Source organism: Hemitrygon akajei, unplaced genomic scaffold, assembly GCF_048418815.1.
Source record: "Hemitrygon akajei unplaced genomic scaffold, sHemAka1.3 Scf000156, whole genome shotgun sequence".
NCBI classification, from domain to species: Eukaryota; Metazoa; Chordata; class Chondrichthyes; order Myliobatiformes; family Dasyatidae; genus Hemitrygon; species Hemitrygon akajei.
In genome coordinates, this window is record NW_027332042.1 from 73,269 (window position 1) to 144,549 (window position 71,281).

Below are 71,281 nucleotides of genomic sequence, written 5' to 3' on the forward strand. Positions count from 1 at the left end.
GATTCAGGAACAGCTTCTTCCCCTCTGCCATCAGGGAGGAGGTACAGGAGCCTGAAGACACACACTCAACGATTCAGGAACAGCTTCTTCCCCTCTGCCATCAGGGAGGAGGTACAGGAGCCTGAAGACACACACTCAACGATTCAGGAACAGCTTCTTCCCCTCTGCCATCAGGGAGGAGGTACAGGAGCCTGAAGACACACACTCAACGATTCAGGAACAGCTTCTTCCCCTCTGCCATCAGGGAGGAGGTACAGGAGCCTGAAGACACACACTCAACGATTCAGGAACAGCTTCTCCCCCTCTGCCATCGGATTTCCGAATGGACATTGAACCCTTGGACACTACCTCAATAGTTTTTTTTCTCTTTTTGCCTTATTTAATTATATTTACTGTAATTTAATCGGTGTATTGAAGTGCACTGCTGCCAGAAAAGAACAAATTTCACGACATATGCTGGTCGGTGAGGCCTTTCAGTGATTCTGTTAGGGACTTACTGAATGTGCCCGCGAGAAAATGAATCTCAGGTCTGATTCTGTTAGGGACTTACTGAGTGTGCCCGCGAGAAAATGAATCTCAGGGTTGTATATGGTGACATATATGTACTTTGACAATAAATTTACTTTGAACACAAGCTGCACTGTTAACATGACAGGGATAGGGGTCCCCACTACCAACATATTCCCCACGACTTTCACCACCTACAGCGTGCTGCCACCACCAGGCACCTCTTCCCCTCCACACACTTACCCCTGGGCCTGCCCGTCCACCTCCTCTCCCAGCCTCGCTCAGTCCTCCCAGCTCACACGGGTCAGGGTCACCGATCACATCCGGTGTGCAGAGACCCGACCGGGTTTGGAGGACTGCTTCGACAAGTACCTTCGCTCTGTCCCCCGCAACAGGCAAGATCTCCAGGTAGGCAGATACCTGAATTCCTCTTCCCATCGTCGCACTGACATGTCTGCCCATGTGCTGCCACGTTTAGCCTCATACTCTACCTGTCACCCCCACCCAACCTGATGGCACGAGCAGCAGCTGCTGGTATCCACCCTCTCCCCCTTATCCCCAGTGCCCCTAACCCTTCTCTGACCCTCCTGATCTGCCTACCACCCATACCTTCCTCCCTCCTCCTCTCTGACCAGATTCTATCATCTTCAGCCCTCCATCCTCACATCACTCATCCACCCTCCTACCTCCCCTCCCCCTCACCTCGATTCACTCACCGACCACGAGCCAGAGATTGCACCCTCCGTCCGACAGGACTGGGGAGAAGAGAGAATGACCAAGGACCACGATTTTGTTGTCCCTTTCCCGAGCCAGCCGCCAGAGTCAATGAAGACAGGTAACACACACAAAATGCTGGAGGAACTCAGCAGGTCAGACAGCGTCCATGGAGAGAGACAGACGAAGGGACTTGGCCCGAAATATTGGCTCTTTATTCCTCTCCTGCCAAATTCCTCCAGCATTTGTGTACGTTGCATGTGAAACTAATGGAGCCGGTGTGAGGAACAGCGGGCCAGAACTTTGCCGCACTGCAGACCGTTCGTCCTTGAGACCGGGCTTTCGGAGTTAAAGGGCCGAGCAGACAGCATTCCCCCATTTCCCTCTCTCTCTCGTTCTCCGTGGGCCTTCCCTCTCACTCTCTGTCCGTGCTACACAGACAGCAGGCAAACAGGCCCTCCCGTGGAAACACCTCGCCGTCCCGAGGCGAGTCAAGCCACTCGCTGCAGGATAGTCAACCTCTTGCCGGTCGGTGTGGGAGGTGAGTGTAAGCACGTGTGTCAGTGGGAACATATGAATGTGTAGTGCGTGTGTGTGTGCACACTTACACATGTGTGCGCGTGCGGCCTCCCTGGGTGCTCTCTGAATCACGCGAGTGTGTCTGTCGGTGATCCACAGCCCGAGGACTGAGGGTGTGGGGTGGGGTGTGAGGGACGAGAGGAACACAGCCCCTCATACACCCCGACAGTTGGAGGCCGATCCCAACCCAGCACGGTGCGTGGGGGTGGGGGTGAGAGACAAAGACGAAAGAACACGCAGTGAGATATCACACAAAACCCTTTTTACACAGCGTTCCCTGGGTTACACCTCAGGGCTCCCCTGGGCTGCCTTCTTCCGCCTCCCCACCCTCTGCGGCTGCTCCACCTTCCTCTTCGAACGGGCCCGGCCGCCCACGGTCACCATGGAGTCCCAGATCTCGTCAACTTCCTCCTCCTCTTTCTTCACGCTTGCATCCACGCCTGGCTCCATATCCTCCTGCTGAATGTAAACAATCGAGATGTAAACAAGGCTGAAAGGCTAACGTGACAAGATATTGCCAGGACTGGCAGATCTGAGTTCACAGGGAAAGGCTGAACGGGGTAGAACCGTACTCCTTGCTATGTAGAAGATTTTCCCACTGAGGTTGGGTGGGACCAGAGGTCATGGGGTAAGGGTGAAAGGTGAAATGCTCAAGGGGAACGTGAGGGGAAACCTCTTCGCTCAGAGGGTGCTGAGAGTGCCAGCGTTCGAGATCAATTCCAAAGCTGAAGGAAGGTTTGAATAGGTACACAGATGGTAGGGGTACAGAGGGCGGGTCAACAGGAGTAGGCACAGGCCAGATGGACCGAAAGGCCTGTTTCTGTGACTCTGTGAAGAGGGAGAAGAGTTTCACAATGAGCATTATGTTGCGTCTGCAGGCTCTCAAAAGCCCCAGAGATGAGGTGAGCCACCTGGAAAATGCTCCCCCCATCCGGTGGGTGCCAAGGGACGGATCGTCACAGCACGGAGTGCAGCAGGGTGAGGGGCGTCTGTGTCACCCGTGTCTAAGCTGGGCGCTGAATCACACACAGCACGGAGTGTGCTTTTCCACAGCAGGGTACGGGGCGTCTGTGTCACCCGTGGCTAAGCTGGGCGCTGAATCACACACAGCACGGAGTGTGCTTTTCCACAGCAGAGGGTGCGGGGCGTCTGTGTCACCCGTGGCTAAGCTGGGCGCTGAATCACACACAGAACGGAGTGTGCTTTTCCACAGCAGAGGGTGCGGGGCGTCTGTGTCACCCGTGGCTAAGCTGGGCGCTGAATCACACACAGAACGGAGTGTGCTTTTCCGTAGCAGGGTACGGGGCGTCTGTGTCACCCGTGGCTAAGCTGGGCGCTGAATCACACACAGAACGGAGTGTGCTTTTCCACAGCAGAGGGTACGGGGCGTCTGTATCACCCGTGGCTAAGCTGGGCGCTGAATCACACACAGCACGGAGTGCAGCAGGGTACGGGGCGTCTGTGTCACCCGTGGCTAAGCTCGGCGCTGAATCACACACAGCACGGAGTGCAGCAGGGTGAGGGGCGTCTGTATCACCCGTGGCTAAGCTGGGCGCTGAATCACACACAGCACGGAGTGCAGCAGGGCGCGGGGCGTCTGTGTCACCCGTGGCTAAGCTGGGCGCTGAATCACACACAGAACGGAGTACATTTTGGCTCACCAGACCCACGGCACAGGCAACCCGATCACTCCCCTCTCACTGCAGGTTAGCTGAGATTACCAGGCTGACAACACAGCCTTCCGGACACTTGATCTTTGCGACAGATAATTATGTCTATTCCCCTATCGTTTGTTATGTGCCGTGTCGTCATGACGTGGGTGCTCGTGGTCTTTCCATGACCATGACTGTTTTTGGCAAATCTCCCTACACAAGTGGTTTGCCATTGCCTTCTGGGCCGTGTCTTTACAAGACGGGTGACCCCAGCCGTTATCAATACTCGTCAGAGATTGTCTGCCTGGTGTCAGTGGTCACATAACCAGGACTTGCGATCTGCACCGGCTGCTCGTACGACCGTCCACCACCTGCTCCCACGGCTTCGCCTCACCCTGATCGGGGGCTAAGCAGGAGCTACACCTTGCCCGAGGGTAACCTGCGGGCCAGCGGAGGGAAGGAGCCCCTTACACCTCCTTTGGTAGAGACGTATCCCCACCCCACCCCCGGTACAGTACGCTGGAATTGGCCGTGTCAGAAATGTTGAGCCCTGGGTAGAAGCTGTTCCCCAGCCTGCCAGTCCTCTGAAAGAGGGTTACACTGTGGGAGGGGTGGTAGTGAGGGAGGGTCACACTGTGGGAGGGGCGGTACTGAGGGAGGGTCACACTGTGGGGGGGGGTGGTAGTGAGGGAGGGTCACACTGTGGGAGGGGTGGTACTGAGGGACGGTCACACTGTGGGAGGGGTAGTATTGAGGGAGGGTCACACTGTGGGAGGGGTGGTACTGAGGGAGGGGTGGTAGTGAGGGAGGGTCACTTTGTGGGAGGGGTGGTACTGAGGGAGGGTCACACTGTGGGAGGGGTGGTACCGAGGGAGGGTCACACTGTGGGAGGAGTGGTAGTGAGGGAGGGTCACACTGTGGGGGGTGGTACTGAGGGAGAGTCACACTGTGGGAGGGGTGGTACTGAGGGAGGGTCACGCTGTGGGAGGGGTGGTACTGAGGGAGGGTCACACTGTGGGAGGGGTGGTACTGAGGGACGGTCACACTGTGGGAGGGGTAGTATTGAGGGAGGGTCACACTGTGGGAGGGGTGGTACTGAGGGAGAGTCACACTGTGGGAGGGGTGGTACTGATGGAGGGTCACACTGTGGGAGGGGTGGTACTGAGGGAGGGTCACACTGTGGGAAGGGTGGTACCGAGGGAGAGTCACACTGTGGGAGGGGTGGTACCGAGGGAGGGTCACACTGTGGGAGGGGTGGTACCGAGGGAGAGTCACACTGTGGGAGGGGTGGTACTGAGGGAGGGTCACACTGTGGGAGGGGTGGTACTGAGGGAGAGTCACACTGTGGGGGGGTGGTACTGAGGGAGGGTCACACTGTGGGAAGGGTGGTACCGAGGGAGAGTCACACTGTGGGAGGGGTGGTACCGAGGGAGGGTCACGCTGTGGGAGGGGTGGTAGTGAGGGAGGGTCACACTGTGGGAGGGTCACACTGTGGGAGGGGTGGTACTGAGGGAGGGTCACACTGTGGGAGGGGTGGTACCGAGGGAGAGTCACACTGTGGGAGGGGTGGTACCGAGGGAGGGTCACGCTGTGGGAGGGGTGGTACCGAGGGAGAGTCACACTGTGGGAGGGGTGGTACCGAGGGAGGGTCACGCTGTGGGAGGGGTGGTACCGAGGGAGGGTCACACTGTGGGAGGGGTGGTACCGAGGGAGAGTCACACTGTGGGAGGGGTGGTACCGAGGGAGAGTCACACTGTGGGAGGGGTGGTACCGAGGGTGGGTCACGCTGTGGGAGGGGTGGTACCGAGTGAGGGTCACACTGAGGGAGGGGTGGTACCGAGTGAGGGTCACGCTGAGGGAGGGGTGGTACCGAGGGAGGGTCACGCTGTGGGAGGGGTGGTACCGAGTGAGGGTCACGCTGAGGGAGGGGTGGTACCGAGGGAGGGTCACGCTGTGGGAGGGGTGGTACCGAGGGAGGGTCACGCTGTGGGAGGGGTGGTACCGAGGGAGGGTCACACTGTGGGAGGGGTGGTACCGAGGGAGGGTCACGCTGTGGGAGGGGTGGTACCGAGGGAGGGTCACACTGTGGGAGGGGTGGTACCGAGGGAGGGTCACACTGTGGGAGGGGTGGTACCGAGGGAGGGTCACACTGTGGGAGGGGTGGTACTGAGGGAGGGTCACACTGTGGGAGGAGTGGTACTGAGGGAGAGTCACACTGTGGGAGGGGTGGTACTGAGGGACGGTCACACTGTGGGAGGGGTAGTACTGAGGGAGGGTCACACTGTGGGAGGGGTGGTAGTGAGGGAGGGTCACACTGTGGGAGGGGTGGTACTGAGGGAGGGTCACACTGTGGGAGGAGTGGTAGTGAGGGAGGGTCACACTGTGGGAGGGGTGGTACAGGGAGGGTCACACTGTGGGAGGGGTGGTACTGAGGAAGGGTCACACTGTGGGAGAGGTGGTACTGAGGGAGAGTCACACTGTGGGAGGGGTGGTACTGAGTGAGTGTCACACTGTGGGAGGGGTGGTAGTGAGGGAGGGTCACACTGTGGGAGGGGTGGTACTGAGGGAGGGTCACACTGTGGGAGGGGTGGTACTGAGGGAGAGTCACACTGTGGGAGGGGTGGTACTGAGGGAGAGTCACACTGTGGGAGGGGTGGTACTGAGGGAGGGTCACACTGTGGGGGGGGTGGTACGGAGGGAGGGTCACACTGTGGGGGGGGTGGTACTGTGGGAGGGTCACACTGTGGGAGGGGTGGTACTGAGTGAGGGTCACACTGTGGGAGGGGTGGTACTGTGGGAGGGTCACACTGTGGGAGGGGTGGTACTGAGGGAGGGTCACACTGTGGGAGGGGGTGGTACTGAGGGAGGGTCAGACTGGGAGGGGTGGTACTGAGGGAGGGTCAGACTGTGGGAGGGGTGGTACTGAGGGAGGGTCACACTGTGGGAGGGGTGGTACTGAGGGAGGGTCACACTGTGGGAGGGGTGGTACCGAGGGAGGGTCACACTGTGGGAGAGGTGGTACTGAGGGAGGGTCACACTGTGGGAGAGGTGGTACCGAGGGAGGGGTGGTACTGTGGGAGGGTCACACTGGGGGAGGGGTGGTATTGAGGGAGGGTCACACTGTGTGGGGGGGTGGTACCGAGGGAGGGGTGGTACTGTGGGAGGGGTGGTACTGAGGGAGGGTCACACTGTGGGAGGGGTGGTACGGAGGGAGGGTCACACTGTGGGAGGGGTGGTACTGAGGGAGGGTCACACTGTGGGAGGGGTGGTACTGAGGGAGGGTCACACTGTGGGAGGGGTGGTACTGAGGGAGAGTCACACTGTGGGAGGGGTGGTACTGAGGGAGGGTCACACTGTGGGGGGGGGGTGGTACTGAGGGAGGGTCACACTGTGAGAGGGTCACACTGAGGGAGGGGTGGTAGTGAGGGAGAGTCACACTGTGGGAGGGGTGGTACTGAGGGAGGGTCACACTGTGAGAGGGTCACACTGAGGGAGGGGTGGTAGTGAGGGAGAGTCACACTGTGGGAGGGGTGGTACTGAGGGAGGGTCACACTGAGGGAGGGTCACACTGAGGGAGGGTCACACTGAGGGAGGGTCACACTGAGGGAGGGGTGGTAGTGAGGGAGAGTCACACTGTGGGAGGGGTGGTACTGAGGGAGGGTCACACTGTGAGAGGGTCACACTGAGGGAGGGGTGGTAGTGAGGGAGAGTCACACTGGGGGGGGGTGGTACTGAGGGAGGGTCACACTGTGAGAGGGTCACACTGTGGGAGGGGTGGTACTGAGGGAGGGTCACACTGTGGGAGGGGTGGTACTGAGTGAGGGTCACACTGTGGGAGGGTCACACTGAGGGAGGTTCACACTGTGGGGGGGGGGGGTGGTACGGAGGTAGGGTACCCAGGGCGTCTGGGCGAAGCGGAGTTTGGAGCTGCGTCCAGCCGGGAAGAAGTTCCCCCTCCTCGTCAGTACTGCACAGACGGTGCTGAGGAGCAGAGCGGAGACCTCGCTGCCGATCCACTCCTTCTCCCCTCCCGTCCCGTCTCGGATCTGTATTTCTCACCGCTTCCTGGTGCTCTGCTGGGGGTAGATTCTGTCCCCCCGCCCCCCGTGGTACTGGTTGAACCGTCTGAATTCGAACTGTCCATGGCCGGGTGGGGCTCCGCGATGGCACGTCTCAAGTTGCTGGCTCAGGGACGACAGCTGACACGGGGGCCGCGTACTCCGCCTCCCTCAGTCGGTCGGAAAGGCCGCGACAGAGACTGTCGGAGCCCGTCAGGGCATCGTTGCAGTGACACGGGGGCCGCGTACTCCGCCTCCCTCAGTCGGTCGGAAAGGCCGCGGCAGAGACTGTCGGGGGCCGTCAGGGCATCGTTGCAGTGACACGGGGGCCATTAAAGATCGCGGTGCCGCGTACTCCGCCTCCCTCAGTCGGTCGGAAAGGCCGCGGCAGAGACTGTCGGGGGCCGTCAGGGCATCGTTGCAGTGACACGGGGGCCGCGTACTCCGCCTCCCTCAGTCGGTCGGAAAGGCCGCGGCAGAGACTGTCGGGGGCCGTCAGGGCATCGTTGCAGTGACACGGGGGCCATTAAAGATCGCGGTGCCGCGTACTCCGCCTCCCTCAGTCGGTCGGAAAGGCCGCGGCAGAGATTGTCGGAGCCCGTCAGTAGCGGCTTTCATCACGGAGTCACCGAGGGGCATGTTTCTGGCCCCGAGTCGGGGGTTGAGGGTGGGGAGGGTTTTTATGCAGGGAGAGCGGGAGCCGGGCCCTGTGCAGTCGGTAACCCTCTCTGACGTCCACCCCCATCTCCCTGACGAGGCCCTATTCCCCTACCTGCCCTCCGGCGAGGTGCGTATGAAAGTAACCCCGATGCAGCACAGGGCATCTCCCCGGGGCTGTGAGCACCCCCAGCACCGTCTACGTATGCAGCTGGAGCAGAGTGGGGGCGCCGAGGGGCAAAACTATACCACCCCCCTGGTCTAGGGGTCTCCCGCGGTGCCGTGCCTGTATGGAGTTTGGGCACGTTTGGACAGGCTGCCAACTCTGCCTTCGAGGTACGGGGGTTGGGGGTACCTCCGCTGAAACCCCCTCCCTCCTGCTACCGGCTGCAGAGGTTGTGGTTGTGACAGGGAGGGGTGCGTTCAGGTGACGGGCCGGAACGTGCAGAAAATAACAAGCATCTGAAGGTGTCTCCCCAAAGGAGGAGAAGGCTGCTGCTGTTGAACCGAGCCCGGAGGGTCCCGTGGCTCCCGGCATCCAGCAAGAGCCCCGGGAGGTGGTCAATGTGTGGCCTGAAATGACGGGGGACTCAGGAGCAGGAGGAGGATTTGCCCTCGGAAACGCCTCCGGGCCGGTAAGCGGTGTCGCTGCTGGGAGGTGGATGTGACTGCGAACGAGACGGTGCACTTGGAGAGCGTATTCCCCGGGAAGGGGCAAAGCCTCGCAGAACAGGGGTTGCTTGTGAGTACCAGGTCACCTGTGCGATCGGTCTCCCTGATCGCTGCCCCAGCCGAGGAGCCAGTAGTCCCCATCCCAGACGGAGGGAGCGTATCCCAAGCGGTCAGCAGGGAGAGGACTCACCAGGGAAACAGGGCGAGGATGCCACCGGTCACTAAATCCCAGTTACCCCGGACTGGTCACTAAATCCCAGTTACCCTGGACCGGTCACTAAATCCCAGTTACCCCGGACTGGTCACTAAATCCCAGTTACCCCGGACCGGTCACTAAATCCCAGTTACCCCGGACCGGTCACTAAATCCCAGTTACCCCGGACCGGTCACTAAATCCCAGTTACCCTGGACCGGTCACTAAATCCCAGTTACCCCGGACCGGTCACTAAATCCCAGTTACCCTGGACCGGTCACTAAATCCCAGTTACCCCGGACCGGTCACTAAATCCCAGTTACCCCGGACTGGTCACTAAATCCCAGTTACCCCGGACTGGTCACTAAATCCCAGTTACCGTGGACTGGTCACTAAATCCCATTTACCCCGGACTGGTCACTAAATCCCAGTTACCCCGGACTAGTCACTAAATCCCAGTTACACCAGACCGGTCACTAAATCCCAGTTACCGTGGACTGGTCACGAAATCCCAGTTACCCCGGACTGATCACTAAATCCTAGGTACCCCGGATGGCTCACGAAATCCCAGTTACACCAGACTGGTCACTAAATCCCAGTTACCGTGGACTGGTCACTAAATCCCAGTTACCCCGGACTGGTGACTAAATCCCAGTTACCCCAGACTGGTGACTGACCTCCCAGTTACCCCAGACTGGTCACTAAATCCCAGTTACCCCAGACTGGTGACTCACCTCTCAGTTACCCCGGACCGATCACTAAATCCCAGTTACCCCGGACTGGTGACTCACCTCCCAGTTACCCCGGACCAATCATTAAATCCCAGTTACTCTGGACTGGTGACTCACCTCCCAGTTACCCCGGACCACTCACTAAATCCCAGTTACACCAGACCGATCACTAAGTCCCAGTTACCCCGGACGTCACTAAATCCCACTTACACCAGACCGATCACTAAATCCCAGTTACCACGGACTGGTCACTAAATCCCAGTTACCACGGACTGATCACTAAATCCCAGTTACCCCAGACCGATCACTAAACCCCAGTTACCCCGGACTGGTCACTAAATCCCAGTTACCCCGGACCGATCACTAAACCCCAGTTACCCCGGACTGGTCACTAAATCCCAGTTACCCCGGACCGATCACTAAATCTCAGTTAACCCGGACTGGTGACTCACCTCCCAGTTACCCCCACCCGGTCACTAAATCCCAGTTACCCCGGACCTGTCACTAAAACCCAGTTACCCGAGGCTGGTGACTCACCTCCCAGTCACCCTGGACTGGTCACTAAATCCCAGTTATCACGGACTGGTCACTAAATCCCAGTTAACCTGGACTGGTCACTAAATCCCAGTTACCCCGGACTGATCACTAAATCCTAGGTATCCCGGACTAGTCACTAAATCCCAGTTACCCCGGACCGGTCACTAAATCCCAGTTACCCCGGACCTGTCACTAAATCCTAGTTATCCCGGACTAGTCACTAAACCCCAGTTACCCCGGACTGATCACTAAATCCTAGTTATCCCGGACTAGTCACTAAATCCCAGTTACCCTGGACTGGTCACTAAATCCCAGTTACCCCGGACTGATCACTAAATACTAGTTACCCCGGACTAGTCACTAAACCCCAGTTACCCCGGACTAGTCACTAAATCCCAGTTACACCAGACCGGTCACTAAATCCCAGTTACCGTGGACTGGTCACGAAATCCCAGTTACACCAGACTGGTCACTAAATCCCAGTTACCGTGGACTAGTCACTAAATCCCAGTTACCGTGGACTGGTCACTAAATCCCAGTTACCCCGGACTGGTGACTAAATCCCAGTTACCCCAGACTGGTGACTGACCTCCCAGTTACCCCGGACTGGTCACTAAAACCCAGTTACCCCGGACTGGTCACTAAATCCCAGTTACCCCAGACTGGTGACTCACCTCTCAGTTACCCCGGACCGATCACTAAATCCCAGTTACCCCGGACTGGTGACTCACCTCCCAGTTACCCCGGACCAATCATTAAATCCCAGTTACACCAGACCGATCACTAAGTCCCAGTTACCCCGGACGTCACTAAATCCCACTTACACCAGACCGATCACTAAATCCCAGTTACCACGGACTGATCACTAAATCCCAGTTACCCCAGACCGATCACTAAACCCCAGTTACCCCGGACTGGTGACTCACCTCCCAGTTACCCCGGACCAATTATTAAATCCCAGTTACACCAGACCGATCACTAAGTCCCAGTTACCCCGGACGTCACTAAATCCCACTTACACCAGACCGATCACTAAATCCCAGTTACCACGGACTGGTCACTAAATCACAGTTACCCCGGACTGATCACTAAATCCCAGTTACCCCAGACCGATCACTAAACCCCAGTTACCCCGGACTGGTCACTAAATCCCAGTTACCCCGGACCGATCACTAAACCCCAGTTACCCCGGACTGGTCACTAAATCCCAGTTACCCCGGACCGATCACTAAATCCCAGTTACCCCGGACCGATCACTAAACCCCAGTTACCCCGGACTGGTCACTAAATCCCAGTTACCCCGGACCGATCACTAAATCCCAGTTACCCGAGGCTGGTGACTCACCTCCCAGTCACCCCCACCCGGTCACTAAATCCCAGTTACCCCGGACCTGTCACTAAAACCCAGTTACCCGAGGCTGGTGACTCACCTCCCAGTCACCCTGGACTGGTCACTAAATCCCAGTTATCACGGACTGGTCACTAAATCCCAGTTAACCTGGACTGGTCACTAAATCCCAGTTACCCCGGACTGATCACTAAATCCTAGGTATCCCGGACTAGTCACTAAACCCCAGTTACCCCGGACTGATCACTAAATCCTAGTTATCCCGGACTAGTCACTAAATCCCAGTTACCCTGGACTGGTCACTAAATCCCAGTTACCCCGGACTGATCACTAAATACTAGTTACCCCGGACTAGTCACTAAACCCCAGTTACCCCGGACTGATCACTAAATCCTAGTTATCCCGGACTAGTCACTAAATCCCAGTTACCCTGGACTGGTCACTAAATCCCAGTTACCCCGGACAGATCACTAAATACTAGTTACCCCGGACTAGTCACTAAACCCCAGTTACCCCGGACTGGTAACTCACCTCCCAGTTGTCCCGACTTGTGAAGAGAAGGCAATTGAGCCGAGATTTCAAATAGACCTACAAAAGGGAACAGAGATGTGCTGAGTGGTGACGGTTATCTGGGGAGGTGGGGGGGCCGGTAAAGGGATTCAGGAGGTGGGCAGAGTTTTGATGAACAGATCTCACAGCATGGCAATGGGGAATAGAGCTCCTCTAGCCCGGGGTCGCTAGAGACATTGAGTGGGGCAGAGTCTCTGAAGGGGCGCAGATACCCTGAAAAATTTCTGTTTCAGGGGCACACAGAAGGGGTTAGACTCCAGCAGCGGACAATTACAACAATGGGGCTGATCGCCCACAGGGTACATTTAGGACAGTGAGGGTATCCGATCGGACCGGTCTCCACGGTGTACGTTTATGACGGTGAGGAGGGGTCTCCGATCGGACCGGTCCCCACGGTGTACGTTTATGACGGTGAGGAGGGGTCTCCGATCGGACCGGTCCCCACGGTGTACGTTTATGACGGTGGGGAGGGGTCTCCGATCGGACCGGTCCCCACGGTGTACGTTTGTGACGGTGGGGAGGGGTCTCCGATCGGACCGGTCCTCACGGTGTACGTTTGTGACGTTGAGGAGGGGTCTCCGATCGGACCGGTCCCCACGGTGTACGTTTATGACGGTGAGGAGGGGTCTCCGATCGGACCGGTCCCCACGGTGTACGTTTATGACGGTGAGGAGGGGTCTCCGATCGGACCGGTCCCCACGGTGTACGTTTGTGACGGTGAGGAGGGGTCTCCGATCGGACCGGTCCCCACGGTGTACGTTTGTGACGGTGAGGAGGGGTCTCCGATCGGACCGGTCCCCACGGTGTACGTTTGTGACGGTGAGGAGGGGTCTCCGATCGGACCGGTCCCCACGGTGTACGTTTGTGACGGTGAGGAGGGGTCTCCGATCGGACCGGTCCCCACGGTGTACGTTTGTGACGGTGAGGAGGGGTCTCCGATCGGACCGGTCCCCACGGTGTACGTTTGTGACGGTGAGGAGGGGTCTCCGATCGGACCGGTCCCCACGGTGTACGTTTATGACGGTGAGGAGGGGTCTCCAATCGGACCGGTCCCCACGGTGTACGTTTGTGACGGTGAGGAGGGGTCTCCGATCGGACCGGTCCCCACGGTGTACGTTTGTGACGGTGAGGAGGGGTCTCCGATCGGACCGGTCCCCACGGTGTACGTTTCTGACGGTGGGGAGGTCTCCGATCGGACCGGTCCCCACTGTGTACGTTTATGACGGTGAGGAGGGGTCTCCGATCGGACCGGTCCCCACTGTGTACGTTCGTGACGGTGAGGAGGGGTCTCCGATCGGACCGGTCCCCACGGTGTACGTTCGTGACGGTGAGGAGGGGTCTCCGATCGGACCGGTCCCCACGGTGTACGTTCGTGACGGTGAGGAGGGGTCTCCGATCGGACCGGTCCCCACGGTGTTCGTTTATGACGGTGAGGAGGGGTCTCCGATCGGACCGGTCCCCACGGTGTACGTTTGTGACGGTGAGGAGGGGTCTCCGATCGGACCGGTCCCCACGGTGTACGTTTATGACGGTGAGGAGGGGTCTCCGATCGGACCGGTCCCCACGGTGTACGTTTATGACGGTGAGGAGGGGTCTCCGATCGGACCGGTCCCCACGGTGTACGTTTGTGACGGTGAGGAGGGGGTCTCCGATCGGACCGGTCCCCACAGGGTACGTTTATGACGGTGAGGAGGGGTCTCCGATCGGACCGGTCCCCACGGTGTACGTTTGTGACGGTGAGGAGGGGTCTCCGATCGGACCGGTCCCCACAGGGTACGTTTATGACGGTGAGGAGGGGTCTCCGATCAGACCGGTCCCCACAGGGTACGTTTATGACGGTGAAGAGGGGTCTCCGATCGGACCGGTCCCCACAGGGTACGTTTATGACGGTGAGGAGGGGTGTCCGATCGGACCGGTCCCCACGGTGTACGTTTATGAAGGTGAGGAGGGGTCTCCGATCGGACCGGTCCCCACGGTGTACGTTTATGATGGTGAGGAGGGGTCTCCGATCGGACCGGTCCCCACAGGGTACGTTTATGAAGGTGAGGAGGGGTCTCCGATCGGACCGGTCCCCACGGTGTACGTTTGTGACGGTGGGGAGGGGTCTCCGATCGGACCGGTCCCCACGGTGTACGTTTATGACGGTGAGGAGGGGTCTCCGATCGGACCGGTCCCCACGGTGTACGTTTATGACGGTGAGGAGGGGTCTCCGATCGGACCGGTCCCCACGGTGTACGTTTATGACGGTGAGGAGGGGTCTCCGATCGGACCGGTCCCCACGGTGTACGTTTATGACGGTGAGGAGGGGTCTCCGATCGGACCGGTCCCCACGGTGTACGTTTATGACGGTGAGGAGGGGTCTCCGATCGGACCGGTCCCCACGGTGTACGTTTATGACGGTGAGGAGGGGTCTCCGATCGGACCGGTCCCCACGGTGTACGTTTATGACGGTGAGGAGGGGTCTCCGATCGGACCGGTTCCCACGGTGTACGTTTATGACGGTGAGGAGGGGTTTCAGATCGGACCGGTCCCCACGGTGTACGTTTATGACGGTGAGGAGGGGTCTCAGATCGGACCGGTCCCCACGGTGTACGTTTGTGACGGTGAGGAGGGGTCTCCGATCGGACCGGTCCCCACGGTGTACGTTTGTGACGGTGAGGAGGGGTCTCCGATCGGACCGGTCCCCACGGTGTACGTTTATGACGGTGAGGAGGGGTCTCCGATCGGACCGGTCCCCACGGTGTACGTTTATGACGGTGAGGAGGGGTCTCCGATCGGACCGGTCCCCACAGGGTACGTTTATGACGGGGCTGGGTCTCTCTGGGGGAGAGTGTGGGTTCTCACCTTGTGCTGCAGTTTACTGTCGACCATGTTGTGCACGCGGAGGAAGCGATCCAGCCCGCAGGAGGCCACGAGCGGCAAGGAAGAGTGACACTGGACACCGCGGACGCTGCCCGCCTGCCCTTTCAGGCACCGCAGTAGTCGCCCTGAGGAGACAGAGAGAGAGGGTAACTGCAGCAGCACCGAGACCAGCCTTACGCACGTGGCAGACTCAGCCCTCCTCCTGAACGATCGACGGGCCCCTCACTCCCAGCTCCGGTTCCCCTGGCAACGTCAGCCACCCCTCTCCACGTCCTGGGCGCCTGCATGCAGGCAGGCCCGGCTCTGCGGGTGGCAACAGGCACAATGGGCCACAGGATCCTTTGGTGGGAAACACAGAACATACCAGGGACGAGTCAGATGCCACAGTGTGCTCCTCCGTCTGGTGACAGTTAACACCACAGAGGCACGATCCGACTGGCAGAATTGTGGACAGTTCTCGTGTCTGTACAAGTGAGGTATTGTGGACAGTTCTAGTGTCTACACCTGGGAAATTGTGGATAGTTCTGGTGTCTCTACACCTGGGATATTGTGGACAGTTCTGGTCTCTCTACAGCTGGGATATTGTGGACAGTTCTGGTGTCTACACCTGGGAAATTGTGGACAGTTCTGGTGTCTCTACACCTGGGATACTGTGGACAGTTCTGGTGTCTCTACAGCTGGGATATTGTGGACAGTTCTGGTCCCTATACCTGGGAAATTGTGGACAGTTCTGGTGTCTGTACACCTGGGATACTGTGGACAGTTCTGGTGTCTCTACAGCTGGGATATTGTGGACAGTTCTGGTCCCTATACCTGGGAAATTGTGGACAGTTCTGGTGTCTCTACATCTGGGGTATGGTGGACAGTTCTGGCGTCTCTACACCTGGGATATTGTGGACAGTTCTGGTCTCTCTACACCTGGGATACTGTGGACAGTTCTGGTCTCTCTACACCTGCGATATTGTGGACAGTTCTGGTGTCTCTACATCTGGGATATTGTGGACAGTTCTGCTGTCTCTATACCAGGGATATTGTGGACAGTTCTGGTCTCTCTACACCTGGGATATTGTGGACAGTTCTGGTCTCTCTACACCTGGGATATTGTGGACAGTTCTGGTGTCTCTACACCTGGGATACTGTGGACAGTTCTGGTCTCTCTACACCTGGGATATTGTGAACAGTTCTGCTGTCTCTATACCAGGGATATCGTGGATAGTTCTGGTCTGTACACCTGGGATATTGTGGACAGTTCTGGTCTCTCTACACCTGGGATATTGTGGACAGTTCTGGTCTCTCTACACCTGGGATATTGTGGACAGTTCTGGTCTCTCTACACCTGGGATATTGTGGACAGTTCTGCTGTCTCTACACCTGGGATATTGTGGACAGTTCTGCTGTCTCTACAGCTGGGATATTGTGGACAGTTCTGGTGTCTCTACACCTGGGATACTGTGGACAGTTCTGGTCTCTCTACACCTGGGGTATGGTGGACAGTTCTGGTGTCTCTATACCTGGGATATTGTGGACAGTTCTGGTCTCTCTACACCTGGGATACTGTGGACAGTTCTGGTCTCTCTACACCTGCGATATTGTGGACAGTTCTGGTGTCTCTACATCTGGGATATTGTGGACAGTTCTGCTGTCTCTATACCAGGGATATTGTGGACAGTTCTGGTCTCTCTACACCTGGGATATTGTGGACAGTTCTGGTCTCTCTACACCTGGGATATTGTGGACAGTTCTGGTGTCTCTACACCTGGGATACTGTGGACAGTTCTGGTCTCTCTACACCTGGGATATTGTGAACAGTTCTGCTGTCTCTATACCAGGGATATCGTGGATAGTTCTGGTCTGTACACCTGGGATATTGTGGACAGTTCTGGTCTCTCTACACCTGGGATATTGTGGACAGTTCTGGTCTCTCTACACCTGGGATATTGTGGACAGTTCTGGTCTCTCTACACCTGGGATATTGTGGACAGTTCTGCTGTCTCTACACCTGGGATATTGTGGACAGTTCTGCTGTCTCTACACCTGGGATATTGTGGACAGTTCTGGTGTCTCTACACCTGGGATACTGTGGACAGTTCTGGTCTCTCTACACCTGGGGTATGGTGGACAGTTCTGGTGTCTCTATACCTGGGATATTGTGGACAGTTAGCAAAAGAAGGATAGGTCAGGCATTGAGAAGATTCACCAGTGGAAAAAGCCGGCTTGCATTACCCTCTCTCTACCCTCATCATTTTCTATATTACCATCAAATCTCTTTGTTCTGCAATCCAAGAAGTAAAGTTCTAGTCTCCCCCATCTTCCCCAATACCCGAAGTTATTAAGACCCAGCACCACCTTTGTAAACTTTGTCTGCACTCATTCAACCTTATTTACATCTTTCCTGTGGGTCGGTGACCAAAACTGAGCTCAACCCTCCACGTTTGGCCTCACCAACATCTTATACATCCTGAACATAACATCGCACCTCCTGTAATCAATACTGAAATTTATGGAGGCCCATATGCCAAAAGCTTTTGTCAGGACCCTATCTACGTGTGACATCACTTTCGAGCAACTCCACTCCTGTGTTCTCTACAGCTACAAATCTCTACAACTCCAACTCTCTACAACTCCAACTCTCTACAACTCCAACTCTCTACAACTCCAACTCTCTACAACTCCAAATCTCTACAACTCCAACTCTCTACAACTCCAACTCTCTACAACTCCAACTCTCTACAACTCCAACTCTCTACAACTCCAACTCTCTACAACTCCAAATCTCTACAACTCCAAATCTCTACAACTCCAAATCTCTACAACTCCAACTCTCTACAACTCCAACTCTCTACAACTCCAACTCTCTACAACTCCAACTCTCTACAACTACAACTCTCTACAACTCCAACTCTCTACAACTCCAACTCTCTACAACTACAAATCTCTACAACTACAAATCTCTACAACTACAAATCTCTACAACTACAAATCTCTACAACTACAAATCTCTACAACTACAAATCTCTACAACTCCATATCTCTACAACTCCATATCTCTACACCTCCAAATCTCTACACCTCCAAATCTCTACAACTCCAAATCTCTACAACTCCAAATCTCTACAACTCCAAATCTCTACAACTCCAAATCTCTACAACTCCAACTCTCTACAACTACAAATTTCTACACCTCCAAATCTCTACACCTCCAACTCTCTACAACTCCAACTCTCTACAACTCCAACTCTCTACAACTCCAACTCTCTACAACTACAAATCTCTACAACTCCAGTTTGAGCAACTCCAATCCTGTGTTCCGGGATCTCTCTGTTCTACTGCTCTCCTCCCAAAGAGCTTCAGCTCCCACTCGCCTGCCCCTCCGGAATCTTGGGACGGAAGGTCACTGATTTCCAGTGATGTTCTTCCCGAGACACGAAGGACGGCGGAGCAGGAAGTAGTCTGCTGCAGGAACTCGGTGGGTCGAGCAGCATCTCTGAGGGGCAGGAACTGTCGACATCTTGGCAACAGACCCTGTTGGGAGAACACTTCTGTTGTGGGAAAATGTGGGGCGGGCTGGCTATTCCCTGCTTTTTACACCCACGGGAGCTGGCCGTTCAGGCTGCAGGAAATCTGAACGCTCCCCTGTGACGACTGCAGACCCACCGATAGCCCAGGGTGAACAGCTGAATCCAGGAAAGAGAGTCAGGCTCCGATCACCACGGGAACCTGCGGGACAGGGACTCACACAGCACCACAACAACGGCCAAAGAGTCCGAACCCAGGTGGCAGGGGTACGAGGGGCAGGAGGGGAAGTTCAGGGGTACGGGAACCTGATGGACAGGGAATCACACAGCACCACAAAGAGTCCGAACCCAGGTGGGCGGGAGGGGCAGGAGGGGAAGTTCAGGGGTACGGGAACCTGCGGGACAGGGAATCACACAGCACCACAACAACGGCCAAAGAGTCCGAACCCAGGTGGCAGGGGTACGAGGGGCAGGAGGGGCAGTTCAGGGGTACGGGAACCTGCGGGACAGGGACTCACACAGCACCACAAACAACGGCCAAAGAGTCCGAACCCAGGTGGCAGGGGTACGAGGGGCAGGAGGGGCAGTTCAGAGGTACGGGAACCTGCGGGACAGGGACTCACACAGCACCACAACAACGGCCAAAGAGCCCGAACCCAGGTGGGCGGGAGGGGCAGGAGGGGAAGTTCAGGGGTACGGGAACCTGCGGGACAGGGAATCACACAGCACCACAACAACGGCCAAAGAAGCCCGAACCCAGGTGGCAGGGGGTACGAGGGGCAGGAGGGGAAGTTCAGGGGTACGGGAACCTGCTGGACAGGGAATCACACAGCACCACAACAACGGCCAAAGAGCCCGAACCCAGGTGGGCGGGAGGGGCAGGAGGGGAAGTTCAGGGGTACGGGAACCTGCGGACAGGGAATCACACAGCACCACAACAACGGCCAAAGAGTCCGAACCCAGGTGGGCGGGAGGGGCAGGAGGGGCAGTTCAGGGGTACGGGAACCTGCGGGACAGGGAATCACACAGCACCACAACAACGGCCAAAGAGTCCGCAGCCAGGTGGCAGGGGTACGAGGGGCAGGAGGGGGAAGTTCAGGGGTACAGGAACCTGCTGGACAGGGAATCACACAGCACCACAACAACGGCCAAAGAGTCCGAACCCAGGTGGCAGGGGTACGAGGGGCAGGAGGGGCAGTTCAGGGGTACGGGAACCTGCGGGACAGGGAATCACACAGCACCACAACAACGGCCAAAGAGTCCGAACCCAGGTGGCAGGGGTACGAGGGGCAGGAGGGGAAGTTAAGGCAGGAAATGGCACCTACCTTTCCTGAGGTCCAGGATAGCCAGGTGCCCGTGGGTGTTGCCCACAACGACCGAGCTGGAGGGGCAAGAGAGACAACAGTGTCTGCATCACAGGTGTCTGATTGAGGCAGAGAGAGCAATAGAGGGCGTGGGAGGGCTAAAAGAACGTGGGTGTGGGAAGGTTGGTGGGCAAAGAGACATTGAGTGGCCGGGGGGGGCGTGGGGTCCGAGGGTGAGAGGCGGGGCAGGGGCCCAGAGGGTGATAAAGGCAGCGCGGGAGGGGGGAGAGGGGTGAGAGGGAGTCAGTGTTAAATAACCAACCGAGACCAATGTCATTGGGATGTGAAGAGAAACCCAACGGTCCACAGGGAAAGAGAGAAAGGAGAGAGAGAGAGGAGAGGGAGAGAGGGAGGGAGGGAGGGAGAGGAGAGAGGAGAGAGAGAGAGAGAGAGAGAGAGAGAGAGAGAGAGAGAGAGAGAGAGAGAGAGAGAGAAGAGAGGATGAGAGAGAGCGAGGAGAGAGAGAGAGAGAGAGAGCGAGGAGGGAGGGAGAGAGAGAGAGAGGGAGGGAGAGAGAGAGAGAGAGAGAGAGAGGAGAGCGAGAGAGAGAGGGGAGAGAGAGAGGGAGAGAGAGGGAGAGAGAGAGAGAGAGGGGGGGGAGAGAGAGAGAGAGAGAGAGAGAGAGAGAGAGAGAGAGAGAGAGAGAGAGCGAGAGGAGAGAGAGAGAGCGAGAGAGAGGGAGAGAGAGGGAGAGAGGGAGAGGGGGGAGAGAGAGAGAGAGACAGGGGGAGAGGGGGGGAGAGAGAGAGAGTGGGAGAGGGGGAGGGACACAGTGTTAAATAACCCAGTGAGACCACGTGCCATTGGGACATAAAGGAAACCTAGCAGTCACAGGGAGAGAGAGGATAGAGAGAAAAACAATAGGAGAGAGGAAGAGGGAGAGAGGGAGAGGGGTAGGGTAGGGGGTGGGGAGGGAGGGGGGAAGGAGAGGAAGGGGGAGAGAGTGAGAGGGAGAGGGGGAGGGGGAGGGGCAGCGAGACACACATGCACACAATGCGATTGAACGTTGCACGTTATCTCATCAAAGCTTCCCGGAGGAAGCAGGGATGCAAAGAACACGACATCGACTCACTTGGCGTCAGACGTCAGTGAGAGAGCGGTTAATGGAACCTCTCCATACGTCATCTCCAGAACCGGTCGGCGCTGAGCACTGGGGTCATAAACACGGACCTGTGGGCAGAGGAAGTCATTGCTGATGGAGCAGAAATTCACTCCAAACAGGATGTGGTACGGGTGGGGACGGGTCCGTCACTGTGTAACACCGGGGTACGGTACCGGTGGGGACGGGTCCGTCACTGTGTGACACCGGGGTACGGTACCGGTGGGGACGGGTCCGTCACTGTGTGACACCGGGGTACGGTACCGGTGGGGACGGGTCCGTCACTGTGTGACACCGGGGTACGGTACCGGTGGGTACGGGTCCGTCACTGTGTGACACCGGGGTAAGGTACCGGTGGGGACGGGTCCGTCACTGTGTGACACCGGGGTACGGTACCGGTGGGGACGGGTCCGTCACTGTGTGACACCGGGGTACGGTACCGGTGGGTACGGGTCCGTCACTGTGTGACACCGGGGTACGGTACCGGTGGGGACGGGTCCGTCACTGTATAACACCGGGGTAAGGTACCGGTGGGGACGGGTCCGTCACTGTGTACACCGGGGTACGGTACCGGTGTGGACGGGTCCGTCACTGTGTCACACCGGGGTACGGTACCGGTATGGACGGGTCGGTCGCTGTGTGACACCGGGGGTACGGTACCGGTGGGGACGGGTCTGTCACTGTATGACACCGGGGTACGGTACCGGTGGGGACGAATCTGTCACTGTGTAACACCGGGGTACGGTACCGGTGGGGACGGGTCTGTCACTGTATAACATCGGGGTACGGTACCGGTGGGGACGGGTCGGTCACTGTGTAACACCGGGGTACGGTACCGGTGGGGACGGGTCCGTCGCTGTGTGACACCGGGGGTACGGAACCGATGGGGACGGGTCCGTCGCTGTGTGACACCGGGGTACGGTACCGGTGGGGACGGGTCCGTCGCTGTGTGACACCGGGGTACGGTACCGGTGGGGACGGGTCCGTCGCTGTGTGACACCGGGGTACGGTACCGGTGGGGACGGGTCCGTCGCTGTGTGACACCGGGGTACGGAACCGATGGGGACGGGTCCGTCGCTGTGTGACACCGGGGTACGGAACCGATGGGGACGGGTCCGTCGCTGTGTGACACCGGGGTACGGTACCGGTGGGGACGGGTCCGTCACTGCGTCACACCGGGGTACGGTACTGGTGGGGACGGGTCGGGCGCTGTGTAACACCGGGGTACGGTACCGGTGGGGACGGGTTGGGCGCTGTGTGACACCAGGGTACAGTACCGGCGGGGACGGGTCCGTCACTGTGTGACACCAGGGGACGGTACCGGTGGGGACGGGTCTGTCACTGTGTGACACCGGGGTACGGTACCGGTGGGGATGGGTCTGTCGCTGTGTGACACCGGGGTACGGTACCGGTGGGGACGGGTCTGTCAATCACCGAGTTCAGGGCTGAGCACTTCCAGGAGGGAATGTCGTTTGCACACGCAGTCTGGTCAGTCAGGTTTGATTTGAGTCTGTGAGGTGAACGATGAGGCCGTTTGAGAACACTCTCTGCAGGTCAGGGGCAGGACTTACCTGGCTGTGGCCTGTACAGGTGACGAGCTTGTCGGAAGCCGGGATGAAGTGTACGTCCCTCACCCAAACCGGAACACGGAGATCCAACCAGTCGTTACGTACCTTCAATAGAGCAGGAGACTGCGTCAAACAGACCGACCTGGGGGAAGGGGACGAGAGGATTGGAGAGGGGTGGGCGGACTGAACATATATGAAAGGGATGGGTGGGCAGACAGTAGAGGGGACAGGGGGCAGACGGGAGAGGGGACAGGGGCAGACAGGAGAGGGGACGGGGGTCAGGTGGGCAGACGGGAGAGGGGATGGGGGTCAGGTGGGCAGACGGGAGAGGGGACGGTGGGGTCAGGTGGGCAGACAGAAGAGGGGACAGGGGACAGGGGACGAGGGCAGATGGGAGAGAGGACGGGGGGGGTCAGTTGGGCAGATGGGAGAGGGGACGGGGGTCAGGTGGGCAGATGTGAGAGGGGACGGTGGGCAGATGACAGAGGGGACGGGGGCAGACGGGAGAGGGGACGGGGGCAGACGGGAGAGGGGACGGGGGCAGACGGGAGAGGCGACAGGGGGCAGACGGGAGAGGGGACGGTGGGGTCAGGTGGGCAGACAGGAGAGGGGACAGGGGACGGGGCAGATGGGTGGTCAGGTGGGCAGACGGGAGAGGGGACGGGCAGATGGGAGAGGGGACGGGGGTCAGGTGGGCAGATGGGGGAGGGGTGAGGGGGGTCAGGTGGGCAGATGGGAGAGGGGTGAGGGGGGGGTCAGGTGGGCAGACGGGAGAGGGGTGAGGGGGGTCAGGTGGGCAGATGGGGGAGGGGACGGGGGGTCAGGTGGGCAGGGGAGAGGGGTGAGGGGGGGTCAGGTGGGCAGATGGGAGAGGGGACGGGGGGGTCAGTTGGGCAGACGGGAGAGGGGTGAGGGGGCGACCGGGGACAGGGTGTTACGATCCCGCGGGCTTACATTCTTTGCCGTGAACACAGTCTCCTGCGGCCTCTGCAGGTCCCAGACTCTCAGCTCGTTCTCCTTGCCTCCGGTGGCCACGCGCTCCCTCCTCTCCGGGTTCTGCCGCATCCGACAGACATCGGCACCCACCTGCAGCTCGGTCTGCAGCGTGAAAGCACCGCACGTGAGCTCCCCCGCTCCCGTCTGCCAACCTCCCCACCCCACCCAGTTCCCCGTCCTCGGCTCGCGGACCCCCTCCACAGACCGGCTCTGGATTCCTGAACGCCCCCGACTGACCCCTCCGGTCCCCAGTCTCCGGGAAACGGCCTTTCAAACACCTCTCTCGTCAGGACACCAGCAGACCTTGACCCCCACCTGAAATCTCCCGCTCCCAGGTTCCCGCAACAACAGGGAAGGCCATTCAGTCCTGTCGTCGCTGTTCTATCCTATCCCCCTCACCAATCGCCTCTGTAATCCACTCTCCCTCCCAGACTTTTTACCCTCCGTCATGCACTGAGGGCAATTAACCCACTGAACCCTGCACGTCGTTAGAGCGTGGTATGAACCCGAAGTGCCCGGGGGGGGGGGGGATCCATGTGGCCACTGGGGGAACGTGCCAACTCCACACAGACAGCGCCAGGGTCAGGATCGAAACTGGGGGTCCCTGGTGATGAGGGGCAGCAGCTCCCTTCAGTAACATCCCCCACCACCCCCAGGGCAGACAGAACCATCCTTACATGATCGGTCGACCCTTCTTGCCAAACTTTCAGGAGCCCCGACTCCACGCAGGTGATCAGGGAGCTGGAGAGAGGACAAAGGTGACTATTACAGACATGGCAGACGGTCACGTTGAGAAAGGCAGGCCCGGGGAGACGAGAGGCCACACTGGCCTCCTGTAACAGCCAACCCAGCGCAAAAGCACCCTCCCTCCCTCCCTCCCCTCGTACTCTGCCGCGATGGAATGGCGAAGCAGACTGGCCTCGGTGTGCTCCTCCCGCCGATCGTCTCAGACTTCACTTGTGACTACCCTGCCCTTCACCGACATCGTGACCTTCCCATCCTCCAGCATCCACAAACCCCCTCATCTCGGCCTTGAAGACACTCAGAGCTCAATCTCTGGGGTCAGGAACGCGGAAGATGCTGGGTGTGTCTACACCCGCCCGACGCTCCTACTCGGCCCCCTGTCCCGCGGCGCCCCACCCTCACCATCCCCGACACCCTTTGCTCCCGCCTGATTTACAAACTCGCTCTCCGCCCCACGTTGACAAACGTCTCGGACAGCCTGGCTGTGTAAACGTGCCTGAGACTTTCACAGCGCTGTATAAAAAACGGAATTCTTCCTCTTCTTCACATCGGATCGTGTCCGGTGCGATTACAGTGAGAGGGAGCAAGCTGCTTTGTTCTTTTTTACCAGAGTGGTAGGGCCTTGAACATGTTGCCGGGGTGGTAGTGGAGGCAGATACAACAGGGGTATTTAAGGGGTTCTTTGACAGACACATGGATAGGGACATTACGTACCTAGACATTAGGAAGATGGAATTAATGCAGTGGACCAGTTAATTACCTTTTCTGTTAGTTCAGCACAACATTGTAGGGCCTGTTCTTGTCTTTTACTGATCTATGCTCCAATGGGTGGCGGGGTTTGGACACGTCTCTACCAAAGGAGGTGTGAGGGGCTCCTTCCCTCCGCTGGCCTGCAGGTTACCCTTGGGCAAGGCGTGGCTCCTGCTTAGCCCCCGGTCAGGGTGAGGTGAACCCGTGGGAGCAGGTGGTGGACGGTCGTATGAGCAGCCGGTGCAGATCACAAATCCTGGTTATGTGACCATTGACACCAGGCAGACAATCTCTGACGAGTATTGATAATGACTGGGGTCACCCGTCTTGTAAAGACACGGCCCAGAAGAAGGCGATGGCAAAGCAATTCTATAGAAAAATCTGCTAAGAGCGATCAAGGCCGTGGAAAGCTCATGACTGCCTAAACTACCACTTTATCAGGTACATCTCTACACCCGCTCGATAATCCAAATATCTCATCAGCCAATCACGCGGCAGCAACTCAGAGCATGCAGACACGGTCAGGATGTTCAGCTGTTCAGACCGAACATCAGAACGTGATCTGAGTGACTTTGACCCTGGAATGATTGTTGGTGCCAGATGGGGTGGTTTGAGTATCTCAGAAACTGCTGATCTCCTGGGATTTTCACACACAACAGTCTCGAGTTTACAGAGAATGGTGTGAAAAACAAAAACCATCCAGTGAGGGGCAGTTCTGTGGGTGGAAACACCTCGTTAATGAGAGAGGTCAGAGGAGAATGGCCAGACTGGTTCACGCTGACAGTGACTCAGATACCCACACGTTACAACAGTGGTGTGCAGAGGAGCACGAACACACATCAGTGGACACTGAGGATATACTGTATCTGACGCGTGGACTGACGTGCCTGGATGGCATGGGGAAGCTTTTCTCTGTAACAGAACATGGAACAGTACAGGCTCTTCAGCCCACAACCTTTTAACCTTCTCTAAAATCAATATAACCTCTCCCTCTCACAAACCCTCCATTTTTCTATCACCCATGCACCCATCTCAGAGTCTCCTAAATGTCCCTAATGTATCTGTCTCTACACCACCCCTGGCAGGACGTTCCACACACCCACCACTTACCCCCGATCACCTTAAATGTCCCTAATGTATCTGTCTCTACACCACCCCTGGCAGGACGTTCCACACACCAACCACTTACCCCAATCACCTTCAATGTCCCTAATGTATCTGTCTCTACACCACCCCTGGCAGGACGTTCCAAACACCAACCACTTACCCCCGATCGTCTTAAATGTCCCTAATGTATCTGTCTCTACACCACCCCTGGCAGGACGTTCCAAACACCCACCACTTACCCCCCATCACCTTAAATGTCCCTAATGTATCTGTCTCTACACCACCCCTGGCAGGACGTTCCACACACCCACCACTTACCCCCGATCACCTTAAATGTCCCCAATGTATCTGTCTCCACACCACCCCTGGCAGGACGTTCCACACACCCACCACTTACCCCCGATCACCTTAAATGTCCCTAATGTATCTGTCTCTACACCACCCCTGGCAGGACGTTCCACACACCCACCACTTACCCCCGATCACCTTAAATGTCCCTAATGTATCTGTCTCTACACCACCCCTGGCAGGACGTTCCACACACCCACCACCTACCCCCGATCACCTTAAATGTCCCTAATGTATCTGTCTCTACACCACCCCTGGCAGGACGTTCCACACACCCACCACTTACCCCAGATCACCTTGAATGTCCCTAATGTATCTGTCTCTACACCACCTCCTGCAGGACGTTCCACACACCCACCACTCTTCATGTAACAAACTTATCTCTGACACCCCCCCTATACTTTCCTCTAATCCCCTTAAAATTATGGCCCCTTGTATTAGCCATTTCTGCCCAGGGGAAAGTCTCTGGCTGTCCACTCGATCTGTGCCTCATATCATCTTGTACGTTTCTGTCAATTCACCTCCCACCCTTTAAAGAGAGAAGCTCCCCAGGCAGCGTCCTGGCAAATCTCCTCTGCACCCTCTCTAATCCAGGCAGCATCCTGGTGAATCTCCTCTGCACCCTCTCTAATCCAGGCAGCATCCTGGTGAATCTCCTCTGCACCCTCTCTAATCCAGACAGCGTCCTGGTGAATCTCCTCTGCACCCTCTCTAATCCAGGCAGCATCCAGGTGAATCTCCTCTGCACCCTCTCTAATCCAGGCAGCATCCTGGTGAATCTCCTCTGCACCCTCTCTAATCCAGGCAGCATCCTGGTGAATCTCCTCTGCACCCTCTCTAATCCAGGCAGCATCCTGGTGAATCACCTCTGCACCCTCTCCAATCCAGGCAGCATCCTGGTGAATCTCCTCTGCACCCTCTCTAATACAGGCAGCATCCTGGTGAATCTCCTCTGCACCCTCTCTAATACAGGCAGCATCCTGGTGAATCTCCTCTGCACCCGCTCTAATCCAGGCAGCGTCCTGGCAAATCTCCTCTGCACCCTCTCTAATCCAGGTAGCATCCTGCTGAATCTCCTCTGCACCCTCTCTAATCCAGGCAGCATCCTGGTGAATCTCCTCTGCACCCTCTCTAATCCAGGCAGCATCCTGGTGAATCTCCTCTGCACCCTCTCTAATCCAGGTAGCATCCTGGTGAATCTCCTCTGCACCCTCTCTAATCCAGGCAGCATCCTGGTGAATCTCCTCTGCACCCTCTCTAATCCAGGCAGCATCCTGGTGAATCTCCTCTGCACCCTCTCTAATCCAGGCAGCATCCTGGTGAATCTCCTCTGCACCCTCTCTAATCCAGGCAGCATCCTGGTGAATCTCCTCTGCACCCTCTCTAATCCAGGCAGCATCCTGGTGAATCTCCTCTGCACCCTCTCTAATCCAGGCAGCATCCTGGTGAATCTCCTCTGAACCCTCTCTAATCCAGGTAGCATCCTGGTGAATCTCCTCTGCACCCTCTCTAATCCAGGCAGCATCCTGGTGAATCTCCTCTGCACCCTCTCTAATCCAGGCAGCATCCTGGTGAATCTCCTCTGCACCCTCTCTAATCCAGGCAGCATCCTGGTGAATCTCCTCTGCACCCTCTCTAATCCAGGCAGCATCCTGGTGAATCTCCTCTGCACCCTCTCTAATCCAGGCAGCATCCTGGTGAATCTCCTCTGCACCCTCTCTAATCCAGGCAGCATCCTGGTGAATCTCCTCCGCACCCTCTCCAATCGAGACAGCATCCTGGTGAATCTCCTCTGCACCCTCTCAAATCCAGGCAGCATCCTGGTGAATCTCCTCCGCACCCTCTCCAAACAAGACAGCATCCCGGTGAATCTCCTCCGCACCCTGTCTAATCCAGGCAGCATCCTGGTGAATCTCCTCTGCACCCTCTCTAATCCAGCCAGCATCCTGGTGAATCTCCTCTGCACCCTCTCTAATCCAGGCAGCATCCTGGTAAATCTCCTCTGCACCCTCTCTAATCCAGGCAGCATTCTGGTGAATCTCCTCTGCACCCTCTCTAATCCAGGCAGCATCCTGGTAAATCTCCTCTGCACCCTCTCTAATCCAGGCAGCATCCCAGTGAATCTCCTCTGCACCCTCTCTAATCCAGACAGCATCCTGGTGAATCTCCTCTGCACCCTCTCTAATCCAGGCAGCATCCTGGTAAATCTCCTCTGCACCCTCTCTAATCCGTGCAGCATCCCAGTGAATCTCCTCTGCACCCTCTCTAATCCAGGCAGCATCCTGGTGAATCTCCTCCGCACCCTCTCTAATGCAGGCAGCATCCTGGTGAATCTCCTGTGCACCCTCTCTAATCCAGGCAGCATCCTGGTGAATCTCCTCTGCACCCTCTCTAATCCAGGCAGCATCCTGGTGAATCTCCTCTGCACCGTCTCTAGTCCAGGCAGCATCCTGGTAAATCTCCTCTGCACCCTCTCTAATCCAGGCAGCATCCTGGTAAATCTCCTCTGCACCCGCTCTAATCCAGCCAGCATCCTGGTAAATCTCCTCTGCACCCTCTCTAATCCAGGCAGCATCCTGGTAAATCTCCTCTGCACCCTCTCTAATCCAGGCAGCATCCTGGTGAATCTCCTCTGCACCCTCTCTAATCCACGCAGCTTCCTGGTGAATCTCCTCCGCACCCTCTCTAATCCAGGCAGCATCCCAGTGAATCTCCTCTGCACCCTCTCTAATCCAGGCAGCATCCCAGTGAATCTCCTCTGCACCCTCTCTAATCCAGGCAGCATCCTGGTGAATCTCCTCTGCACCCTCTCTAATCCAGGCAGCATCCTGGTGAATCTCCTCTGCACCCTCTCTAATCCAGGCAGCATCCTGGTGAATCTTCTCTGCACCCTCTCTAATCCACGCAGCTTCCTGGTGAATCTCCTCTGCACCCTCTCTAATCCAGGCAGCATCCTGGTGAATCTCCTCTGCACCCTCTCCGCGACCAGAACTGAGCTCAGTATTCCAAGTAGCCTCACTGTCTCACTATCATCTGTTGGTAATGAAGAGCCAGAGGCCAGACCATCAGGATGTCGGATTATCGGAGTGTCCTGTCACCGTATGTATACCTCTGCCAATCGCTGCTCCCACATTCACATCTCCTACCTCCCCCCCTCCCCCCCACCCCACCCCATTCCTCCAGCGTGCTCACTTGTCATACGTCGCCAGGCCTCGGAAAGGCCCTTCCCCTCCAGAGCAATCCCGGAATTCCGTGAACTTCTCCTTCTCCGTGCTGAAGACTTTCACCGTGCCGTTCAGACAGCCCAGCAGCACCTGTGGGACGGAGGGCAGGAGGAGGAGGAGTGAAAGGTGTCTGCTGGCACTGGCTAACACAGTCCGATTCGGTATGTCACAGGTGTGCGGTGGAGAATATTCTGACTGGGGCGGGGGCTCCACTGTGGGAAGTCAAGCTTCACTCAGTCAGATCCATCCCCACCGAGGACCGCGTCACCAGGCAGCGTTTCAGGATTTGAGAGCCCCCACCGTCATCTTCTCATTACTACCACCGGGGGTGAAACACACACATTCAACCTTTTAAGGATGGATTCCAGGCTGCCAAAGGCCAGAGCTTGTGGGGCAGGATTGTGGCAGAGGGGTGAAGGGGCGGGACGCAGCGGGGAGGGGGGCAACATTCAACAACAGCTTTGTTCTCAAAGTGATTTTGTAAAAACCGTGAATTTGTTTATGTTTTCTTGTGAACGCTGCTCATCTCCGAATAGGAAAGTTACAGGGAGAAGGCTGGAGAACGGGGTCGACAGGGACAATAAATCAGCCTCGATGGTGTGGTGGAACAGAGTCAATGCCCGAACTCTGCCCTCGGTCTAAAGGCCGAGATCTCTCGCTGTGAGCGAGTCACCGTCGGAGTCTCCCTGCCCTTGTGCAGGTGACAAACACCCGAGTGACCGTGGGGAGAATTAAACAGGCTGGCAGGGGCTCGATGGGCTGAAAGGCCCGTTTCCATGCCGACGATCACCGTGGTCACACGTAGAGAGCTCAGTCTGAAACGCCGATGCCTTGTTCCCCTCTGCAGACACTGACCGTCCAGTGAAAAGCTCCCCCTGCACACAGACCGCAGAACGGGGTAAAGCAACGACAGAATAAAGTGTCACAGAGAAGAAAGGGGAGATTGTGAAGCCAGGCATCCGACCTCGTACCGGGGAACCTTTCAAGAGTCTGATATCAGCGGGGTAGATGTTGTCTCCGATGAGCTCTCAGGCTTCTGTGTCTCCTGCCCGACGGGAGGGGGGAAAGAGGGAATGCCCCAGGTGAGGCAGCAGATGAGTGGGGCAGGTTTTCGTGACGTGCTGAGCCGTGTCTAAAACTCTCTGCGGTTACGGACACAGCGGTCGCCCCAGCACGGTGCCTGCCACCCTCCACCGACGTCAACCTACGGCCTGCCACGCTGCTGGGTGGCCACGGAGTCCTCCCCCTCCCCTCCCTCGGCTGAGCCCGAAACAGCGAATCCTTATTCTCCTCCGCAGATGCTGCCTGACCTGCTGATCTCTCCTGGCATTTTGTGCGCCTTGCTCTGGGTTGCCAGTGTCTACAGAGCCTCCTGTTCTCGGGACATGTCTGACGGGGGGGAGGGGGGAAGACTCGGTGCCTGTTTCGACCCCAGGGACAGCACGGCACAGCAGGGGTCAGTGGATCAGGCTCAATCCCTGCCCCTTTCCGGACGGAGCTCCGCGCGGCCCCTCCGCCATTCCAGAGTCCGACAGCCGCGAGCAGTGTGACTCCCCGACGCACACCTCACTGAACGTGCAGTGCGCGGGAGAGGGCAGAACTGACCTCAGGAAACCAGGCGGCCACGGCACCTGACAGGGGGATCTCGTGTAGAACGTGCTCGTCAGAGCATCAAATGAAGAAGTCGATCTGTTGCAGCTCGATAAAACCAATAGACAGACAGACACTTCACTGACGCCAAAGGAAATCGCAGTGTCACAGCTGATCACAGATACACAAATAGCACAAGAGGAGTAAGAAAGAACAAAATTTAAGTTCCCACAAACAGTCCGACAGGAGGCGGTCATCACGTCCCCGGCTGCAGGTAAACTCATTACAGAGCCTAATGGCCGAGGGAACTTCACTCTTCGGAGCATCGCAGTTGTCTCAGTCTGTTACTAAGAGTGTTCCTCTGTTCAGCCAAGGAGCCATGCAGAGGGTGAGAAACACTGTCCAGAATTATCAGGATTTTCTATCGCAGACGCCAGTGTGTCCAGTTTGACTGTGAAAACAGGGCCAGCCTTTCTAATCAGTTTATCCAGTTATTAATGGCATCACCCATATTGATGCAATTGCCCCAGCATTGTGTTCAGTTCTGATCACCTCATTACAGGGTGCAGAGGAGATTCACCAGGATGCTGTCTGGATTAGAGAGGTTGCAGAGGAGATTCACCAGGATGCTGCCTGGATTAGAGAGGGTACAGAGGAGATTCACCAGGATGCTGTCTGGATTAGAGAGGGTGCAGAGGAGATTCACCAGGATGCTGTCTGGATTAGAGAGGGTGCAGAGGAGATTCACCAGGATGCTGTCTGGATTAGAGAGGGTGCAGAGGAGATTCACGAGGATGCTGTCTGGATTAGAGAGGGTGCAAAGGAGATTCACCAGGATGCTGTCTGGATTAGAGAGGGTGCAGAGGAGATTCACCAGGATGCTGTCTGGATTAGAGAGGTTGCAGAGGAGATTCACCAGGGTGCTGTCTGGATTAGAGAGGGTGCAGAGGAGATTCACCAGGATGCAGCCTGGATTAGAGAGGGTGCAGAGGAGATTCACCAGGATGCTGTCTGGATTAGAGAGGGTGCAGAGGAGATTCACCAGGATGCTGTCTGGATTAGAGAGGGTGCAGAGGAGATTCACGAGGATGCTGTCTGGATTAGAGAGGGTGCAGAGGAGATTCACCAGGATGCTGTCTGGATTAGAGAGGGTGCAGAGGAGATTCACCAGGATGCTGTCTGGATTAGAGAGGTTGCAGAGGAGATTCACCAGGGTGCTGTCTGGATTAGAGAGGGTGCAGAGGAGATTCACCAGGATGCAGCCTGGATTAGAGAGGGTGCAGAGGAGATTCACCAGGATGCTGTCTGGATTAGAGAGGGTGCAGAGGAGATTCACCAGGATGCTGTCTGGATTAGAGAGGGTGCAGAGGAGATTCACCAGGATGCTGTCTGGATTAGAGAGGGTGCAGAGGAGATTCACCAGGATGCAGCCTGGATTAGAGAGGGTGCAGAGGAGATTTACCAGGATGTAGCCTGGATTAGAGAGGGTGCCAAGGAGATTTACCAGGATGCTGTCTGGAATAGAGAGGGTGCAGAGGAGATTCACCAGGATGCTGCCTGGATTAGAGAGGGTGCGGAGGAGATTCACCAGGATGCTGTCTGGATTATAGAGGGTGCAGAGGAGATTCACCAGGATGCTGCCTGGATTAGAGAGGGTGCAGAGGAGATTCACCAGGATGCTGTCTGGATTAGAGAGGGTGCAGAGGAGATTCACCAGAATGCTGTCTGGATTAGAGAGGGTGCAGAGGAGATTTACCAGGATGCTGTCTGGATTAGAGAGGATGCAGAGGAGATTCACCAGGATGCTGTCTGGATTAGAGAGGGTGCAGAGGAGATTCACCAGGATGCTGCCTGGATTAGAGAGGGTGCAGAGGAGATTCACCAGTATGCTGCCTGGATCTGAGAGGGTGTGGAGGAGATTCACCAGGATGCTGCCTGGATTAGAGAGGGTGCAGAGGAGATTCACCAGGATGCTGCCTGGATTAGAGAGGGTACAGAGGAGATTCACCAGGATGCTGTCTGGATTAGAGAGGGTGCAGAGGAGATTCACCAGGATGCTGCCTGGATTAGAGAGGGTGTAGAGGAGATTCACCAGGATGCTGCCTGGATTAGAGAGGGTGCAGAGGAGATTCACCAGTATGCTGCCTGGATCTGAGAGGGTGTGGAGGAGATTCACCAGGATGCTGTCTGGATTAGAGAGGGTGCAGAGGAGATTCACCAGGATGCTGTCTGGATTAGAGAGGGTGCAGAGGAGATTCACCAGTATGCTGCCTGGATTAGAGAGGGTGCAGAGGAGATTCACCAGGATGCTGCCTGGATTAGAGAGGGTGCAGAGGAGATTCACCAGGATGCTGTCTGGATTAGAGAGGGTGCAGAGGAGATTCACCAGGATGCTGCCTGGATTAGAGAGGGGTGCAGAGGAGATTCACCAGGATGCTGTCTGGATTAGAGAGGGTGCAGAGGAGATTCACCAGTATGCTGCCTGGATTAGAGAGCGTGCAGAGGAGATTCACCAGGATGCTGCCTGGATTAGAGAGCGTGCAGAGGAGATTCACCAGGATGCTGTCTGGATTAGAGAGGGTGCAGAGGAGATTCACCAGGATGCTGTCTGGATTAGAGAGGGTGCAGAGGAGATTCACCAGGATGCTGCCTGGATTAGAGAGGGTGCAGAGGAGATTCACCAGGATGCTGTCTGGATTAGAGAGGGTGCAGAGGAGATTCACCAGGATGCTGTCTGGATTAGAGAGGGGTGCAGAGGAGATTCACCAGGATGCTGCCTGGATTAGAGAGGGTGCAGAGGAGATTCACCAGGATGCTGTCTGGATTAGAGAGGGTGCAGAGGAGATTCACCAGGATGCTGCCTGGATTAGAGAGGGTGCAGAGGAGATTCACCAGGATGCTGTCTGGATTAGAGAGGGTGCAGAGGAGATTCACCAGTATGCTGCCTGGATTAGAGAGGGTGCAGAGGAGATTCACCAGGATGCTGCCTGGATTAGAGAGGGTGCAGAGGAGATTCACCAGGATGCTGCCTGGATTAGAGAGGGTGCAGAGGAGATTCACCAGGATGCTGCCTGGATTAGAGAGGGTGCAGAGGAGATTTACCAGGATACTGTCTGGATTAGAGAGGGTGCAGAGGAGATTCACCAGGATGCTGCCTGGATTAGAGAGGGTGCAGAGGAGATTCACCAGGATGCTGTCTGGATTAGAGAGGGTGCAGAGGAGATTCACCAGGATGCTGTCTGGATTAGAGAGGATGCAGAGGAGATTCACCAGGATGCTGCCTGGATTAGAGAGGGTGCAGAGGAGATTCACCAGTATGCTGCCTGGATTAGAGAGGGTGCAGAGGAGATTCACCAGGATGCTGCCTGGATTAGAGAGGGTGCAGAGGAGATTCACCAGGATGCTGCCTGGATTAGAGAGGGTGCAGAGGAGATTCACCAGGATGCTGTCTGGATTAGAGAGGGTGCAGAGGAGATTCACCAGGATGCTGTCTGGATTAGAGAGGGTGCAGAGGAGATTCACCAGGATGCTGTCTGGATTAGAGAGGATGCAGAGGAGATTCACTAGGATGCTGTCTGGATTAGAGAGGGTGCAGAGGAGATTCACCAGGATGCTGTCTGGATTAGAGAGGGTGCAGAGGAGATTCACCAGGATGCTGTCTGGATTAGAGAGGGTGCAGAGGAGATTCACCAGGATGCTGTCTGGATTAGAGAGGATGCAGAGGAGATTCACCAGGATACTGTCTGGATTAGAGAGGGTGCAGAGGAGATTCACCAGGATGCTGTCTGGATTAGAGATGGTGCAGAGGAGATTCACCAGGATGCTGTCTGGATTAGAGAGGGTGCAGAGGAGATTCACCAGGATGCTGTCTGGATTAGAGAGGGTGCAGAGGAGATTCACCAGGATGCTGCCTGGATTAGAGAGGGTGCAGAGGAGATTCACCAGGATGCTGCCTGGATTAGAGAGGGTGCAGAGGAGATTCACCAGGATGCTGCCTGGATTAGAGAGGGTGCAGAGGAGATTCACCAGGATGCTGCCTGGATTAGAGAGGGTGCAGAGGAGATTCACCAGGATGCTGTCTGGATTAGAGAGGGTGCAGAGGAGATTCACCAGGATGCTGTCTGGATTAGAGAGGGTGCAGAGGAGATTCACTAGGATGCTGTCTGGATTAGAGAGGGTGCAGAGGAGATTCACCAGGATGCTGTCTGGATTAGAGAGGGTGCAGAGGAGATTCACCAGGATGCTGCCTGGATTAGAGAGGGTGCAGAGGAGATTCACCAGGATGCTGCCTGGATTAGAGAGGATGCAGAGGAGATTCACCAGTATGCTGCCTGGATTAGAGAGGGTGCAGAGGAGATTTACCAGGATGCTGTCTGGATTAGAGAGAGTGCAGAGGAGATTCACCAGGATGCTGCCTGGATTAGAGAGGGTGCAGAGGAGATTCACCAGGATGCTGCCTGGATTAGAGAGGGTGCAGAGGAGATTCACCAGGATGCTGTCTGGATTAGAGAGGGTGCAGAGGAGATTCACCAGGATGCTGCCTGGATTAGAGAGGGTGCAGAGGAGATTTACCAGGATGCTGTCTGGATTAGAGAGGGTGCAGAGGAGATTCACCAGGATGCTGTCTGGATTAGAGAGGGTGCAGAGGAGATTCACCAGGATGCTGTCTGGATTAGAGAGGGTGCAGAGGAGATTCACCAGGATGCTGTCTGGATTAGAGAGGATGCAGAGGAGATTCACCAGGATACTGTCTGGATTAGAGAGGGTGCAGAGGAGATTTACCAGGATGCTGTCTGGATTAGAGAGGGTGCAGAGGAGATTCACCAGGATGCTGTCTGGATTAGAGAGGGTGCAGAGGAGATTTACCAGGATGCTGTCTGGATTAGAGAGGGTGCAGAGGAGATTCACCAGGATGCTGTCTGGATTAGAGAGGGTGCAGAGGAGATTCACCAGGATGCTGCCTGGATTAGAGAGGGTGCAGAGGAGATTCACCAGGATGCTGTCTGGATTAGAGAGGATGCAGAGGAGATTCACCAGGATGCTGTCTGGATTAGAGAGGATGCAGAGGAGATTCACCAGGATACTGTCTGGATTAGAGAGGGTGCAGAGGAGATTTACCAGGATGCTGTCTGGATTTGAGAGGGTCCAGAGGAGATTCACCAGGATGCTGTCTGGATTAGAGAGGGTGCAGAGGAGATTTACCGGGATGCTGTCTGGATTAGAGAGGGTGCAGAGGAGATTCACCAGGATGCTTCCTGGATTAGAGAGGGTGCAGAGGAGATTCACCAGGATGCTGTCTGGATTAGAGAGGATGCAGAGGAGATTCACTAGGATGCTGATTAGAGGATATCTCTCGTGATGATAGGTTTTTATCTTGTATCTTTGGAGTGAATGGAAGGAAAAGCAGCTTGCTAGAGGACAAGCAGATAAGAGGGAAAGGTCGAGTAGACAGCCAAAGATTTTTTCCTAGGGTGGAAATGGATAATACGAGGGGGGCATAATTTTACTGTGATTGGAGGTAAGTACAGGGGGTCGCCAGAGGCTGTTTCGTCACACAGAGAGTAGTGGGTGTGTGGAATGCCTACTGAGGTGGTGCTTTCGATACATTAAGAGACAGATGATTTGAAAATGCTGGGTTAAGTAGGTTGGATCGGTCAGCACGGCGTTGTGGGCCGAGTGCCTGTGCTGTAAACACTGGCTGAGCCTGAGTTCCTCCAATGCAGAGCATGCTGATCTCTCTCTCTCTCACACACACACACTCTGACTCCAGCTTCGAGGGGGTTTCAGGTCTCCGGTTACCTCAGACTCCAGGGGGCTCTTTGACTGAGATGCAGAGCATGCTGATCTCTCTCTCTCTCTCTCACACACACACACTCTGACTCCAGCTTCGAGGGGGTTTCAGGAGAAGCCCAGTTCTCCGGTTATTCCAGGGGGCTCTTTGTCTGAGATGCAGAGCATGCTGATCTCTCTCACACACACACACACACACACACACACTCTGACTCCAGCTTCGAGGGGGTTTCAGGTCTCCGGTTACCTCAGACTCCAGGGGGCTCTTTGACTGAGATGCAGAGCATGCTGATCTCTCTCTCTCTCACACACACACACTCTGACTCCAGCTTCGAGGGGGTTTCAGGTCTCCGGTTACCTCAGACTCCAGGGGGCTCTCCCAGCACATGGCGCAGACCTCCTGGTCACGGCTCAGCACAGAAACGTCCGTGTAGTTGGCGGCCCGCTTCTTGTGAAGGTTGACGCCTAGGGAGAGGGCAGACGCGGGCATTAGTAAAAGTCAGGCTGTTCCCTGAGAGAAACGTCAACAGCGGCTCCCCTTACATGGGCTGAGGACACTTCCACTGCCAGGTCTGTGAGGGTGACTCACTCACCTACCCCCACAAAGCCAGAAATCCGGCCTCTGGCAATACGGCTTTCTGCTGACCTGCGTTTGACCCAAATCCCTCTGAGCCAGCGGTCTGTGGGCACGGACAAAAGAATTTCAGTTCACTAACCCTGAACTGAAATTTATTATCTCCTTCGGTGATGAGAACAGACATGAAAGCACAGTAGCAATAGCCCTACCTGTGACTGGTGTGGGACTGAAGACGCACATATATATGGTAGCGTGATATTAATACGCAGCAGCCTCTCTGGACTCTGGATTGGGGATTGCCAAACATTATGTGGATTTTCTGGTGTAGTCTGTTTTGTCATGTGCTTTTGTGATATCATTCTGGAGGAACGTTGTTTCATTTTTTAACTGCATTGCAGTTGTGGTTTCTAAATGACAATAAACCGAGGTTCAATTCAAATCAATATTACTAGATCAAAAATGTGGGTTTTTTTGACAATATTTTGATAACAGGTTGCTTTTGTAATCCTGTGTATTTTATTTGCTTCTGGGCTTCACCGGACTGCCAAATGGATCGATGGCATTAAAAAGGTTAAGAATCCTGATCTAAAGCTTTACTATCGATGTACTTGTCCAAACACTGTAAATATACCCACCCGTACCCCTTCCTCTGTCAGCTCGTCCCATATACCCCCCCCCCCTTGCCCTCAGGGTCCCTTTAAATCTTTCACTGCTCACTTTAAACTCAATGATTCAGGAACAGCTTCTTCCCCTCTGACGTCCAATTTCTGAATGGAAGTCGAGCCTCACTGCTCCTTTTTACAAACTTCTCACTGAAATTTAACATTACGTAATGCTGCCGCAGAGCAACAAACTTCACCACGTAGGCTGGTAATATTAAACCTGATGCAGATCGATCCCCCTCCCCCGGGGAAGAGTGCGCTATCCACTTTACCTGTGCCCGGGTCCACGGACCCCTTGTTCAATGGTATTGGTCCATGGCATAAGAAAGATTGGGAACCCCTGACCCAAGGTCACCCCTCGGCCTCTGTCGCTGCAGGAAAGAGTCCCAGCCTTTCTCTATCTCCAGTAATATCTTTTGTGCACCTTTCCCAATGTACTGGCATCCTTCCTGTACACAGAACCCCAAGTCTGGTCGCACAAGCTGCAACAAGACCACACAATTCATGTACCCAATGCCTTGAATACTGAAGGCAGACACCTCCTTCTCCAGCAGCTGTTGCCGAACACGTACCCGAATCCCAAAGTCCGCACTCCCCAGTGGCCTCATTCCCTGTGAAAGTCTTCACTGAACAAAACCCAATACCTCGCATGGCTCCGCGCTAAACTCCACCTGCCATAACTTGGCCCGTGTCCAGTTCATCTAGGTCCTCTATTACTACACTCATAAATTTCTACAGATGTACTGCGGAAAGCATTCTAACTGGCTGCATCACCGTCTGGTGTTGGGGTGGAGGAGAGGCACAGGATCGCAAAAAGCTACAGGAAGTTGTAAACTCAGTCAGCTCCATCTTGGGCACCGGGCTCCCCAACATCCAGAACATCTTCGAGGAGCGATCCCTCAAGACGGCAGTGTCCATCATCAAGGACCCCCATCAGCATCTTCTCATTGCTACCATAAGGGAGGGGGTACAGGAGCTTGAAGACACACACTCAGCGATTCAGGAACAGCTTCTTCCCCTCTGCCATCAGGGAGGAGGTACAGGAGCCTGAAGGCACACACAGCGATTCAGGAACAGCTTCTTCCCCTCTGCCGTCAGGGAGGAGGTACAGGAGCCTGAAGACACACACTCAACGATTCAGGAACAGCTTCTTCCCCTCTGCCATCAGGGAGGAGGTACAGGAGCCTGAAGACACACACTCAGCGATTCAGGAACAGCTTCTTCCCCTCTGCCGTCAGGGAGGAGGTACAGGAGCCTGAAGACACACACTCAGCGATTCAGGAACAGCTTCTTCCCCTCTGCCGTCAGGGAGGAGGTACAGGAGCCTGAAGACACACACTCAACGATTCAGGAACAGCTTCTTCCCCTCTGCCATCAGGGAGGAGGTACAGGAGCCTGAAGACACACACACAGCGATTCAGGAACAGCTTCTTCCCCTCTGCCGTCAGGGAGGAGGGTACAGGAGCCTGAAGACACACACTCAGCGATTCAGGAACAGCTTCTTCCCCTCTGCCGTCAGGGAGGAGGTACAGGAGCCTGAAGACACACACTCAATGATTCAGGAACAGCTTCTCCCCCTCTGCCATCAGGGAGGAGGTACAGGAGCCTGAAGACACACACTCAACGATTCAGGAACAGCTTCTCCCCCTCTGCCATCAGGGAGGGGGTACAGGAGCCTGAAGACACACACTCAACAATTCAGGAACAGCTTCTTCCCCTCTGCCATCAGGGAGGAGGTACAGGAGCCTGAAGACACACACTCAACGATTCAGTGACAGCTTCTCCCCCTCTGCCATCAGGGAGGAGGTACAGGAGCCTGAAGACACACACTCAACAATTCAGGAACAGCTTCTTCCCCTCTGCCATCAGGGAGGAGGTACAGGAGCCTGAAGACACACACACAGCGATTCAGGAACAGCTTCTTCCCCTCTGCCGTCAGGGAGGAGGGTACAGGAGCCTGAAGACACACACTCAGCGATTCAGGAACAGCTTCTTCCCCTCTGCCGTCAGGGAGGAGGTACAGGAGCCTGAAGACACACACTCAATGATTCAGGAACAGCTTCTCCCCCTCTGCCATCAGGGAGGAGGTACAGGAGCCTGAAGACACACACTCAACGATTCAGGAACAGCTTCTCCCCCTCTGCCATCAGGGAGGGGGTACAGGAGCCTGAAGACACACACTCAACAATTCAGGAACAGCTTCTTCCCCTCTGCCATCAGGGAGGAGGTACAGGAGCCTGAAGACACACACTCAACGATTCAGCGACAGCTTCTCCCCCTCTGCCATCAGGGAGGAGGTACAGGAGCCTGAAGACACACACTCAACAATTCAGGAACAGCTTCTTCCCCTCTGCCATCAGGGAGGAGGTACAGGAGCCTGAAGACACACACTCAACGATTCAGCGACAGCTTCTTCCCCTCTGCCATCTGATTTCTGAATGGACAGGGAACTCGTGAACACTACCTCAGTATTTTCACCCTCTCTCTCTCTTTTTGCTCAAGCTAGGGACTCACTTTCAAGGACTCCATCTCATGTTCGCATAGTTAATGCTTATTTATTTATTGTTGTGTTGGCACAGTGTGTTGTCTCTGGTTGAACGCCCCAGTTACGGTTATTCTGAGTACGTCCACACGAGAATGAATGAATCTCAGGCTTGTATATGGTGGCAAGTATTATGTACTTCAATAATAAATTTACCTTAAACTCCACTTGCCACGTCTTGGCCCAGTTCCCCAGCCCGCCTTGGATTACAGTTACTTGTTAACCATTGCTGGGCTGGGGTGCAGCTTCCAAAGTTCAATCGTCTGGGCGGCGGTGTGGAGATGTAAGGGGCTCCTTCCCTCCACTAGCTTGAAGGTCACCCTTGGGCAAAGTGCAGCACCTGCTTACCCCTCTCCCACCCCATCAGGGTCACGCCTGGTTCCCTCACAAGCACGTGGCACCAGTCTGATCTCGAGACTGCAGTTTGCTAAACTTCTTGGTTTGCTTCACTTTTTGCGTAATTTACTCGTGATTTGTTTTTCCTGAGAATGTTGTGTCTCTGACGCTATGTAGCTGTGCTGCGGTGAGGTAGGTTTTCCACTGCACCCCTGTGTGTATTTCTAAGTACATGTATTTTCAAAGTCTGTATACAGAATGCAACCTTGTGATTCGTCTCCTTGCGGGCAGCCGTGAAACAAAGAAACACTGAACTGTTTAAGGAGCAACCCCACAGGACAAAGACGATCAAACACTCAGTGTGTGAAAAGGAACAGATCATGCAAGCATTAAATATGAACATGAAATGCAGTCCTCACTGCCGCAATCGGCCGACGGCCTTCTGCATTTGACAAGAGGCTGGATAGACGTTGACGTCCTGCTTTTTAAACCTGCCTGACACCGGACACTGACTATTCATCCCGTCGTCCAGCTTCCACACCCCTCCCCCTCACTCAGCACCCTCCAGAAACTTCCAGTAACCGCATCCCCAACTCCGACAGATCCCCTCCCCTCACTTTCTCCCTTTCCTGCTTTGTGAATGATCCCCTTCCTCTCCCCGACCAAATCGATTCCCCTCTCCACCCCCTCAACACTCACCCCTATCTCCCTCCCTCAACACTCCGATATCCTCCTCACCCCCCATCTCCCCTCCCTCTCCACCCCCTCAATACTCACCCCTATCTCCCCTCCCTCAACACTCCGATATCCTCCTCACCCCCATCTCCCCTCCCTCTCCACCCCCTCAACACTCACCCCTATCTCCCCTCCCTCTCCACCCCCTCAACACACCCCTATCTCCCCTCCCTCAACACTCCGATATCCTCCTCACCCCCCATCTCCCCTCCCTCTCCACCCCCTCAACACTCACCCCATCTCCCCTCCCTCCGATACCCTCCTCACCCCCATCTCCCCTCCCTCTCCACCCCCTCAACACACCCCTATCTCCCCTCCCTCAACACTCCGATATCCTCCTCACCCCCCATCTCCCCTCCCTCTCCACCCCCTCAACACTCACCCCATCTCCCCTCCCTCCGATACCCTCCTCACCCCCATCTCCCCTCCCTCTCCACCCCCTCAACACACCCCTATCTCCCCTCCCTCAACACTCCGATGCCCTCCTCACCCCCCCATCAACACTCACCCCTATCTCCCCTCCCTCAACACTCCGATATCCTCCTCACCCCCCATCTCCCCTCCCTCTCCACCCCCTCAACACTCACCCCATCTCCCCTCCTCACCCCCCCATCAACACTCACCCCATCTCCCCTCCCTCTCCACCCCCTCAACACTCACCCCATCTCCCCTCCCTCTCCACCCCCTCAACACTCACCCCTATCTCCCCTCCCTCAACACTCCGATGCCCTCCTCACCCCCCCATCAACACTCACCCCTATCTCCCCTCCCTCAACACTCCGATGCCCTCCTCACCCCCCCATCAACACTCACCCCTATCTCCCCTCCCTCAACACTCCGATACCCTCCTCACCCCCCATCTCCCCTCCCTCTCCACCCCCTCAACACTCACCCCATCTCCCCTCCCTCAACACTCCGATGCCCTCCTCACCCCCCCATCAACACTCACCCCTATCTCCCCTCCCTCCTACCCTCCTATTCTCACTCCATCTCCTCCTGCCCTCCCAAGACACTCGAACCTTTGAGAACTCCCGTTTCTGCTCCGATCCAAACGTGGTTCCACCGCGCCGCCATCTTCCCCCCTGTGTGCACCGGCACGATCAGTCCGGCCGGACAACCTCCGCCGGTGCACTTCGGTTCCGGGCTCCGCCAGTTCCGCCGTCTGCACGGAGCGGCGGGGACCGATATGTCCGCTCAACCCTCCCGGGCGGCGTCAAAAACCCTCGCTGGGATCTCTCTGCGCGCCGTGGGGCAGAGGTTTGGTCCAGGCAGAGATCCAGCTCACACTCTGATGGAAGGGTTTCGAGTCAATGCCAGCTCTCCCTTATTGAACTCCTGTTCCACAAATAAAATTCCTGCCGGTTCCCGATGGGCTGAAGGGTCTTCTTTCCGTGCTGTGTACCTCTGCACTTCTTTCAATGTCTCAGAACTGGATTAACCCTGTGAACAATCCCGCCCCCTCCCCACATTCTCCTCAGCTCTGCGCCCGGAGGAGAGTGATGTGCGAGGGAGGCGGAGGAGAAACCCACGAGGTGACAGGGAGATCGTGAAAACTCCAAAAACACACACAGTGCCGGAGCTCGGCATCCAAACCACTGCACTTTCTGCGCCAGTGAGTAACACCACTTCTCCACACCAAACTTACAGCAGACTCGCAGATTGACGTGAAATATGTAAGCTGGCACAGTACCTTCTGCCCAGCATGTCCCTGCTAGCCCTTTCACCCATTCACACTACTCCCGCTTACTTAGGTTAATACTTCCCTGCATATGAGTCTCCCAAACACAGCGATGCCATCGCCCCCCCTCCCTGTGTGAACACAAACTCCACAAGGAAGTTCGCCACTGCCCTCTATTTCCATCGGCAACTCCCCTGCCCGAGACCGCGAGGGTCGTGGACACAGCTGAGCACATCACGGAAACCAGCCACCCCTCTACGGGCTCCGGCTACACTTCCCATGCGCGGGCACTCAGAGAGTGGTTGGTGCGTGGAATGCACTGTCTGAGTCAGTGGTGGAGGCAGACACACCAGTGAAGTTTAAGAGACTACTAGACAGGTATATGGAGGAATTTAAGGTGGTGGGAGGTAGGGTTTAAGGATCAGCAGAACTTTGTGGGCCAAAGGGCCTGTACTGTGCTGTACTATTCCATGTTCCATGTTAAAGCACCAGACGTTCCCTCTTCGCCCCCTCCCATCGGGCGGAAGATACGTCCCACCAGGCTGGAGGACAGCGTCTGTTATCAGACTCTTGTACGAGAAGATGCATGCGTGGCCTCACGATCTACCTCGCTATGGTCTTGCACTTTATCGTGTATCTGTACTGTACTGCACTTTCTCCATAATTTTACACTTTATTCTACATTGTTATATTTGCATATTTAATAACATGCACTATTACAGGAAATCCTACAGCAACAGTGGAACTGGCCCAGTCCATCTCGGGTAAACCCTTCCCAACCATTGAACACATCCACACAAACCACTGTTGTAGAAACTCAGCATGCATCATCAGGGACCCCCACCACCCAGGACATGCTCTCTTCTCACTGCTGCCATCAGGATAAAGGTACAGGAGCCTCAGGACCCACACCACCAGGTTCAGGAACAGTTATTACCCCTCAACCATCAGGCTCCTGAATCAGAGGGGATAAACACCATGCCCCATCACTGAAATATCCCTACAACCTATGGACTCACTTTCAAAGACGCTCCATCTCACATTCTCAATATTTATCGCTTAGTCACTGATGATTATTATTTCATTTGCACAGTTTGTTGTCTTTTGAACACTGGTTGAATGCCCAAGTTCGTGCGGTCCAGCATTGATTATATTATTGATATTATTCTAAAATGAGTTTATTGAAAATGCCGAGATTCTCAGGATTGTATGTAGTGACAAATATACTTTGATAATACCTTTACTTCCCCACTCATCATTCCCAGTCTCTGTCACTATTCCCCCTCTCCCTCCTCCGTCTGTCCATCACTCCCCCTCAGCTCCCCACCCATCCCCTCCCAGTCTCTGTCTCTATTCCCACTCTCCCTCCTCCCTCTGTCCATCACACCCCCTCACCTCCCCACCCATCCCCTCCCAGAACCTGTCACTATTCCCACTCTCCCTCCTCCGTCTGTCCATCACCCCCTCACCTCCCCACCCATCCCCTCCGTCTCTGTCTCTATACCCACTCTCCCCCATCCCTTGTTCGTCACTCCCCCTCACCTCCCCACCCAGTCTGTCACTATTCCCACTCTCCCCTCCTCCGTCTGTCCATCACTCCCCCCCACCTCCCCACCCATCCCCTCCCAATCTGTCAATGTTCCCACTCTCCCCTCCTCCGTCTGTCCATCACTCCCCCTCTCCTCCCCACCCATCCCCTCCCAGTCCCTGTCACTATTCCCACTCTCCCCTCCTCCGTCTATCCATCACTCCCCCTCACCTCCCCAGCCATCCCCTCCCAGTCTCTGTCACTATTCCCACTCTCCCCTCCTCCGTCTGTCCATCACTCCCCCTCACCTCCCCACCCATCCCCTCCCAGTCTCTGTCACTATTCCCACTCTCCCTCCTCTGTCTGTCCATCACTCCCCCTCACCTCCCCACCCATCCCCTCCCAGTCTCTGTCACTATTCCCACTCTCCCTCCATCTGTCCATCACTCCCCCTCACCTCCCCACCCATCCCCTCCCAGTCTCTGTCACTATTCCCACTCTCCCTCCTCCGTCTGACCATCACTCCCCCTCACCTCCCCACCCATCCCCTCCCAGTCTCTGTCACTATTCCCACTCTCCCTCCTCTGTCTGTCCGTCACTTCCCCTCACCTCCCCACCCATCCCCTCCCAGTCTCTGTCACTATTCCCACTCTCCCTCCTCCATCTGTCCATCACTCCCCCTCACCTCCCCACCCATCACCACCCAGTCTCTGTCACTATTCGCACTCTCCCTCCTCCGTCTGACCATCACTCCCCCTCACCTCCCCACCCATCCCCTCTCAGTCTCTGTCACTATTCCCACTCTCCCTCCTCCGTCTGTCCATCACTCCCCCTCACCTCCCCACCCAGTCTCTGTCACTATTCCCACTCTCCCTCCTCCATCTGTCCATCACTCCCCCTCACCTCCCCACCCATCCCCTCCCAGTCTCTGTCACTATTCCCACCCTCCCTCCTCCGTCTGTCCATCACTCCCCCTCACCTCCCCACCCATCCCCTCCCAGTCTCCGTCACTATTCCCAATCTCCCTCCTCCGTCTGTCCATCACTCCCCCTCTCCTCCCCACCCATCCCCTCCCAGTCTCTGTCACTATTCCCACTCTCTCTCCTCCGTCTGTCCATCACTCCCCCTCACCTCCCCACCCATCCCCTCCCAGTCTCTGTCACTATTCCCACTCTCCCTCCTCCGTCTGTCCATCACTCCCCCTCACCTCCCCACCCATCCCCTCCCAGTCTCTGTCACTATTCCCACTCTCCCTCCTCCGTCTGTCCATCACTCCCCTTCACCTCCCCACCATCCCCTCCCAGTCTCTGTCTCTATTCCCACTCTCCCCTCCTCCGTCTGTCCATCACTCCCCCTCACCTCCCCACCCATCCCCTCCCAGTCTCTGTCACTATTCCCACTCTCCCTCCTCCATCTGTCCATCACTCCCCCCCTCACCTCCCCACCCATCCCCTCCCAGTCTCTGTCACTATTCCCACTCTCCCTCCACCGTCTGTCCATCACTCCCCCTCACCTCCCCACCCATCCCCTCCCTGTCTCTGTCACTATTCCCACACTCCCACCTCCGTCTGTCCATCACTCCCCCTCACCTCCCCACCCATCCCCTCCCAGTCTCTGTCACTATTCCCACTCTCCCTCCACCGTCTGTCCATCACTCCCCCTCACCTCCCCACCCATCCCCTCCCAGTCTCTGTCACTATTCCCACTCTCCCTCCTCCATCTGTCCATCACTCCCCCCCTCACCTCCCCACCCATCCCCTCCCAGTCTCTGTCACTATTCCCACTCTCCCTCCTCCATCTGTCCATCACTCCCCCCCTCACCTCCCCACCCATCCCCTCCCTGTCTCTGTCACTATTCCCACTCTCCCTCCTCTGTCTGTCCATCACTCCCCTTCACCTGAATTGGTTATTTACATCCTTCACATAAGTGAGGAGTAAATCTCTTCAGGTTATGTCAGGTTATGTGCAACTTGTAGTAATGTATTATAAATATAACATTGAAATACAAGTTGTGTCAGCATGAATGAATCGGTCTGATGGCCTGGTGGAAGGAGCTGTCCCGGAGCCTGTTGGCCGTGGCGTTTATGCTGCGGTACCGTTTCCAGGATGGCAGCTGCTGGAACAGTTTGTGGTTGGGGTGACTCGAGACTCCCTGTGGGCCCTTTTTCACCACAGGGCTGGTGTGTGCAGACCACGTGAGATCATCGGTGATGTGGATGCCAAGGAACGTAAAGCTGTTCACCCTCTCAACCCCAGATCCATTGATGTTTAGAGGGGTTAGCCCGTCTCCATTCCTCATGTAGTCCACCACCAGCTCCTTTGTTTCTGCGACATTGAGGGAGAGGTTGTTTTTCTTGACACCACTGTGTCAGGGTGATGACTTTTCACTAGGCTGCCTCTTTGAGTTAAGGTCAATCAGCGTTGTGTCATCAGCAAATTTAATTAGCAGATTGGAGCTGTGGGTGGTGACACAGTCATAGGTAGACAGTACAGAGATTATATGAGGAGGCTTTGTACACAGCCCCGAGGGACACCTGTGTCGAGGGGCAGAGGTGAGGGAGCCCACTCTTACCAGCGATCTAACAGGAAGTTCAGGATCCAGCTGGACAAGGCCGAGGTCTCTGAGCTTCTTTAGGAGCTTGGAGGGTATTCACCTTTAACCCATGACCTCTATTGGAGGGTATTCACCTTTAACCCATGACCTCTATTTGTAGTCCCACCCAGCCTCAGTGGAGAAAAACCTGCTTGCATTTATCCTATCTATATCCCTCATGATTTTGGATACCTCAATCAAATCTCCTCTCAATCTTCTACATTCCAGTGAATAATTCTAACCTGTTCAATATTTCTTTATAATTCAGGTCCTCCAGTCCCAGCAACATCTTTGTAAATTTTCTCTGTGCTCTTTCAACCTTATTTACATCTTTCCTGTAGGTAGGTGACCAAAACTGCACACAGTACTTCAAGTTAGGCATCACCAACGTCAACATAACATCCCATCTCCTGTACTCAGTAGTAGAGGTGACACTTCACCTGTGAGTCTTCGGGGCCACCTACTGTATCTGGTGCGCCCAGCGTGGCCTTCCACAAGACCCGACGTAGCTTAGGAGACTACTTCTCCACAAAGAGTGGGATCTCCCAGTTCGATACTACCTCCCATTCCCGTTTCTCAATCCATGGCCTTCTGCGCTGCCACAATGAGGCCATACTCAGGTTGGAGGAGAAACCCCTCATATTCCGTCTGGGTAGCCTCCAACCCGATGGCATGAACATTGATTTCTTAAACTTCTGGTAATACCCCTCTTCAACTTCTGCCATTCCATTTTCCCTCACTCACCATATCTCGTTGCCTCCCTATCACCTCCTTTTGGTGCTCCTCCTCCACTTCCCTCCATGGTCTTCTGTCCCCTTCTCCAGACCTTTCTTTCACCAACTTCCCAAATTTTTACTTCACTCCTCCCCTTCTCCCAGTTTCACCTATCACCAACCATCTTGTACTTCTTCCTTTCTTCCCCCACCTTCTCTTCATTTCCAGTCCTGATGAAAGGTCTCGGCCCAAAACTCTTTCCCCAGATGCTGCCTGGCCTGCTGAGTTTCTCTGGTATTTTGTGTGCAGCTCCTGTACTCAGTATTTTGATTTATAAAGGCCACTGTGGCAAAGGCGTTCGTTATGATCCTACCTACCTGTGACGCCACTTTCAATGAGTTACAGCTTTGTTCTACGGCAGTCCTCAGTGTTCTTGCCCTACCCTGGTGTGTCCTCCCAAAGTGCAACACTTGGCTGCATTAACTTCCATCTCAGTCCGTTTTCCCGGCTGGTTCAGATCCTGCTGCAAGCTTTGATGGTCTTCCTCGCCATCCACTAGAACCCCAATCTTGGTTTTATGCACAAATTTGCTGATCCGGTTAACCACATTAACCATCCAGATCATTGATGGAGATGACAAACAACAATGGACCCAGCACCGATCCCTACGGCACCCCACTAGTCACAGGCCTCCAGTCAGAGAGATAACTGTCCACTACCACTTTCTGGCTTCTCCCACAAAGTCAATGTCTAATTAATTTTACTACTTCATCTTGAATGCTGAGAGAGTGAACCTTCTTGAACAACCTCCCATGTGGGACCTTGTCAAAGGCCTTACTAAAGTCCATGTAGACAACATCCACTGCCTTGCCTTCATCAACTTTCTTGGGGAATTCTGTAATATTAGACATGACTTACCAGGCACAAAATCAGTCCCTGTCTATCCGAATACTCACATATCCAATAACTTTCCCACAACTGATGTTTGGCCCAGCAACCTACAATTTCCTGGCTTAATCTTAGAGCCCTTCTTAAACAACAGAACATTGGCTATCCTCTAACCGTCCAGCACCTCACCTGTGGCTAAGGATGTTTTAAGTATCTCTGCACAGGGTCAGAGGGAACACCTTGAGTAATTGCCTCAGGACAGCAAATACCACCGCCCCCCCCCCCCCCCCCGATCTGTAGTCTGTGTCGGGTCCATGGCATTGCTGCTGTTTCACCTCCCGCTCAAGGATCCTATGTCCATCTCCCGCGTAAATTCTATTTTGGCTCCACGCATGGACTACCACTCTGATCTTCCGGAGGACCAATTTTGTCCCTCACAATCATTTTGCTCTTAAAACATCTCCAGAAGCCCTTAGGAACATAGCATTGAAAATTTCACCTTTGAAGACCTCCCACATACACCTTTGAGAGAAAACAGTGCACATTTGCCAGATCCTTTCTGATATCATCAGAATTGGCCTTTCTCCAATCTGGAATCTCAACCCACGAACCAGACCTATTCTTTTCCATAATTACCTTGAAACTAATGGCTTTATGATCATTAGATGCAAAGTGTTCTCCTACACAAACTTCTGTCACCCGTTCTGTCTCATTCCCTGATAGATCTAGTATCGCATTCTCTCTAGTTGGGACTTCTAAGTGGTGATTAAGGAAACTGGGATGGCGAAGACTCTTGCACCTGTCACCAGGATTCTCCTTTACCTGGAACTCTGCACTGTTGTCTGCTTCGCCTCGCTCTCCATTACTGTGTTAAAATTCATTTCACAACTTGGGGACTCACTTTTAAAGACTCTACATCTCAATATTTTCAGTGTATCATTTATTTTTGTATTTGTAGTTTGCCTGCTTTTCAATATCGGTTGTTTGTCAGTCTTTGCGTGTCACTTTTCATTTATTGCATTTCCTTGTTCTACTGTGGATGCCTGGAAGAAAATGAATCTCAGGGTAGTATATAAAGGACATATTGGTACTTTGATGATAAATTCACTTTGAAATGGACAAATTCAGGGTGGCGGTGGGGCAGACTTTTCTGGGTTGTGGTTCATGGGGCATCGCTGGGATGGGGTTGCAGGAACAGAAACAGCACCAGGCAGCGGGTTCAGCTCCCACTGGACACACAGCCGACAGCAGAGGCTGAAATCTGGTGCTAAAAGGTCCATTTCTGCGTTCTTGTTCTTCCGGACTCAGGGTACAGTGTCAAAGCCGGTACCGACTGTCTGATGCCCGCTCCTACTCTTCGGGCGAGCACAGGAGAGAAGCAATTTCCCGCTGCCCCTCTCCGAGTGTTTGTGCAGGTTCCATCCTCGAAAACTATTTGTAACTCCCGAGTGTGAAAACAGGAGCGGTGACTAAGCTTCCCAGACAGCCAAAGGCGGGTAGTCCTATCCTAAACACAAAAGCTTCTGCAGATGCTGGAAAAAGCTAGAGGAACTCAGCAGGCCAGACAGCGTCTATGAAGAATACACAGACAACATTTTAGGCTACGACCCCTCCTCAAAAATCCTGATGAACGGTCTCGGCCTGAAACAATCTGTTTTGCGGCCTGTTCCACGCACCAATGAATGGTAAGAATTGGATGATTTGGCAGAAGAACTGGTGGGGGGGGGGGGGGGGTGGGGGGCAGGGTTGGATCTCTTCTGGGGAAGGTATAACAAGGACATGTTACTCCTGAACCTGAGGGGGCCAATATCCTTGCAGGCAGGTACGTTAGGGAGGGTTTAAACTAATTTGGCGGGGGGGGGGGGGGGGTGGTGGAGAATTGGAACCTGAGTGATAGGGTAGTTTGTAGACAATTAGATGTAATGTGAAGTGAGACTATGAGGAAGGAGGCAGATGACAGGCAAAATTGCAGTCTGTGGGATGAGTTAACGTGTGACAGGGGGTTACAGTCAAAAAGGATGAAGAATACAGGACCGGTGTTACACTTAAATTCAGGCATGATGTTATATGCGTCTCCCAATCATTGCTGAAAGAAGATCATAGTTAGGAGCTTAACCTCCAAGGATATACATTGTATTGAAAGGACAGGCAGGTAGGCAGAGGTAGAAAGAGGAGACATGGTATCAGAAGATGTAGAATCCTTCTGGGTCGAGTTAAGAAAATGATGGGAGTTACAGGCTTCCGAACAATGTGGATTACAAATTACGGGAATTAGAAAAAGGCATGTAAGAAGGACAATATTGTGATAGTCACAGGGATTTCAATGCGCAGGTGGATTGGGGAAACCGGGTTGGTGCTGGATTCCCAGCGGGAAAATGCCTACGAGACGGCACTTCGGAGCAACTTGTGGTTGAGCCGACAGTAATTCTGGATCGGGTGTTATGTAATGACCCAGATTTGATTAGGGAGCTTCAGGCAAGCTGCATTCACTCTGCAGTTTGGGAAGTAGAAGCGAAAACAGGGTTTGTCAGTCTCACGGTGGAGTAAATGGAAACACAGAGGCATAAGGCAGAGTTTATTGGAAGGGGAGGCTCTCGGGGATGATGGAAGAGAGAAGAGTGTGATATTGGATCTGGAAAATGACGCTGGTGAGGTCGTAATGGGGGACAAAGAAATGGAGGAACTTGAGTATTTTGTGTCAATCTTCACAGTGGAAGAATGTGTCGGGGTCAGTGAGAGTTAGTAAGGAGAAGATGCTTGGGAAGCTGGCAAGACTGAAGGTAGGTAAGTCACCTGCACCAAGTGGACTACACACCTCAGGGTTTTGAAGGAGCTGGCTGAAGAGGTTGTGGGGGCATTAGTGATGATCGTTCAAGAATCACTAGACTCTGGCCTTGTTCCAGAGGACTGAAGAATTGCAAATGTCACTCCACTCTTCAAGGGAGGGAGGTAGAAGCAACGGAATTATAGGCAGGTTAGCCTGACCTCAGTAGCCAGGAAGGTGGTAAAGTCCATTATTAAAGATGAGGTTTCAAGCTACTTGGAGGCATGTGATAAACTGTCTATACTCAGCACGGTTTTCGAAAGGGGAAATCTGACGGAATAACAAGGAGAATTGGCGGATGCTGTGCACTGGGATTGTCAGATGGCATTTGACAAGTTGCCACACATGCCTTTTCTGGTCGGTGCCGGATGAAGAAATTGATGGACTTGTGGCCAAGATTAAGCAGGTAGTATTGAGGAACAGGATGTCTACAGAACAACTTAGACTGACTGGAAGAATATAATGTAGGGAATTGCTTGCATTTTGGTATAAGGAATAAAGGTGTGGAATACTTTGTAAAAGGGGAGAAACTTCAAAATTCAGGGGTGCAAAGGGACTCGGGAATTTTCATACAGGATTCCCTTGCAGGTTGAGCTGGTGGTGAGGAAGGCAAACACAATCATTTTGAGAGGACTAGAATAGAAAATGAAGAATGCAATGCTGAGGCTTTATAATGCATTCATCAGACTGCACGGAGTACTGTGAGCAGTTTTGGTCCCCTTATCTAAGAAAGAATGTCCAGAGGAGGCTGACGAGAACGATCCCAGGGATGAAACAGATGGGCAGCATTTGATGGCTCTGGGTTGTTACCCCTGCAGTTTCGAGGAGGGAGGGGAGGGGTAAATATCTCATTGAAACCTAGGTACAACTGTCTTGCAGTTGACATCAGAATTAAATTTCAAACTCAGATACCATGAGCGTTAGTAACATTGTTGTAACTGCTAGACTACGGTGGCTCCCCTTGTTCTACGCCAGTGCACTGTGTAATGGTCTGATCTGTACAAAAAGGCGGCAAGGGAAGCTGTCCACTGTGTCTCGATGCATGTGAGGCAAGGCTAGGGAGCACTGGACAGTTATCCCAATCCTAGACTAGGAATAGACAGCACAGACAGAGTGGATGTGGAGAGGATCTTTCCTATAGTGGGGGAGTCTAGGACCAGAGGGCACAGATAGAGTGGATGTGGAGAGGATGTTTCCTATAGTGGGGGAGTCTGGGACCAGAGGACACAGATAGAGTGGATGTGGAGAGGATGTTTCCTATAGTGGGGGAGTCTAGGACCAGAGGACACAGATAGAGTGGATGTGGAGAGGATGTTCCTATTCGGTTGAAAGGAAAGGTTAAAGGTTTGAAAGCACCATGGTTTTCAAGGGATATTAGAAACTTGGTTCGAAAAAAGAGGGATGTCTACAATAGATATAGGCAGCATGGAGTAAAGGAAACTTAAGAAAGAGATTAGAAAAGCTAAAAGAAGTTACGAGTTTGGTTTGGCAAATAAGGTGGAAGTAAATCCAAAAGGCTTCTACAGTTATATTAAAAGCAAGAGGATAGTGAGGGATAAAATTGGTCCTTTAGAGAATCAGGGTGGTCAGCTATGTGTGGAGCCGAGGGAGATGGGAGAGATTTTGAACGATTTCTTCTCTTCGGTATTCACTAAGGAGAAGGATATTGAATGGTGTAAGGTGTGGGAAACAAGTAAGGAAGTTATGGAACCTATGACAATTAAAGAGGTGGAAGTACTGGCGCTTTTAAGAAATTTAAAAGTGGATAAATCTCGGGGTCCTGACCGGATATTCCCCAGGACCTTGAGGGAAGTTTGTGTCGAGATAGCAGGAGCTCTGACGGAGATCTTTCAGATGTCATTAGAAACGGGGATTGTGCCGGAGGATTGGCGTATTGCTCATGTGGTTCCATTGTTTAAAAAGGGTTCTAGAAGTAAGCCTGGCAATTATAGACCTGTCAGTTTGACATCAGTGGTGGGTAAATTAATGGAAAGTATTCTTAGAGATAGTATTTATAATTATCTGGATAGACAGGATCTGATTAGGAGTAGCCAGCATGGATTTGTGCGTGGAAGGTCATGTTTGACAAACCTTATTGAATTTTTTGAAGTAGTTACGAGGAATGTTGACGAGGGTAAGGCAGTGGATGTAGTCTATATGGACTTCAGCAAGGCCTTTGACAAAGTTCCACATGGAAGGTTAGTTAAGAAGGTTCAGTCGTTAGGTATTAATGCTGGAGTAATAAAATGGATTCAACAGTGGCTAGATGGGAGATGCCAGAGAGTAGTGGTGGATAATTGTTTATCGGGATGGAGGCCGGTGACTAGCGGGGTGCCTCAGGGATCTGTTTTGGGCCCAATGTTGTTTGTAATATACATAAATGATCTGGATGATGGGGTGGTAAATTGGATTAGTAAGTATGCTGATGATACTAAGGTAGGAGGTGTTGTGGATAATGAGGTGGGTTTTCAAAGCTTGCAGGGAGATTTATGCCGGTTAGAAGAATGGGCTGAACGTTGGCAGATGGAGTTTAATGCTGAGAAGTGTGAGGTTCTACATTTTGGCAGGAATAATCCAAATAGAACATACAGGGTAAATGGTAGGGCATTGAGGAATGCAGTGGAACAGAGAGATCTAGGAATAACAGTGCATAGTTCCCTGAAGGTGGAGTCTCATGTAGATAGGGTGGTGAAGAAGGCTTTTGGAACGCTGGCCTTTATAAATCAGAGCATTGAGTACAGAAGTTGGGATGTAATGTTAAAATTGTACAAGGCATTGGTAAGGCCAAATTTGGAATATTGTGTACAGTTCTGGTCCGAATTATAGGAAAGATATCAATAAATTAGAGAGAGTGCAGAGACGATTTACTAGGATGTTACCTGGGTTTCAGCACTTAAGTTACAGAGAAAGGTTGAACAAGTTAGGTCTCTATTCATTGGAGCGTAGAAGGTTGAGGGGGGATTTGATCGAGGTATTTAAAATGTTGAGAGGGATAGATAGAGTTGACGTGAATAGGCTGTTTCCATTGAGAGTAGGGGAGATTCAAACGAGAGGACATGATTTGAGAGTTAGGGGGCAAAAGTTTAAGGGAAACACGAGGGGGTATTTTTTTACTCAGAGAGTGATAGCTGTGTGGAATGAGCTTCCTGTAGAAGTAGTAGAGGCCAGTTCAGTTGTGTCATTTAAGGTAAAATTGGATAGGTATATGGACAGGAAAGGAGTGGAGGGTTATGGGCTGAGTGCGGGTAGGTGGGACTAGGTGAGATTAAGAGTTCGGCACGGACTAAGAGGGCCGGAATGGCCTGTTTCCGTGCTGTGATTGTCATATGGTTATGTTTCCTATAGTGGGGGAGTCTGGGACCAGAGGACACAGATAGAGTGGATGTGGAGAGGATGTTTCCTATAGTGGGGGAGTCTAGGACCAGAGGACACAGATAGAATGGATGTGGAGAGGATGTTTCCTATAGTGGGGGAGTCTGGGACCACAGGACACAGATAGAGTGGATGTGGAGAGGATGTTTCCTATAGTGGGGGAGTCTAGGACCAGAGGACACAGATAGAGTGGATGTGGAGAGGATGTTTCCTATAGTGGGGGAGTCTAGGACCAGAGGGCACAGATAGAGTGGATGTGGAGAGGATGTTTCCTATAGTGGGGGAGTCTAGGACCAGAGGACACAGATAGAGTGGATGTGGAGAGGATGTTTCCTATAGTGGGGGAGTCTAGGACCAGAGGACACAGATAGAGTGGATGTGGAGAGGATGTTTCCTATAGTGGGGGAGTCTAGGACCAGAGGGCACAGATAGAGTGGATGTGGAGAGGATGTTTCCTATAGTGGGGGAGTCTAGGACCAGAGGGCACAGACAGAGTGGATGTGGAGAGGATGTTTCCTATAGTGGGTGAGTCTGGGACCAGAGGACACAGACAGAGTGGATGTGGAGAGGATGTTTCCTATAGTGGGGGAGTCTGGGACCAGAGGACACAGATAGAGTGGATGTGGAGAGGATGTTTCCTATAGTGGGGGAGTCTAGGACCAGAGGACACAGATAGAGTGGATGTGGAGAGGATGTTTCCTATAGTGGGGGAGTCTAGGACCAGAGGACACAGATAGAGTGGATGTGGAGAGGATGTTTCCTATAGTGGGGGAGTCTAGGACCAGAGGGCACAGATAGAGTGGATGTGGAGAGGATGTTTCCTATAGTGGGGGAGTCTAGGACCAGAGGGCACAGACAGAGTGGATGTGGAGAGGATGTTTCCTTTAGTGGGGGAGTCTAGGACCAGAGGACACAGACAGAGTGGATGTGGAGAGGATGTTTCCTATAGTGGGTGAGTCTAGGACCAGAGGACAGAGACAGAGTGGATGTGGGGAGGATGTTTCCTACAGTGGGGAGTCTAGGACCAGAGGACACAGATAGAGTGGAAGTGGAGAGGATGTTTCCTATAGTGGGGAGTCTAGGACCAGAGGACACAGATAGAGTGGATGTGGAGAGGATGTTTCCTATAGTGGGGGTGTCTCGGACCAGAGGACACAGATAGAGTGGATGTGGAGAGGATGTTTCCTATAGTGGGGGAGTCTAGGACCAGAGGACACAGATAGAGTGGATGTGGAGAGGATGTTTCCTATATTGGGGGAGTCTAGGACTAGAGGACACAGATAGAGTGGATCTGGAGAGGATGTTTCCTATAGTGGGGGAGTCTAGGACCAGAGGACACAGATAGAGTGGATGTGGAGAGGATGTTTCCTATAGTGGGGGAGTCTGGGACCACAGGACACAGATAGAGTGGATGTGGAGAGGATGTTTCCTATAGTGGGGGAGTCTAGGACCAGAGGACACAGATAGAGTGGATGTGGAGAGGATGTTTCCTATAGTGGGGGAGTCTAGGACCAGAGGGCACAGATAGAGTGGATGTGGAGAGGATGTTTCCTATAGTGGGGGAGTCTAGGACCAGAGGACACAGATAGAGTGGATGTGGAGAGGATGTTTCCTATAGTGGGGGAGTCTAGGACCAGAGGGCACAGATAGAGTGGATGTGGAGAGGATGTTTCCTTTAGTGGGGGAGTCTAGGACCAGAGGACACAGACAGAGTGGATGTGGAGAGGATGTTTCCTATAGTGGGTGAGTCTAGGACCAGAGGACACAGACAGAGTGGATGTGGAGAGGATGTTTCCTATAGTGGGGGAGTCTGGGACCAGAGGACACAGATAGAGTGGATGTGGAGAGGATGTTTCCTATAGTGGGGGAGTCTAGGACCAGAGGACACAGATAGAGTGGATGTGGAGAGGATGTTTCCTATAGTGGGGGAGTCTAGGACCAGAGGACACAGATAGAGTGGATGTGGAGAGGATGTTTCCTATAGTGGGGGAGTCTAGGACCAGAGGGCACAGATAGAGTGGATGTGGAGAGGATGTTTCCTATAGTGGGTGAGTCTAGGACCAGAGGACAGAGACAGAGTGGATGTGGGGAGGATGTTTCCCACAGTGGGGAGTCTAGGACCAGAGGACACAGATAGAGTGGAAGTGGAGAGGATGTTTCCTATAGTGGGGAGTCTAGGACCAGAGGACACAGATAGAGTGGATGTGGAGAGGATGTTTCCTATAGTGGGGGAGTCTCGGACCAGAGGACACAGATAGAGTGGATGTGGAGAGGATGTTTCCTATAGCGGGGGAGTCTAGGACCAGAGGACACAGATAGAGTGGATGTGGAGAGGATGTTTCCTATATTGGGGGAGTCTAGGACTAGAGGACACAGATAGAGTGGATCTGGAGAGGATGTTTCCTATAGTGGGGGAGTCTAGGACCAGAGGACACAGATAGGTGGAAGTGGAGAGGATGTTTCCTATAGTGTGGGAGTCTAGGACCAGAGGACACAGATAGAGTGGATGTGGAGTGGATGTTTCCTATAGTGGGGGAGTCTAGGACCAGAGGACACTGATAAGAGTGGATGTGGAGAGATTGTTTCCTGTAGTGGGGGAGTCTAGGACCAGAGGACACTGATAGAGTGGATGTGGCGAGGATGTTTCCTATAGTGGGGGAGTCTAGGACTAGAGGACACAGATAGAGTGGATCTGGAGAGGATGTTTCCTATAGTGGGGCAGTCTAGGACCAGAGGACACAGATAGAGTGGAAGTGGAGAGGATGTTTCCTATAGTGGGGGAGTCTAGGACCAGAGGACACAGATAGGTGGAAGTGGAGAGGATGTTTCCTATAGTGGGGGAGTCTAGGACCAGAGGACACAGATAGAGTGGAAGTGGAGAGGATGTTTCCTATAGTGGGGGAGTCTAGGACCAGAGGAAACAGTTAGAGTGGATGTGGAGAGGATGTTCCCTATTGTGGGGGAGTCTAGGACCAGAGGACACTGATAGAGTGGATGTGGAGAGAATGTTTCCTATAGTGGGGGAGTCTAGGACCAGAGGACACAAATAGAGTGGATATGGAGTGGTTGTTTCCTATAGTGGGGGAGTCTAGGACCAGAGGACACTGATAAGAGTGGATGTGGAGAGATTGTTTCCTATAGTGGGGGAGTCTAGGACCAGAGGACACAGATAGAGTGGATGTGGAGAGGATGTTTCCTATAGTGGGGGAGTCTAGGACCAGAGGACACTGATAGAGTGGATGTGGAGAGGATGTTTCCTATAAGGGGGTGGGGGGGGGGGGAGTCTAGGAGCAGAGGACATAGATAGAGTGGAGGTGGAGAGGATGTTTCCTATAGTGGGGGAGTCTAGGACCAGAAGACACAGATAGAGTGGATGTGGAGAGGATGTTTCCTATAGTGGGGGAGTCTAGGACCAGAGGACACTGATAGAGTGGATGTGGAGAGGATGTTTCCTATACTATAGTGGGGGAGTCTAGGACCAGAGGACACAGATAGAGTGGATGTGGAGAGGATGTTTCCTCTAGTGGGGGAGTCTAGGACCAGAGGACACAGATAGAGTGGATGTGGAGAGGATGTTTCCTATAGTGGGGGAGTCTAGGACTAGAGGACACAGATAGAGTGGATCTGGAGAGGATGTTTCCTATAGTGGGGGAGTCTAGGACCAGAGGACACAGATAGGTGGAAGTGGAGAGGATGTTTCCTATAGTGGGGGAGTCTAGGACCAGAGGACACAGATAGAGTGGAAGTGGAGAGGATGTTTCCTATAGTGGGGGAGTCTAGGACCAGAGGACACAGATAGAGTGGATGTGGAGAGGATGTTTCCTATTGTGAGGGAGTCTAGGACCAGAGGACACAGATAGAGTGGAAGTGGAGAGGATGTTTCCTATAGTGGGGGAGTCTAGGACCAGAGGACACAGATAGAGTGGATGTGGAGAGGATGTTTCCTATTGTGAGGGAGTCTAGGACCAGAGGACACTGATAGAGTGGAAGTGGAGAGGATGTTTCCTATAGTGGGGGAGTCTAGGACCAGAGGACACAGTTAGAGTGGATGTGGAGAGGATGTTTCCTATAGTGGGGGAGTCTAGGACCAGAGGACACAAATAGAGTGGATATGGAGTGGTTGTTTCCTATAGTGGGGGAGTCTAGGACCAGAGGACACTGATAGAGTGGATGTGGAGAGGATGTTTCCTATAGTGGGGGAGTCTAGGACCAGAGGACACTGATAAGAGTGGATGTGGAGAGATTGTTTCCTATATTGGGGGAGTCTAGGACCAGAGGACACTGATAGAGTGGATGTGGAGAGGATGTTTCCTATAGTGGGGGAGTCTAGGACCAGAGGACACAGATAGAGTGGATGTGGAGAGGATGTTTCCTATAGTGGGGGAGTCTAGGACCAGAGGACACAGATAGAGTGGATGTTTCCTATAGTGGGGGAGTCTAGGACCAGAGGACACAGATAGAGTGGATGTGGAGAGGATGTTTCCTATAGTGGGGGAGTCTAGGACCAGAGGACACAGATAGAGTGGATGTGGAGAGGATGTTTCCTATAGTGGGGGAGTCTAGGACCAGAGGACACAGATAGAGTGGATGTGGAGAGGATGTTTCCTATAGTGGGGGAGTCTAGGAACAGAGGACACTGATAAGAGTGGATGTGGAGAGATTGTTTCCTATAGTGGGGGAGTCTAGGACCAGAGCACACTGATAGAGTGGATGTGGCGAGGATGTTTCCTATAGTGGGGGAGTCTAGGACTAGAGGACACAGATAGAGTGGATCTGGAGAGGATGTTTCCTATAGTGGGGCAGTCTAGGACCAGAGGACACAGATAGAGTGGAAGTGGAGAGGATGTTTCCTATAGTGGGGGAGTCTAGGACCAGAGGACACAGAGAGGTGGAAGTGGAGAGGATGTTTCCTATAGTGGGGGAGTCTAGGACCAGAGGACACAGATAGAGTGGAAGTGGAGAGGATGTTTCCTATAGTGGGGGAGTCTAGGACCAGAGGACACAGTTAGAGTGGATGTGGAGAGGATGTTTCCTATAGTGGGGGAGTCTAGGACCAGAGGACACAAATAGAGTGGATATGGAGTGGTTCTTTCCTATAGTGGGGGAGTCTAGGACCAGAGGACACTGATAGAGTGGATGTGGAGAGGATGTTTCCTATAGTGGGGGAGTCTAGGACCAGAGGACACTGATAAGAGTGGATGTGGAGAGATTGTTTCCTATATTGGGGGAGTCTAGGACCAGAGGACACTGATAGAGTGGATGTGGAGAGGATGTTTCCTATAGTGGGGGAGTCTAGGACCAGAGGACACAGATAGAGTGGATGTGGAGAGGATGTTTCCTATAGTGGGGGAGTCTAGGACCAGAGGACACAGACAGAGTGGATGTGGAGAGGATGTTTCCTATATAGTGGGGGAGTCTAGGACCAGAGGACACAGATAGAGTGGATGAGGAGAGGATGTTTCCTATAGTGGGGGAGTCTAGGATCAGAGGACACAGTTAGAGTGGATGTGGAGAGGATGTTTCCTGTAGTGGGGGAGTCTAGGACCAGAGGATACAGATAGAGTGGATGTGGAGAGGATGTTTCCTCTAGTGGGGGAGTCTAGAACCAGAGTACACAGACAGAGTGAATGTGGAGAGGATGGTTCCTATAGTGGGGAGTCTAGGACCAGAGGACACAGATAGAGTGGATGTGGAGAGGATGTTTGATATAGTGTGGGAGTCTAGGACCGGAGGGTATAGCTTCAGAGTAGAGAGTTGTCTCTTTAGAACAGAGGAATTTTCTTAGCTGTAGAGTGCTGAGTCTGTGGGATTCATTACCACAGGCAGCTGTGGAGGCTGAGTGTATTTAAATGTTCTTGGTTAGTCAGGCTGTGAAAAGTCACTGGGAGGAGAATGGGATTGAAGAGGGATAGCTGATCAGCAACGGTTGATTCGATGGGCCAAATCGCTTAACTCTGCTCCTCCCACTGCACCTCCCCATTGTCTGCCTGTAAGTGTAAGACGTTAGTTGCTTTCCTCAGTGTGATAATGTGTGGCGTGACTAGTCTGGACAGCTTTCCTCCACATCCTGCTGTGCACACAACACTGTGAAAGGCCGCGTTTAAGCCGAGAGTGACGACACGTGACAAAGCACATCAGAGGCTTGGCTGTTGGTTGGGCTTTATTACAATACAATAGTTACCGGTTTGCTGACAGACACCTGCACAGGTAACCTCGCTGGGAAGGGAGGGTGTGGGCAGCCGGACATGAGGACCACCCAACACCCACACCGTCTGTGTCACCACTGCCCCACTCGGACACCTGCACAGGTAACCTCGCTGGGAAGGGAGGGTGTGGGCGGCCGGACATGAGGACCACCCAACACCCACACCATCTGTGTCACCACTGCCCCGCTCGGACACCTGCACAGGTAACCTCGTTGGGAAGGGAGGGTGTGGGCGGCCGGACATGAGGACCACCCTACACCCACACCGTCTGTGTCACCACTGCCCCGCTCGGACACCTGCACAGGTAACCTCGCTGGGAAGGGAGGGTGTGGGCAGCCGGACATGAGGACCACCCTACACCCACACCGTCTGTGTCAACACTGCCCCGCTCGGACACCTGCACAGGTAACCTCGCTGGGAAGGGAGGGTGTGGGCAGCCGGACATGAGGACCACCCTACACCCACACCGTCTGTGTCACCACTGCCCCGCCCGGACACCTGCACAGGTAACCTCGCTGGGAAGGGAGGGTGTGGGCAGCCGGACATGAGGACCACCCTACACCCACACCGTCTGTGTCACCACTGCCCCGCTCGGACACCTGCACAGGTAACCTCGCTGGGAAGGGAGGGTGTGGGCGGCCGGACATGAGGACCACCCTACACCCACACCGTCTGTGTCAACACTGCCCCGCTCGGACACCTGCACAGGTAACCTCGCTGGGAAGGGAGGGTGTGGGCAGCCGGACATGAGGACCACCCTACACCCACACCGTCTGTGTCAACACTGCCCCGCTTGGACACGAGGACCACCCTACACCCACTCGGACACCTGCACAGGTAACCTCGCTGGGAAGGGAGGGTGTGGGCGGCCGGACATGAGGACCACCCTACACCCACACCGTCTGTGTCACCACTGCCCCGCCCGGACACCTGCACAGGTAACCTCGCTGGGAAGGGAGGGCGTGGGCAGCCGGACATGAGGACCACCCTACACCCACACCGTCTGTGTCACCACTGCCCCGCCCGGACACCTGCACAGGTAACCTCGCTGGGAAGGGAGGGCGTGGGCAGCCGGACATGAGGACCACCCTACACCCACACCGTCTGTGTCACCACTGCCCCGCTCGGACACCTGCACAGGTAACCTCGCTGGGAAGGGAGGGTGTGGGCAGCCGGACATGAGGACCACCCTACACCTACACCGTCTGTGTCACCACTGCCCCGCCCGGACACCTGCACAGGTAACCTCGCTGGGAAGGGAGGGTGTGGGCAGCCGGACATGAGGACCACCCAACACCCACACCGTCTGTGTCACCACTGCCCCGCTCGGACACCTGCACAGGTAACCTCGCTGGGAAGGGTGGGTGTGGGCAGCCGGACATGAGGACCACCCTACACCCACACCGCCCGCTTGTCGAAGGGGACACACCACTTGCGTCACCACTGCTCCACACGGGCGGCCAATCGTTCTCTCGTTACCTGGGCAGGCACAACGTTGAATGATCTGTCACTGCAAAGCATCACTGACTCTGTACAGTTTAATCCATCTAAATGTGTAATGTTCCACTGAATTAACACACTGCAAAATGGTCTTCTGCTCCCAAACAGTCTAGCACACAATAATGGTTCTTAAACGCATAACACTCTTTTTTTTTAATATATAAACACATAAAATTACTTTGTATAGACATCACTAGATCTCCCCACTGCATTCTCATAGCTCATCACCAAAACCCAAACATTCACACCAACCCCCTAAACACACGCTCAATGTCCCACCCCCTCACTCATTCTCTCTCTCTCTCTCTCTCTCACACACACACACACACACACACACTCGATCCCTCCATCCCTCCCTACTGTCCACCTCCTCCCACACTTCCTACCATCTCCAAGGCAGCAGAGCCCGCAGGATCATAGTAAACAGAACCACGGTCAGGTGTTTCTCGAGAAAAGGAAGCAGGGATCCAGTGACAGAGACCCCGGTCAGTGCTGGAGGGTCCCATCCCAGTGACAGAGACCTCGGTCAGTACTGGACAGTCCCATCCAGTGACAGAGACCCCGGTCAGTATTGGACAGTCCCATCCCAGTGACAGAGACCCTGGTCAGTACTGGAGGGTCCCATCCCAGTGACAGAGACCCCGGTCAGTACTGGAGGGTCCCATCCCAGTGACAGAGACCCCGGTCAGTGCTGGAGGGTCCCATCCCAGTGACAGAGACCCCGGTCAGTGCTGGAGGGTCCCATCCCAGTGACAGAGACCTCGGTCAGTACTGGACAGTCCCATCCAGTGACAGAGACCCCGGTCAGTGCTGGAGGGTCCCATCCCAGTGACAGAGACCCCGGTCAGTGCTGGAGGGTCCCATCCCAGTGACAGAGACCCCGGTCAGTGCTGGAGGGTCCCATCCCAGTGACAGAGACCCCGGTCAGTACTGGACAGTCCCATCCAGTGACAGAGACCCCGGTCAGTACTGGACAGTCCCATCCCAGTGACAGAGACCCCCGTCAGTACTGGAGGGTCCCATCCCAGTGACAGAGACCCCGGTCAGTACTGGACAGTCCCATCCCAGTGACAGAGACCCCGGTCAGTGCTGGAGGGTCCCATCCCAGTGACAGAGACCCCGGTCAGTACTGGACAGTCCCATCCCAGTGACAGAAACCCCGGTCAGTACTGGAGGGTCCCATCCCAGTGACAGAGACCCCTGTCAGTACTGGACAGTCCCATCCCAGTGACAGAGACCCCTGTCAGTGCTGGAGGGTCCCATCCCAGTGACAGAGACCCCCGTCAGTGCTGGACGGTCCCATCCCAGTGACAGAGACCCCGGTCAGTACTGGACAGTCCCATCCCAGTGACAGAGACCCCTGTCAGTGCTGGAGGGTCCCATCCCAGTGACAGAGACCCCGGTCAGTACTGGACAGTCCCATCCCAGTGACAGAGACCCCTGTCAGTGCTGGAGGGTCCCATCCCAGTGACAGAGACCCCCGTCAGTGCTGGACGGTCCCATCCCAGTGACAGAGACCCCGGTCAGTACTGGAGGGTCCCATCCCAGTGACAGAGACCCCTGTCAGTACTGGACAGTCCCATCCCAGTGACAGAGACCCCCGTCAGTACTGGTGGGTCCCATCCCAGTGACAGAGACCCCGGTCAGTGCTGGAGGGTCCCATCCCAGTGACAGAGACCCCTGTCAGTACTGGAGGGTCCCATCCCAGTGACAGAGACCCCGGTCAGTGCTGGACAGTCCCATCCCAGTGACAGAGACCCCGGTCAGTGCTGGTGGGTCCCATCCCAGTGACAGAGACCCCCGTCAGTGCTGGAGCGTCCCATCCCAGTGACAGAGACCCCGGTCAGTACTGGAGGGTCCCAGCCCAGTGACAGAGACCCCGGTCAGTACTGGAGGGTCCCAGCCCAGTGACAGAGACCCCGGTCAGTGCTGGAGGGTCCCATCCCAGTGACAGAGACCCTGGTCAGTACTGGAGGGTCCCATCCCAGTGACAGAGACCCCGGTCAGTACTGGAGGGTCCCATCCCAGTGACAGAGACCCCGGTCAGAACTGGAGGGTCCCATCCCAGTGACAGAGACCCCGGTCAGTGCTGGAGGGTCCCATCCCAGTGACAGAGACCCCGGTCAGTGCTGGAGGGTCCCATCCCAGTGACAGAGACCTCGGTCAGTGCTGGAGGGTCCCATCCCAGTGACAGAGACCCCGGTCAGTGCTGGAGGGTCCCATCCCAGTGACAGAGACCCCGGTCAGTGCTGGACGGTCCCATCCCAGTGACAGAGACCCCGGTCAGTGCTGGAGGGTCCCATCCCAGTGACAGAGACCCCCGTCAGTGCTGGAGGGTCCCATCCCAGTGACAGAGACCCCGGTCAGTGCTGGTGGGTCCCAGCCCAGTGACAGAGACCCCGGTCAGTGCTGGAGGGTCCCACCCCAGTGACAGAGACCCCGGTCAGTGCTGGACAGTCCCATCCCAGTGACAGAGACCCCAGTCAGTGCTGGAGAGTCCCAGCCCAGTGACAGAGACCTCGGTCAGAGCTGGACAGACACAGACAAGTGATTGTGACCCCCGTCAGTGAAGAGTCACAGAACAGTAACCGTGAACGTGGTTGCCAATGTCTGTCTCACCCACACAATCACATGACACCTGCCCAAAGGTCAAGCCAGACAGGGCACAAATCTCGCTGTGGTGTCCTGGCGAATGTCACTGCTGCTCTCCTTTGCCCTGGGTTCCCTAACCACGACTCTCTGGCCCAGGGGTGTCCATGCCTTGACACGCTGGGAAGGGGTCTGATGGAGATACTCGCCCACTCCTCTGGCCCAAACTTTGCCCGCCACGGGGTATAGGTCCCTCCTCACAACAGCACAGGCAAGGAGGGAAAGACTGGGGTCCCTTGTGCACAGGCAGGAGGGGAGTTGGGGTCCTGCATCAGTGGAAGCTGTTAACACAGGAACCGGCGAAGCCCCACCCCCCAAACGGATGTCAAGAGCTTCTAGGTCCAGGAGAGAAGAGTGACAGGTCTTAGGGACCAGGGAAGTTGGAGGAGTTTATAGCTTTCCCCAGGTGAAAAGGGGACTGGTGTGTTACGTGAAGGGGACTGGATATCTCAATTGCCAGGGGGTCTACACATGAGAGAGTGGAATCATGGATGACACCCCCTGGATCAACCCCAGGCCTGGGATGGGCAGCCCTGCCGCTATGAGCTGGGATTGGACAAGGCTCACGGGGTGGTGGGATGACTGTGGGTGGAAAGAGAAGGGACACATTGGTCCGAGTATGGGCAAACAATTTGTTGTTTGTTCGACTTGCTCATCTCGCTCTCTCAGCACACCCACAGCCCACCCAGCAGAGAGGCAGCTCCATGGTTTTGTCCACTACCCCTCAGATCCTGCTCAGGACAATCCAGAGGACACTGATTTTTCCTTTATCTTTGTGTTTAAAATAATTCCAGTCTCTGAGGTGGGGAGAGGGGAAGAGGACAAACAAAGCTTGCTCCTCCCCTCCTCTCCCCCCCCCCCCAAGGCGGGGCAGGACAGCCGTGGTCTTGGGCACGAAGAAATAGAGCTGGCCCCGCCTCGATAGCACCATCCGGGTATGCGGGTCAACGCCAGCGTGCTGGGAAACCCCGACACGGGCATCCTGGAGGCTGGGCTTGCCTGATGGTGGGAGGTCGGAGGAGGGGGTGGGTGGGGAGGGAGAGAGGGGCAGACGCTGCTACTATCCTTTCTGGCAGCTGGATGGAGAGCCTCCCAATCGAGCAGGCGCCGGTACCCGAGCCCAGCGGCGAGGATGTTACCGGATCGGTGTCGCGAGCTGTCAGCTGTCTGCCACACTGCTGCTGCACCCTGCAGGGGCGGGAGGGAGAGAGAGGGGGTGGGGAGAGGAGGGGGCAGGAGGGAGAGAGAAGGAGCAGGAGGCAGAAGAGGGGGCGGGGGAGAGAGAGGGGTGGGGAGAGGGGGCAGGAGGGAGAGGGGGTGGGGAGAGGGGGGCAGGAGGGAGAGACGGGGTGGGGAGAGAAGGGGCGGGAGGCAAAGGAGGGGGCGGGGGAGAGAGAGGGGGCGGGAGGGAGTGTGAGGGGGTGAGGGAGATTGATGAGGGGTGGAGGAGAATGGGAGAGAGGGGATAGGCAGGGGAGGAGGGGACAGGAGAGGTCAGTGTGACAGCGGTACAAGAGGGATGCTCGTCCCCCCACCCCACCCCACCGCCTGCAAATCCCTCCCAGCACACACACAACAATGAGATTCACAGTTTGACCTTGGGGAAGAGGGGTACAGACGGTGGGTCTGACCCTGGGTGGGGTTATGGGGGACAGACTGTGGGTCTGACCCCAGGGGGCAGTGGGGGGGTTAGACTGTGGGTCTGACCCTGGTGGGATGTGGGGGACAGACTGTGGGTCTGACCCCAGGGGGCGGTGGGGGACAGACTGTGGGTCTGACCCTGTGGGGAGGTGGGGTGACAGACTGTGGGTCTGACCCTGGTGGGAGGTGGGGGACAGACTGTGGGTCTGACTCTGGTGGGATGTGGGGGACAGACTGTGGGTCTGACCCTGTGGGGAGGTGGGGGACAGACTGTGGGTCTGACTCTGGTGGGATGTGGGGGACAGACTGTGGGTCTGACCCCAGGGGGAGGTGGGGGACAGACTGTGGGTCTGACCCTGGGGGAGGTGGGGGACAGACAGTGGGTCTGACCCTGGTGGGATGTGGGGGACAGACTGTGGGTCTGACCCTGTGGGGAGGTGGGGGACAGACTGTGGGTCTGACTCTGGTGGGATGTGGGGGACAGACTGTGGGTCTGACTCTGTGGGGAGGTGGGGGGACAGACTGTGGGTCTGACCCCAGGGGGAGGTGGGGGGACAGACTGTGGGTCTGACCCTGGGGGAGGTGGGGGACAGACTGTGGGTCTGACTCTGTGGGGAGGTGGGTGACAGACTGTGTGTCTGACTCTGGTGGGATGTGGGGGAACAGACTGTGGGTCTGACCCTGGGGGGAGGAGGGTGACAGACTGTGGATTAGACCCTGGGGGGAGGAGGGTGACAGACTGTGGGTCTGACTCTGGTGGGATGTGGGGGACAGACTGTGGGTCTGACCCTGGGGGGAGGTGGGAGACAGACTGTGGATCAGACCCTGGGGGAAGGTTGGGTAATAGACTGTGGGTCTGACTCTGGTTGGATGTGGGGGACAGACTGTGGGTCTGACCCTGTGGGGAGGTGGGGGGACAGACTGTGGGTCTGACTCTGGTGGGATGTGGGGGACAGACTGTGGGTCTGATCCCGGGGGAGGTGGGGGACAGACTGTGGGTCTGACCCTGGGGGAGGTGGGGGGACAGACTGTGGGTCTGACCATGGGGGGAGGTGGGGGGCAGACTGTGGGTCTGACCCTGGTGGGATGTGGGGGACAGACTGTGGGTCTGACCCTGGGGGAGGTGGGGGACAGACCGTGGGTCTGACCCTGGGGGAGGTGGCGGACAGACTGTGGGTCTGACCCCAGGGGGAGGTGGGGTGACAGACTGTGGGTCTGATCCCAGGGGGAGGTGGGGGGACAGACTGTGGGACTGACCCTGTGGGGTGGTGGGGGACAGACTGTGGGTCTGACCCTGGGTGGAGGTGGAGAGACAGACTGTGGGTCTGACCATGGGGGGAGGTGGGGGGCAGACTGTGGGTCTGACCCTGGTGGGATGTGGGGGACAGACTGTGGGTCTGACTCTGGGGAAGGTGGGGGACAGACTGTGGGACTGATCCCAGGGGGAGGTGGGGGGACAGACTGTGGGTCTGATCCCAGGGGGAGGTGGGGGGACAGACTGTGGGTCAGACCCTGGGAGAGGAGGGTGACTGACCCTGGGGGAGGTGGGTGACAGACTGTGGGTCTGACCCTGGGGGAAGGTTGGGGGACAGACTTTGGGTCTGACCCTGTGGGGAGGTGGGGGACAGACTGTGCATCTGACTCTGGGGGAGGTGGGGTGACTGACCATGGGTCTGACTCTGGGGGGAGTTGGGGGAACAGACTGTGGGTCTGACCCCAGGGGGAGGTGGGGGACAGACTGTGGGTCTGACCCCAGGGGGATGTGGGGGACAGACTGTGGGTCTGACCATGGGGGGTGGTGGGGGACAGACTGTGGGTCTGATCCCAGGGGGAGGTCGAGGACAGACTGTGGGTCTGATCCCAGGGGGAGGTGGGGGGACAGACTGTGGGTCAGACCCTGGGGAGAGGAGGGTGACTGACCCTGGGGGAGGTGGGTGACAGACTGTGGGTCTGACCCTGGGGGAAGGTTGGGGGACAGACTGTGGGTCTGACCCTGTGGGGATGTGGTGGACAGACTGTGGGTCTAACCCTGTGGGGATGTGGGGGACAGACTGTGGGTCTGACCCCAGGGGGAGGTGGGGAACAGACTGTGGGTCTGACCCTGGGGGAGGTGGGGGGACAGACTGTGGGTCTGACCCGGGGGGAGGTGGGAGACAGACTATGGGTCTGACCCTGGGGGAGGTGGGGGACAGACTGTGGGTTGACTCTGGGGGAGGTGGGGGACAGACTGTGGGTCTGACCCCGGGGTGATGTGGGTGACAGACTGGGGGTCAGACCCTAGGGGGGATTATGGGGGACTGACTACGGGTCTGACTCTGGGGGGAGTTTGGTGGACAGACTGTGGGTCTGACCCCAGGGGAAGGTGGGGGGACAGACTGTGGGTCTGACCCTGGGTGAGGTCTGGGACAGACTGTGGTTTTGACCCCTGGGGGAGGTGGGAGACAGACTGTGTGTCTGACCCTGGGGGAGGTGGGGGACAGACTGGGGGTCAGACCCTTGGGGGGATTATGGGGGACATACTGTGTGTCTGACCCTGGGGGAGGTGGGGGACTGACTATGGGTCTGACTCTGGGGGGAGTTGGAGGGACAGACTGTGTGTCTGACCCTGGGGGAGGTGGGGGACAGTCTGTGGGTCTGACCCCAGGGTGATGTGGGTGACAGACTGGGGGTCAGACCCTTGGGGGGATTATGGGGGACATAGTGTGTCTGACCCTGGGGGAGGTGGGGGACTGACTATGGGTCTGACCCTGGGGGAGGTGGGGGGACAGACTGTGGGTCTGACCCCAGGGGGAGGTGGGGGACAGACTATGGGTCTGACTCTGGGGGGAGTTTGGTGGACAGACTGTGGACCTGACCCCAGGGGGAGGTGGGGGACAGACTATGGGTCTGACCCCAGGGGGAGGTGGGGGACAGACTATGGGTCTGACTCTGGGGGAGGTGGGGTGACTGACCATGGGTCTGACTCTGGGGGCAGTTGGGGGGACAGACTGTGGGTCTGACCCTGGGGGAGGTCTGGGACAGACTTGGGGTCAGACCCTTGGTGGGATTATGGGGGACATACTGTGTGTCTGACCCTGGGGGAGGTGGGGGACAGACTGTGGGTCTGACTCTGGGGGGAGTTGGGGGAACAGACTGTGTGTCTGACCCTGGGGGAGGTGGGTGACAGACTGTGGGTCTGACTCTGGGGGGAGTTGGGGGGACAGACTGTGGGTCTGACTCTGTGGGGAGGTGGGGGGACAGACTGTGGGTCTGACCCTGTGGGGTGGTGGGGGACAGACTGTGGGTCTGACCCTGGTGGGATGTGGGGGGACAGACTGTGGGACTGACCCTGTGGGGTGGTGGGGGACAGACTGTGGGTCTGACCATGGGGGGTGGTGGGGGACAGACTGTGGGTCTGATCCCAGGGGGAGGTCGAGGACAGACTGTGGGTCTGATCCCAGGGGGAGGTGGGGGGACAGACTGTGGGTCAGACCCTGGGGAGAGGAGGGTGACTGACCCTGGGGGAGGTGGGTGACAGACTGTGGGTCTGACCCTGGGGGAGGTGGGGGGACAGACTGTGGGTCTGACCCTGGGGGAAGGTTGGGGGACAGACTGTGGGTCTGACCCTGTGGGGATGTGGTGGACAGACTGTGGGTCTAACCCTGTGGGGATGTGGGGGACA

The 71,281-nt window shown here is 55.3% G+C and overlaps 2 protein-coding genes across 3 annotated transcripts in view; both read right to left on the bottom strand.

Moving 5' to 3' along the window:
• Positions 1-356: 356 nt before the first annotated feature.
• Positions 357-43,126, bottom strand: LOC140724058 (WD repeat-containing protein 74-like). 2 transcript variants are annotated; one of them, XM_073038543.1, is made up of 11 exons: positions 43,047-43,126; positions 37,534-37,640; positions 29,764-29,885; positions 24,300-24,363; positions 23,581-23,724; positions 22,630-22,731; positions 21,032-21,129; positions 19,921-19,976; positions 15,063-15,205; positions 12,180-12,236; positions 357-2,256 (listed from the first exon to the last, which is right to left on the bottom strand). In XM_073038543.1, the coding sequence occupies exons 1-11, from the start codon at positions 43,099-43,101 to the stop codon at positions 2,083-2,085; spliced, it is 1,122 nt and encodes a 373-aa protein (XP_072894644.1). In that variant the 5' UTR covers positions 43,102-43,126; the 3' UTR covers positions 357-2,082. The 2 variants fall into 2 exon arrangements, with proteins under 2 accessions (XP_072894644.1, XP_072894643.1); XM_073038542.1 differs by having other exon boundaries at positions 357-2,259.
• An 18,645-nt stretch (positions 43,127-61,771) lies between these two features.
• LOC140724060 (WD repeat-containing protein 26-like) overlaps positions 61,772-71,281 on the bottom strand; it is a 168,244-nt gene continuing 158,734 nt past the window's right edge. The window contains 1 exon segment of the mRNA XM_073038544.1: positions 61,772-67,167. Coding sequence (XP_072894645.1) covers positions 67,139-67,167 — 29 coding nt within the window. The 3' untranslated portion in view covers positions 61,772-67,138.

What these genes read in the sequence shown, in the direction of transcription:
- LOC140724058 (XM_073038542.1), bottom strand. Translation starts at nt 43,101, where the DNA reads ATGGCGGCGCGGTGGAACCACGTTTGGATCGGAGCAGAAACGGGAGTT. An exon ending in AGAAACGGGAGTTCTCAAAG is followed by an intron (nt 37,641 to 43,046) that starts GTTCGAGTGTCT and finishes CCCTCTCCCTAG; the next exon opens with GCGTCAACCTTCACAAGAAG. An exon ending in CAAGTCGGGACAACTGGGAG is followed by an intron (nt 2,260 to 12,179) that starts GTGAGTTACCAG and finishes GTTTACATTCAG; the next exon opens with CAGGAGGATATGGAGCCAGG.